At 36.5% G+C, this 62,910-nt stretch overlaps 1 protein-coding gene across 1 annotated transcript; it reads right to left on the bottom strand.

Moving 5' to 3' along the window:
- Positions 1–31,349: 31,349 nt before the first annotated feature.
- Positions 31,350–56,554, bottom strand: LOC145283590 (uncharacterized). Its single transcript, XM_080132516.1, has 2 exons — positions 56,138–56,554; positions 31,350–37,758 (listed from the first exon to the last, which is right to left on the bottom strand). The coding sequence occupies exon 2, from the start codon at positions 36,839–36,841 to the stop codon at positions 35,276–35,278; it is 1,566 nt and encodes a 521-aa protein (XP_079988642.1). The 5' UTR covers positions 36,842–37,758; positions 56,138–56,554; the 3' UTR covers positions 31,350–35,275.
- Between the last annotated feature and the right edge of the window lie 6,356 nt (positions 56,555–62,910).

Raw genomic sequence — 62,910 nt, 5'->3', positions numbered from 1 at the left:
GTCAACAGGCGTCATATCGTGAAATGTGTCGGACCACAATCTGTCAAGGTCAAAAAATACTTGCCTTCATAATGCGTTACATCCATTCCTACTCGATACCAGTTGTCCTCCACCTCAAACTTCCCTTTTTGCCATTGGGACGGTACTGGATCAATTCGCTGACACTCTTCACACGAGCGTATAACTGCCTTGATTGATGCTCTTGTAGTTGAAGGACACACTCTTCGGACAAAATATGTTGTCCTTCAAATTCCGGGATGTCCACTCAGCTGATGTATTGTACAGATTTGGTCAGGTGTTAATTGATCTGTTACGGCTGCGCATGTCTGTTGTGGAGGATCAGATCCCTGCCTCATTACATCAATCCACCTCTTTGGTACTCTAGTCAAGCTATCAGCCAAATTCTGGATCGACGAAACTAAGGTAATGTCCACCTGCAAGCTGTATTCATCAACTATACGCTTTATTACTGCCAGTCTCCTTCGTACTAACATCTCACTTGCAGCTCTAGTCTTAACTCGAGCCTTTCCAGTCAAGGTGTCGGTCAACCAGTGGTAAACACACGAGTCAGTGTGGAGATGCACAACCTTAGCCTGCCATTGCAATGCAAGATTAAGCCCTTTTAACGTGGCATCAAGTTCTGCCAAATTTATATGCTGGGCATCATTTTTCGGACGAAGCCAGCACGCATCTTACACAACAGCACCCAACTGTTCCAACACGACACCTGTAGCCAGTGAACTTGCATAAACCCATGCATGCAGTTCGTTTCCAGATACTTGCCGCTCACCCTGGGCAGGGTCGTTTCTATGTACTCTGGACTCTTCCATCACAAAGTATTGCCCTTCTCATAGACCTCTAGGTCTAACACGGTCACCCCGTCCTTTAGGCACTTAGGGTCTTTGCTTATTAACCCAAACGATTCCAGTTTTGCTCGAACCACATCTGCAGACATTGTATCCTCATTAACATAGATGTCTTCAATGTAAGCTGAAGCAGCTTTTGCTGTGGTCTCATTCTGCATCAAAAAAGTTTTAATAATAGTTGTCATTATTAAGGATGCTACGTTTAGGCCAAAACCTAAACGTGTCAAACAATATCATTTTCCCTTGATTGTCACTGTCTGAAATGGCCATAATGACTCATGGACACGTATCTGCAGGTAGGCTCTCTTTAAATCTAGCAGTGTTACATTACTCCCTTTCTGACGCCACTCTCTTAGTTTAGCAGCGCACACATCTGCGTTTCCAGTGAAAGCATCAACATGTTGATTCAATTCTTTTACGGGCCGAATTTTGTCTTTAGTAGGTCGTTCAACAGCCATGAGCCGAATTAATCCTTTGGGTGGTCCCAGACGTTCCTGTGGGTACGGTATTAACCATCCATTAACAATCCACATCTGAAGTTCTTCTTCATATGCGGCCCTATTCTTTGTGGAAACTGCATACTCTGGAATGGTGTCAATAAAATATCTCACGTACATTGTAGATGAATAACCAAATGCTTGTGTCCGGTTATCATTCCTCGTTATGAAATGTTTCTATATTTTAACTATACATGCTGTCAGAAGTTGGATGAACTGCATGCAAACCATAGCTCATTTTGGGTTTTGGTAGTGAGTCTCATAATTGCCTTGTAGCATAGCCATGCATCTTGGAATATAACCTATCTATTATCCGATGAGTAAGATTCAATAATTGGTTGCACGGGTTTCACACGTGGATAATACAATAACGGGGTGGGGGCATGTTGCTTGATGGGAAAATACATGCCATGAGGTTCATCGGGTCAACTTCAGTGTGCCTTGGAGGTTTGTTTGGCTTAAACATTTTGAGATATTATTATAATTTACCTTGTGATGTGGGTGTGCATCCTTTGGCTTCACTGCGTGTTTTTATTTTTTATTTTTTCTAACTTAGGATTAGTTGGGGGCATCAGAGACTTCTTATCACCAACGAATATTAGAGACGTTAGATCTTTCTTTGGTCTGATCAACCAAGTTTCATATGCATCTGCCCAGGCACCTGTCATGTCACCTTTACAAAGAACTGCTGAAACATAACATCAGGTTTTAGAGATGATACACTGGAACAACTCTTTCAGCAGTCCAAGGATGAATTCCTAGACAGCATCCTGGACAACATTCGAACATTCGAAATAAAGCACCCAACATGCCTGACCACAGACTGGAGTCAAACAGAAATAGAATTTACTCTATTCCAAAAACATTGTGGATGCCCATCTACAATGGACCACTTTTGTGACGTAGGACACTAGAAGGTTATATATGCTGGCTCCCGATTCACTAGACCTGCTGAAAGCCATTACATACTGATTGAAGAAGCTTTAGCCATAAAGTTCAGCTTGGAAAGTTGCAAAATGTTTGTTTTGGGCTGCCCCCATCTGATACTTGCTATCAATCACAAACTCCTTGTACTGATATTCAACGATTGTAGCTTAGATGAAATTAAGAATCACAGGATATTGGGCATCATAGAGCAAACCCTGATGTACCAATTCAAGGCCATACCAATACCAGTTAATGCCAATGGTGGAAAATGCTATGTCTCATGTACCTGCACTTACTATGAAAATCGCAGCAGCTGATTCAGACAACATGGAAGAAGCATTGCAAGCTGGGATAGAATCTCGATACAACCAAGAAACATCTCCAATCAAAATGGCATGCATACAGTGAGAGGCTAAGATAGATCACCAATATGTGAACCTCATGGATATAATAGAAAAAGGATTCCTTGAACATGAGGATCATCTACATCCGAACATTAGAGAGTCCTGGAATATGCAGAGTGACATATATATGGTTCAGTCCCCAGTATTCAAGGAACAGTGTTTATTAATTTAAAAAAACTATGCCATGAACTTATCGACCAGCTGCATATTGGCTACCAAGAGGTTAATAGCATGAGAAACAATGACACACAATGATTTTTTGGGGCCAGGTATGGGTGCACAATTGCAAGAAAAACACAATTAATGTAAGTGATGCCATGAAATTGCCCATCAAATTAAAATCTAAAGAATGCACTTGAGCCTATCCACTCAAATTACCCATTCCAGTAACCAGTGATAGATATCTTCAACATGGCTGAACAGAAATATATGATATATGCTGACGGATATTCAGGTTGGACAGAGGTATCTTCAATACACCAAGAAGCCAGGGCACCCACAGTACGCAACTGTCTATGCAGATACTTTGTGAATTATGGTGTGCCAGAGGAAATTGCTTGTGATACAACTCCGATGAATGGAAGACATTTTTTAAAACATAGGGCATATCACTGCGAGTGTCATCAGCCTATTAGCCACAAAGCAATTCCAGAGTCAAGGCAACTGTCAAGCACATGAAGCGGATACTAACAACAAACATCAGCCCAAATAGTTCATTGGATAGTCCATAGCAACACAATAAAAGATCTCACATATATCATAGATGAATAACCAAACACTAGTGTCCTGTTGTCATTCCTCGTTATGTAATGTTCATATATCTTAACTATACAATATATATATTATTTTATGTATACTTATATAATATGAGAAGACACTATATTATGTATAGATTTTCGGTATATCGTTTAATAGTGCTCAATACCTGCGTAGAACGAGGTATTAAGTTATGAAAACATATTTATGACAATTAAACTACACAGAGTCATCTACGTTTCATCCATGTACAAAATCATTACTTAGCTTTACTATTCACACGCACACACACATGTACACATACATGTACATAATTTTATTATCTATGTCAACTTTCATTAGTACTATTTTTTCTTATTACTCATATATATTTTAATTTATTATATTATTTTTCATTCATTCACATTCTTTATTTTTTATTTATTTTCCCCTCAATTTAATTAGTGTTTATACGAGGGGCGTGCAATAAGTAATGCCTCTGACCCACTTCCCATAGCAGTAGAGCAACGAAACTTGGCACAGTTATTAGTCTTTCTCTACATAGGAACCACCCAGAGTAATGCATTTCTCTCATCGTTTGATGCAGCTTTGGAGACCGTTTTCCTCCAACCACGATGTGACTTCAGAAATCAAGGCATCATCATCTGGGAAACGCTTTCCTTTCAAAAACAACTTCATGGCTGGGAATTTCATAACTACACACCCATGCTTCTAATCTGGCGACATGCGAGTTGTGGACCAGAGCGTTGTCCTGCAGGAGGAGAGTACATTTGCTGATCTTGCCTCGCCTCTTGATGTTGATAGCTTCCCTTAATTTCCTCAAAAGTGAAGCATAATAGGCTCCTGTAATTGTGTAAACCATTGCCAGGAAATCTGTCATCACTACTCTGTCCTGGTTCCAGAAGATAGTGAGCATGACCTTGCCAGCGGAGGGCTGCACCCTGGCCTTCTTTGGAGGTGGTGAATCCAAGTACTTCCACTGCATTGACTGGGCTTTGGTCTCTGGATCATAGTGATGGATCCAGGTTTCATCCTGTGTAATCAGTCTTTTGAAAAACTTTGACTCATCTTCTTGGCACATCTCCAAATTCATCTTCGAGCACTCAACACGTTCTCGCTTCTGGAATGGTGTGAGCAACCTGGGTATCCATCTGGCAAACACCTTATGCATATGCAAATGGTCATGAATGATAGTTTCCACAGACCCTGCACTAATCTTGATATTTTGGGCTATTTGGCAAATAGTAATGCGCCGATCTTCCAAAATGGCAGCCTCAACTTAAAGGACAGATGCCTCATCAATGGCAGAAGGGAGGCGACCAGGTCTGGGAGCTATTTCCACAGACTTCCGGCCATGTTTGAATTCATGATGCCAGCGTCTTACAAGGTCATATGATGGGGAATTATCACCATATGTTTCTTTCATTTTATCAAAAGTCTCCTGTGGTGTGCGTCCTTTCAAATACAAAAACCGGATTACTGCTTGACATTCAACAGGCTCCATTTCACACCTGACTCAGTTCAAACACATGTAAAACAGAAACCACAATTAGTTCAGAGCTGTAATTTGCCACATAACCCGTAGAGATATAAATCATTGCACATTCAGAATTTCAGCTAGATCAGACAACTGGAAGTGGGTCAGGGGCATTACTTATTGCACGCCCCTTGTATATATAATTAAAAATAATTATTTATTTATACCTACAGATACTAGTGTTTCATGCTTATGCAATCACCAGTGTAGGAAGTGACAATTTCTGCCGGTCATGAGATTCAAACCCAGCCACAAAGTCACCTTTTTCTCCATTTGCTGAACCTCTACCACAGGGTCACCAAGCAACTGCTATGGGAATAAAGGGAATTACAAACTATTAAACATTGAATTCAGGCAAATACAAGAACAATTTAGAGAGTTTGTACAAGTGAAAGTCGTGAATATTGCATAGACGTTAGTTGACTGGCTTAGTTATAATTCTACAAACAGTGGCATTCTTAAGTATTCTAAAGAGGCTTGATAATTATAATTAAAATAATAATTATTCATTTATATCTGTAGACACTAGTGTTTTATGATTACACAGCCATTAGTGTAGGCTAACAATTCCTGCCGGTCATATATATATATATATATATATATATATATATATACTTAATTTATTTATACAAACATTGTTGGGTACATATGTGCATACATGTTTCTGTAATCACCCGTCATTGGGGAGACTATGTCTTTAGGCCAAGATTGCGTGCGTGTGTGTGTGATCAGTTTCTCTTAATGGTAATGCATGATGAGATAAACACACACACGCTCAGTTTGAAAAAGGACAACAATTTTTCTTTTGCCAATCGGTAGACAAATTGTACTTTAAGTCAAAGAATGAACGCTGCACAAAGTTGAAAACTTCAGTTTTCTCAACAGTTTTAATTTGATTAATTTTTATCATTTTTTAACAATCAGTGGACTAAATCCCAACACTATTCATAAAATATTGTCAGCATTGTATTACAGTAGTCCCCTTTTACAACCACCTTGTCAATATCTATATATAAACGATGGAGTTATGGTCAAATTTCAGTAATTCTTTTATGTGTAACTTTAAAAAAAAATTAACCTTATAAAAAATGTCAATCTACTTACGTTATGTTAACGACATTTTAATTCTTATTAAATAAAACACAATGAAATTAACACGTTGGAAACAACTTTCCCAGAAAATCCTTATTTAGATGTTCGCATTAACACTAACAATAATGAATTCTTCACATCAATTTATAAAAAATGACGATAATAATCTTTGTAACCTTTATTGTAGCGTCGCTGCGGCCATAGCGAGATCTACTTAAATAGAATAATGCCCTTTTTATATATTTCCAACCGGCTCCATGAACGCTGTCTGAAAAAAATATTTTTTAATTTGTTTTCTTCATAATCCAATTGGATGAAAAAAAAAAACATCTTTGTGACGTAAGGTGCTTTCAAAGACGTCCGCGTGAAAAGGCAGAGTTTCGTTTATATGCCCACAGAATTTGCGTGGGTGTAGTAAGGCGATGTGTGTGCAGCTGAAACGAACTTTAAACAGCCACGCACAACTGGGTTTTACAGTTGGAGCTGCGCGCCATTATTCTATTTGAGTAGATCTTGCTGTGGCCACAGCGAGGCAATGATACCTTAACTAAAATTAAATCAGTTTTTTCCAGTTTTTCACTGGTTTTTCCCAAGACGGATATCAAAATGAACTCCACCACTGGAAGGCGTTAAAATCCCCCTTCTTGAATTTGCATGCCACCCTCATGAACTTTAATTCTCATCATGGAAAATTACCACATAGAACGAGAATTAATTCTTCTTTTAAACAATGTTATTTCAGAAGTACTGTTTCTTATGTGATGAACACACACGCATTTCGCTTACATGATTTAATGATTGTTTTTTTCTCCCAGAAAATAATCACATTAATTTCAAGCCACGTGTGACACTCTGTTCATAAAAATTAGTAATTTTAAACTCCAGGCTATCCTCAAGAAGTCCTCATTTAGCTAATCCTGCATAATGAACACTCACTACAAGAAAATACGTTGGAACGATTTGAACTAATATTCCTAACATTAAATAGATGTTTCTTACATATTAATACAGTGATTTTGAGTTCTTTGTCAAGTATAGTTATTTTCCGGAGTTATTTCCATATTTTTATTTTATGCATGTGAGAATGTGATCTGGCGACATTTTTCTATTAATCAGCGATCTCGTTAAATTTACTTTTAACGGTCCCGTGGACACTCTACTACTTTCGACTTCAAAAGATTCCTGCACTTGCAACCTTGGTCCTAAAAATTGATAGATCCCGATTATGAATTGGTGAACAAAGATTCACACCCTTACATGTTAGTGACTCCCGGCCAGTGTTCCTATAAGTGGTAACCCCCTACCATGAGTTACTATAACTACACAAGTAGAAAGGCCTGGCAAGTAAAATCAACAGTAGGTTCTTTGATATGAGATAGACACGTTGGAAATAAATATTTCTGTTTAGATAACGATTGAACCATGATACGTGACTTTTGCATTTTAAACTTTAATTGAAGCCGTTATATATAAAAAATAATTTGATAAAATCAATAGTAGGCTCTCTACAGTGCAATGTAGACTACAATGTATTTTGGACTAAGTTACTGCAAAGAGGCATGTTGGGCTTCCTTTCCGTCGACCGTTCAGCTCGGGAGCTGGTTCGAAAAGAAAGAAGCAGCTTATTGCTCTTGCTTTTATAGTTGTTTCCAGTGGTCTTTTGCGCATGTGTGGATTTCCTTCAAAGGGGAAGTGACGTTGCCCATGTGTGCGTATGTGCGCGCGTATGTGTGCATACATGTGTGTACGTTAGCATGTGTGTGTATACACGTGAATGTGAGTGTATGCACGCGAACGTGAATATATCTACGCGTGTGTACGTGTGCGCGTATGTTTGTGTGCGCGTATGTATATGACAAGAAATATGGCTTGAGATGTGAGACTAGAAAGGGCTCGCACAAATAGGTGCATCAGAATTTTTGTAGGAATTTTTGACACCCCTAACACGAAACTGCGAATAAAATATAAAAAACTGGTAATTTCTCTGTTAAAAGTAGGTTGTTTATTTTCTTTATGGATTATACTTCCAAAATAAACTAATAAAGTTGTTTTAAAAGTAATAGAAATATTTTTTTTATTTTTTAAAAAACAGTAATGAAATTAATTGAATTTTACGAGCTCAGTATTTTTCAATTTTTAAACTTTAAAAATCTATCAAAATTTTTCTATTAATTCAATTTTTACGATATTTTCAGTGTCAATGTGAAATTTTATGCTCTTTCCAATAAACCGAATATAATATTTAGACAAACGTTTTTTTTAATTCACGCCCCCCCCCATTTTCAAGTGTCTATTAAAAAGTAAATAATTAATTTACTCACCAAAGTTTTATATATCACAAATTGAAGATAAAAGATCAATAAATAATATATTTAAATTAAAAAAAAAAGTAGTGTTTTTTAGAAATTTACCTGTAAAGTTCGAAGTTTAAAATCTTTTTTTTTTTTTAAACCACGTTGTTTATTTTTTCTTTTGTTATTTTTTTTAAATGGTCCTTGCTCTTTTAATTGAAAAAAAAATTAGGGCTTGAATTACATTTTTCGAGTAGTTATAAGCTTGGAAAGACAGGGGTCGAATGATTTCACGCCTCCCATTTTGAAATGTCTATTAAAAAGTAAATAATTAATTTACTCACCAGAGTGTTATATATCACAAATTGAAGATAAATGATCAATAAATATTATATTCAAATTTAAAACAAAAAAAGTAGTGTTTTTTTAGAAATTTACATGTAAAGTCCGAAGTTTAAAACCTTTTTTTTTAAAAAATCACGTTGTTTGTTTTTGTTTTATTTTTTTTTTTTTTAATGAAACCTTGATCCTTGCTCCTTTAATTGAAAAACAAAATTAGGGCTTGAATTATATTTTTCGAGGAGTTATAAGCTTGGAAAGACAGGGTGGAATTATTCAATATTTTTCACGACATTTCTGACACACCTTTCTGACGCACAAATTACACTTTAAATTTAAATCAATGTATTCGAGTAGTCTTTCAAGTTTTACGATATCTTTTTGTTTATTGAATTGTTAGGTGAAGGTACAGAACAGTTACAATACGCCCGCCAGCCCGGTAACATAAGTGCATAAGTATCAATAAAGTGATTTTTAATATCGTATTCAGCTAAATCCATAACAAACGGCATTTGTACGAATGGTTTATTTTATTGACGCTACACCGTAATCACGTGATTAAAATTTTAGCAGCCGAAAAATTGGGAGACAAAAGAGTAACCAGTTCCGAGTTATTTTCCCTTAAATATATGAGAGTTAGCTAGCGCAATTTCTGCGACACTAATAACAAAAAAAAAAAAACTATCGAAATCGAATACGAAAATAGGTACTTTTTCATTATTCTAGCGAAATTCGAAAAGTGAAACCAATGGTATTTGCTGACTTGTCATGTCACATTAATGAAAATATTCCAAAAATTACGAAAAATGATGAGATATAAAATTAATTATTAAAGAAATTGTTAGCAGGGGAGGTAATTCATTTCTGAAACCTCCCGAAACTTAGGTCAATATCGGAGAAGTTTTTGAAATGAACTTTTTTTTTCTTCTTTTTTTTCTTTTTTTTTTTTAATGAGGAATCATCGCTTATCAGGGCCCGGGGGTAACTCGAGGATAACGTTTAATTGGTATACATTAGTCAATGTGATTATAGCGTAGTAAACATAAGTAGTGGGAATTTTGTCAATTGAATTACTTAGGGGGACGGTTCATCAAGAACTTGTTTATGTTGAACTTGAAGACAATCAGATTGTAGTCAGCTGGAAAGCAGGCAATCGGAAGAGAGTTCCTCATGTGTGCAGTTCTAAGAAAGAAGCTTTGTTCATGGTGAAGTATATCAACATTAACAATGCATAATGAATAAAACTGCACAAGACAAAATAACATTATAGATAGATCGGCAGACGGTACGTCTCGTAGGGAAAGATCGTCTCCCGGTCCTTTTATTTACTAAAAAAAAAGATTTCAAGACTGTCGCGCCCTCTAGTGGTAGTTCATTGAAGTGCAAGGGAGATAATCCGTAGTGGTAGTTCATTGAAGTGCAAGGGAGATAATCCTGTCCAATATATTACATCCCTTCAATCTTACTCTGGATCACGAACATAGTCTTCAAATTATTTTGGTGGTCTCCGAATACGCCCTGACTTGCGAGAGGGTGGTGATGCCGATTTTTTCTACCACTGCTGGAGTCTCTGCAACCATATGCCTGCTCTCAGGTATTAAACTTTCCTCAGGACTGTCGGGTGTGCTGGAAACTTCAGGTGTGCCGAAACTCTCAAGATTCTTTGCAGCATTATCTGCTTGTATCTCAGGCGTAAGTTCCACTGCTACTGGTGATGAGAGTTTCACAAGCTGGTCCACATGCCTCCTTACTAGCCCTCTACCAGTTTCCACTTCAAAATTCACTGCTCCCAACTGTCTGGTAATGGTACCTTCAATCCATCGCTGAGTAGATCCATAGTTACGCACAAGCACAGGATCGGCTACTTTAAATTCACGGAGCGGCACCATTACCTTGCCCCCCCTTTCCATTTTATTTTTTACATCCATAGCCTTGTACGTGTCTGGCTTTGCCAAATGAAACGCTGTTCGTAACTGCCGTTTGAACATCAGCTCGGCAGGAGAAACCCCAGTTGATGAGTTTGGAGTTATCCTATAAGTGAATAAAAATCGGTTCACCTTGGTTTCAAGTGTTGCCTTGCCGTCTGTATTCATCCTTTTAAGCGCTTCCTTGAAGGTGCGTACACTGCATTCTGCTAGTCCATTCGAGGAAGGATGGTAAGGAGCTGTGAAAATGTGCCGAATTCCATTAGCATTCATGAATGCTTTGAATTCTTCACTTGTAAAACAGGGACCGTTGTCACTCACAATTAATACCGGTAGTCCATGAGTTGCAAAGATCCCTCTCAATTTTTCAATTGTGGTCATAGCAGAAGATGATTTTGTAATGCAAACTTCAGTCCACTTTGAATGAGCATCCACTACTATCAAAGACATGTGCCCCAAAAATGGACCCGCATAATCTAAGTGGACTCTCTCCCATGGTGAACTTGGATATTCCCAGCAATGAATGGGAGCCTTGCCGGTATTGCTTTGATAATGTATGCAGGTTCCACAAGCTTTACCGGCTCTCTCAATATCTGCATCAAGATTTGGCCACCACACATAGCTGCGAGCAAGGGCCTTCATTCGCACGATCTCTATGTGTGTCTGATGTAATTGCTGCAACACTTTTGTTCTGAGTAAAGCCGGAATTACTACTCTACTCCCCCATAATACGGTACCATCTTCACATGTCAACTCTGTCCGTTTGTTGAAGTAGGGCTTCATTGCCGTGTCTGGAATACACCTACTCCAGCCATTCAGGATGTATTCGTACACCCGACTCAAAGTAGGGTCTCTTCTTGTCTCCAATCTTACTGCTGCCAGAGTCACTGGAGCATCAACCAAGTTCATCATGTGTATCCTGTTAGAATTAGGTGTGACATCTTGCTCCTGCACACTGATTGGAAGATGACTGAGGCAATCTGCATTTCCATTAAGGGACCCGGCACGATACTCCAACCTGTAATTATAGGCAGCCAGAAATATGGCCCAGCGTTGAACTCTGGCAGCAGCAAGAGAAGGGATCGGCTTTTTTTCAGCAAACAACCCCAATAATGGTTTGTGGTCAGTGAACAACGTAAAATTATTCCCATACAGATATTGGTGCAACTTTTTTACCGCAAAGACTAGGGCCAGCCCCTCCTTCTCAATGTGCGCATAATTCCGTTCTGCCTCAGACAGCGTTCGTGATACGTAGCATACTGGTTTCTCCCTTCCATCTTCCATTTTGTGAGCCATTACAGCTCCCAGTCCATAGGGAGAAGCATCTACTTGCACCAGAATCGGTCTAGATGGATCAAAATGAGTTAAAAGAGGTGCAGAACACAGCATTTTCTTTGTTTCTTCAAAAGCCCTGGTTTGTCCAGCACCCCATACCCAGGGAGCACCCTTCCTCATTAAGTTGTGAAGCGGTTCAAGTATAGTTGATAAGTTTGGCAAATGACTATGATAATAGTTAAGTGCCCCTAGGTAGGCTCTTAATTCTGTGATGTTTTGCGGTCGAGGTGCCTCTGTCATGGCGGCTACTTTGTCTGGAAGAGGCGCTATGCCTTCCTTACTAATTCTGAAACCCAGATATGTCACTTCAGGAAGGAGAAACTTGCACTTACTTCTCTTTAATTTTAATCCGGCCTTATCTAGAGCAGCAAATACACTGTATAAATTCTTCAGATGACTACTGTCATCACTACCTGAAACCAGGATGTCATCCACACACACCTTGCAAAAAGGAATGTTCTTCAATCTTTTCTCCATCTCCCTTTGAAAAATCCCTGTATCACTGTGTACCCCAAATTGTAGTCTGGTGGGCTGGTATAATCCTTGGTGAGTGTTTACTGTTAGCAGTTCCTGGGTTTCTGCATCCAATTCCAGCTGCTGATAGGCATGGCTCAAGTCGAGCTTGCTAAATTTTTGACCCCCTTTCAAAGTAGCAAATATATCTTCTGTCCGAGGAAGAGGGTAATAGTCACATGGTGATGCCCGGTTTACTGTTTGTTTGTAATCTCCACAGATCCGGATGCCTTCATTATTATTTTTGGCAACCGGTACAATGGGGGCAGCCCACCTAGAGTATTCCACTCTTTTGTAAATTCCCTGGTTTTCCAGGCGATCTAGCTCCTTTTCCACATCCGCTTTTATGGCATAAGGTACTGGTCTTGCCCGACAAAATTTGGGACTCACCGTTTTATCAATGGGTATTTTGACCTTAAAATCTTTTAAACACCCCATTTCTTCACTGAACAGCGAATCAAATTCTTTTAAAAGCCTTTCCAACCTCGAAGGGGAATCTTCCTGGTATAAAGGAAACATGCTTCTCCAATCCAGCTTTACCTTATTCAACCAGTTGCGGCCAAGAAGTGTCGGTACATTACCTTTCACCACCAGCAAAGGTAGTCGATGCTTTAACCCTTCCTGGATTACTTCCACGTCTGTGGTCCCATGTGGTTTCACTAATTCACCAGTGTACGTTCTCAACTTGACATGGCTTTCCTTTAGATCACGAACTTGGCCAATTTTATTGAATTTTTCTAGGCTCATTACTGTGCATGCAGCTCCAGTGTCCACTTCCATGACCACTTTCTCTTGATTAATTAGCAGTTCCACTAATACTGGCGGTGTCCGCAGGTTAGCAACTGTGTGCAAGTCTAGCCTTTCCATATTTATTTCCATTTCTTCACAACAATTTTCCTCCACATTGTTCCCCATCCTGCTTTCCTTACCTCGTTTTTCGGAGTTAGGAGGCCTGCTCTCTTCTTGCCTACACTTCCGACGAGTATGCCCTATTCGCCTGCATTTAAAACATTCCTTGTTTTTAAACTGGCACTTGTCCGCTTGGTGGCCAGTGCTTCCACAACGATTACACTCTCGTTTTAATGGTAACCTGTGTACGGACGTTTCACTTCCACTCGTCTGTGCTCCCAACATCAACTTGGAATATTTCCTTGCCGATTCCATAGACACTGCTATTTCAATGGCCTTGTGCAAAGTTAGCATTCTTTCGCCCAGCAAGCGCTCCTGTATCTTCTCATCTTTCACTCCCACAACCAAACGATCACGTATGTGTTCATTTACTTTTTCTTCAAAGTTGCAATGTTCCGACATTTTTCTCAGTGTGGCCACATATTCACTAATGGACTCACCTTCTTGTTTGTCTCTCGTGTTGAATAAGAAACGTTCATGTATCTCGTTGGGGGCCGGCCTGGTGTGCCTCTCCATCAGAATACATAGTTCTTCAAATGTTTTCTGCTCTGGCCTGTTTTCGGCTAAACCCCTGAGAATAGCATAATTTTTTGCCCCAATAACCAACAAAAATATAGCACGTTTCTTACCTTCATTCAACACATCATTGGCAGAAAAAAAAAACTTTACTCTCTCAATATAGTGCGACCATTCTTCTTCCGCACTATTCCATTCTCCAATGGTGCCTAATAAATCCATTTTTATCCGCTACTCGGCAACTTTTCCTCGTTCGATTTGTTGTGGGTGTTCGCTTTTAATTTTAAATTGTCTTGTTACTCCTCCGCATTATCTCATCCTCGTCGCCAATTGAAGTATATCAACATTAACAATGCATAATGAATAAAAATGCACAAGACAAAATAACATTATAGATAGATCGGCAGGCGGTACGTCTCGTAGGGAAAGATCGTCTCCCAGTCCTTTTATTTACAAAAAAAAAAGATTTCAAGACTGTCGCGCCCTCTAGTGGTAGTTCATTGAAGTACAAGGGAGATAATCCGTAGTTCATTGAAGTGCAAGGGAGATAATCCTGTCCAATATATTACACATGGAATCTACATTTAGGTTTAGGCACAGATAAAGAATGTGGGAAATTATTGATAGTGGTTTTGGCTAGACGAGTGTTTTTCGTGAAAGTTTGGCGAGGGAGGACCATAGATTGGAGCTCAGCTGAGCACTTGCCATGAAAATAATGATAAAGCAGAGACAGGTTCGCAACGTCTCTTCTGTGGGAAAGTGGTTGCAAGGAAGAGAAAAGGGCATCCCCCACTAGGCTACGAAGTCTATTTTGAACTCTGTCAAGGCAGGATAAGCTGCTTCTAGCAGCTTCTGCCCAGATGTGGCAACAGTACTTCATCGTTGACCGTACTTTTATATAGGTAGAGAATTGCATCAGGAGTGAGATATCTACTGGAGCGGTAGAAGGATCCCATCATTTTCCCAGCAACCTTGGCAATGGATTTGATATACATGTTCTATTTCAGGTCAGGAGTAAAGATCAAGCCCAGAAGCTTGTCAAAACATGAAGGTTCCCCAAGATGAGAGTCATTCATTTCAACCGATGCCAGATGTAGAGATAGAAGCTTGGTTTTAGATGCATTAAAACTAACCAGCCACTTCTTTCCCCATGGTACCACATGCTCAAGATCAGAGGAGAGAGAATCAGAGAGAACTTAGTCATTTATGGTCTTTATGTGCTACCATAGATTGTAGTGTCATCAGCATAAATGTCTACGAATGATGTAAGGATGTGATTTGGAAGATCATTAATGTAGATCAGGAAAAGAGTTGGGCCCAGGATAGATCCCTAAGGGACTCCAGCATTAATACTGAGGGCTTTTGATTTCTGCCCATCAACCACTACTCTTATGAGCTTATCAGCGAGAAATGATTTGATAATGGAGAAGACATTTCCAGCCATACCATAGCTGGAGATCTTTTGAGGTAGACCTTTATACCATACCTTATCAAAGACCTTTGATATGTCAAGAGCAATTGTCCTAGACCTCCACCGAGAGATTTGCTAATCCTATGAGATATAACTGTAAGCACGTCTGCTGTAGATCTAGCAGAACGGAAACCACATTGCACGTCACTAAGAAGGTTGTTTTTGCTGAGATGGTTGACTACTTCTCTATTTAACACAGATTTCAGCAGCTTACTCATGATGCACAGGAGACTTATTGGTCTGTACTGAGAGGGAGATGAGCAATCACCTGAATTCTTACATACAGGGCATACTGATGAGATTTTCTAAAGTGTTGGGAAGCATTTCTCCTTAAGACAATGCTTAAATAACTTTGTAAGTATGGGTGCTAGTTCTGGTTGATGCTTTTTGAGCACTATAATTGGAATGCCATCAGGGCCAGTTGCTTTACTGGAATCAAGGTTTTTGATTAACTTGCCAACATCATATACAGATATTTGTATGTCACATAGCATGTTTTCAGATACACAAGGAAATACTGGGTGTTGGTGGCCTTGAGCGTAAAGAGTAGAATTAGCTACAAAGATCTTGGCAAAGAGTTTGGCTTTGTCTGATGCTGACGAGATTACCTCAGGTTCATTGATGATAGTTGAGATAGAGCACACACTTCTGTTCAGGATTCTGTTTGCTATTTGCCAAAACTGATGGGACTCTAGCCGCTGCTCAGTTACTTTGGACTTGATGGACTGAGCATACAACTCTCTTGCATTCTTTATTACTTTTTTACAGAGGTTGTTGGCGAACCTGAAGGCGGCTTTAGTCTCAGTACATCTATTACGTTGGAAGCAATGGAAAAAGCGATTTCGGTGTGCAATGGCAGCAGCACATTTTTGAGAGAACCATGGCTGACTGTTAGGTTTTTGCTGGAACTTTTTCGAGGGTATGAAATGATCTATACCTACAATTAACCATTCTGTCAGGTCTGATACTGAAGAGGACACATCCTTTTTAAACATGGAACGCTATCTCAGTCAGCCATAGAGTATCAATATACTGTACGATGGAGAGATACGCCTGAGAACCTATTGCATTTCATTTTTATCTTAACTGATACAGCAGAGTCGTCAGAAGATCCCAGTGGAGACAGAATGGAAGATGAACATAGCTCAGGGCAAGTTGTGAGAAAAAAGGTCTAGGAGACTTGCATACTGGCCGTCAGTATTGGAGACACAGGTAAGGTCATAAGCAATGGAGAAATCATGACAGAACCTGCCCTCGTCATTGGTCTTGTTTGAGTGGGCTAACCAAACCATTCCACATTGTGAACATTGAAGTCTCCACAGACGCGAATGTCTGCTGAGGGGTACTGAATCAGTAGGATATTTAGAATAGAGTCGGCAGATCGATTTTTTTTTATATGTTGTTTTATGCAAAAACAATATTACGAACTTAATTGTCATGCCGAAATTAGTAATATACCCAAAAATAACGAAAAATCATTAAGTAGAAATTTATTTCTAGTTAAAAGTAATTTTTACAGAAAATTAGGTAAAATCGCATTTTTCTAAGACGCTATAAAGTAGGCAGTAGGATGCCACACACGGGGAACGTAACTTCTAAAAAGAATATTTTAGGTTATTTGTGCCATGGTTGCAATATTTGTCTTTAGCGATAGACTTTTTTTTACTAAAAACACAATAGCAGTTGTTCTACTCAATGAATTTTCGTAATTTTTGGATACATTACTATTTTCGACATGACAATTAAGTACGTAATGTTGTTTTTGCTTAAAACGATATATTTAAAAAATTGATGTGTCGACTATAGTTTGACAAGCACTGGATATATATATATATATTTTTTTTTTTCAACTAATAAAAAATTCCAAAGGAAAAAAAAAATGCAAACTATGAGTTACACAGTATGTTTATTTTGTTAATTGTTACCTGTTTTGATTTTAATAAATCCTTTGTAGATGATGTGGTGTTTCTCACTGAAAACGCAAACGCCGAGTTTGTTTTAAGACTTTATTCAACTGAGAGAAGACCGCAAGTATCTACATGCTGTCTCCTTGTGCCCCGCCTGTTTTGCCGGTGTTCCCCCTGTTATCGTCCCCTGTGTACCTACGTCTATTACATCTCTCCCAAAAAAAGAAAGGTCCATTTATCATGGAAAAAGGTCAGGGTAGACTGCCCTTGTGACCCTTTCGTGGGCGAGGATTATTCTGCCTCAGTATGTGACCAGTGAAATCCCCCCCCCTTTTTTTTTTAAGTTAAGAAAAAATAAAAGGTAATTGTTCAATCTTTAGTCAATCCGGACTAAAACGATTCGGTGGTCATTGTACGGCCCGATCGTCGTGGCAGGGCTAGTGGGGTATGCTCACTCATTTCTCTATCTGGCTGTTCATGATCGGGCGAATTCTCATGTGTCAATGGAGTCTGTGGATGTGTGTTATTTTCTGTTGCCATATCTGGGGGCATGTTTAGTTCCGTGAAAATGCGTTCTAGATTGTTTTCACTTGGGGATTGAGGTGCTGGCTCGGTGATACAATGGCGAGACCTGATGTGATCCTGATGACGACAAACCAACCGGCCATCCTGCAATCTGATTAGAAAGGATAAAGGAGATACTCTTTCCAGAATGTGACCAGCCAACCACATGGATCCGGAACCAACGTTCTGTGCAAATGCTGCTTGGTCTTCATCAAATGAACGCATCTGGGCAGATTTGTCATGGTGAAACTTTTGACATTCTTGGTTGTTATATACAACACTTGAGGTGGCGGGCTTCATACGATCCAGATTGGTGCGCAATCTTTGCTTCATCAACAACTCTGCTGGGGTAGATCCCGTTGTTGTGTGAGGCGTTGTCCGGTATGTCAGCAGAAAACGGGATATCTTTGTTTCCAGAGTTCCTCCTGACATTTTTTTAATACCATTTTTAACCAACCCAACTGAGTGTTCGGCTAGACCATTTGATGCCTGATGTGGACTGACAAATTTGTGTCTGATACCATTCCGTTTCATGAACTCTGCAAATTCTGAACTGGTGAAGCATGGGTCATTATCCCTGACAACAATGTGCGGGAGACCATGAGTAGCTGCACTTGTGGTATAGACATCAACCCATTTTGAGTGTGCATCCGTAATGACAAGCAGGTATTGGCCATTGTAATCGGCATAATCAACGTGAACCCGCTGCCAAGGTTCAGCTGGCCATTCCCAGGGATGTAGTGGTGCCTTAGCAGGTAGGCTTCTGGAGCACTGACAAGGGTAACAGTTGTTCACCTTTTTTTCGATGTCAGCATCTATCCCAGGCCACCATACATAGGTCAGGGCGAGGGCCTTCATCTTGACTATGCCAGGGTGGCATTGGTGAAGCTCGTCCAACACTCTCTGCCTGAGATGGTGGGGAATTACCACTCGTGAACCCCACAGCAGGCACCCCCTTTCAACACTTAGTTCGTTTTTACGAGCTTGAAATGGTAAATACGGAGCATCATGTGGGAGATTGCACCCTCCATGTTGTGTGGCTTGAACAACCTTAGAGAGGATTGGGTCTTTGCACGTATGAGCACAAATGTCAGTCGAGTCAACAGTGGAATTGTCCAGGTGATCCATGAGATGTATAATGCAGCCTGGTGTTGGGACATCTAACGCTTCCTGCTGGGGGAGACGACTCATTGCGTCGGCAGTGACGATATGTGAACCAGGCCTATATTCTATCGTGTAATTGTAAACACTCATCAACAGTGACCAACGTATTATTCTTGGTGGCAGGGTGTCCAATGTTGGCTTTGTTGGGCTAAAGAGGCTGATAAGTGGCTTATGATCCGTAATGATACGGAATGCATGTCCAAATAAGTAGTGATGAAACTTTTTAACCCCAAAGATAATACTCAGTCCCTCCTTGTCCAACTGACTATAATTTTTCTCAGCCGGTGACATTCTTCTCGAAGCAAAAGCAACAGGTTTCTCTGAACTGTCGGCAAAGATGTGCGACAAAACAGCTCCGACACCATATTGACTGGCGTCACAGGTCAGTACCAGTTCCTTCTTCAAGTCATAGTGAACCAGGACATTTGTGGTCTGCAATGCATCTTTGGCTCGCTGAAAAACTGTTAATTGGGGGGTGCCCCACGTCCAAGAGACACTAGAGATAATAGAGGGGGCCCAACTTATCTGCGACGTTGGGGACATACCTAGTGTAGAACTGGAATAAGCCCAAGAAAGCCTTAAGTTCGGTCACATTGCGTGGGGCTGGCGCATCCCGGATGGCACGGATCTTTTCTACTGTAGGGTGAAGGCCTTCGGAGTCAATCCAATGACCTAAGTAGGTTACGGAGGGTGCCATGAACTTGCACTTGTCCAGACGAACACGGAGACCAGATTCTGAGAGTTTCCCTAACACTCGATCAGGGTGCTCAAGTGTTCTGCGTCTGATGATCCTGTAATTAGTATGTCGTCCTGATAGCATACGACATGTGGTTCATTTGCCAAAAAATTGTCCATACAGCGTTGATAGATACCAGGAGCTGATTTTACTCCAAAACTGAGGTGGTTGAACCTGTAGGACCCCGTGGTGTATTGATTGTAAGGTACTGCTTTGAGTTTTCCCCTAACGGAACCTGCAGGAATGCTGATCTCAAGTCAAGCTTGGTGAATTTCTTTCCCTGCACCAATTTTGCATACAAATCATCAATCCTGGGGATAGGGTACTGGTCGAGATTTGAACATTTGTTTATTGTAGTTTTATAGTCTCCACACAACCGTATTGTTTGGTCAGTTTTGACAACTGCTACTATAGGGGCAGCCCATTCTGAGTATTGTACTGGTTCGATAATACCCAGAGACTCTAGTCGATCCAGCTCCTTGTCAACCTTTTCACGCAATGCAAAGGGCACGTGTCGAGCCTTGCAGAATATGGGCTTTGTTTTCGGGTCAACACTAAGTTTTGCTGTGAAACCCTTCAGTGCGCCAAATTCATCCTTGAAAACATCGGGGTATTTTGCAATAATGTCTTCAATTGCAGGTGTAGCATTTACTGCTTTCAGCAGATGGATGTGTTTCCAGCTGAGTTGCACTACTCGTAACCAGTTTCTACCAAGAAGTACAGGGCCAGAACCAGGAACAATCACTAATGGCAGACGAAACTACCGACACTTGACACGTACCACACGGCGTGATACTTTCTCCCATGTAGGTTGCTAGTTTCTGTGACATAGACTTAAGTACCGGCTTATCAGGTTCACACCATAGTTTTTCAAATGCATTGCGGCTGATCAATGAAACAGCAGCTCCTGTGTCGATCTCCATCTCGACATTGTGACCATTTATGCCCACCAACACCATCAGGGGCTCGGTTTTTGCTATTTGCTGGCAGGTTAAATAGCCTATGCACCGAGGCACAGTCGCTGCCTGTATCTTCATCTACTGGTTCTTCACTGGTGACCTTGTGGGTTTTACGATTTCCAGCTCTGTCGTTGTACTTCCGGGTCAAACAGGCTGGCGAAATGTGACCAGTTTTGGGACAAAAATTACACGTTGCCTCTTTGAAACGACAGGAGTCGGGGTAATGTTTTCCATTACATCGGAAACATGGTCTTTGTTTTTGCCTCCGTAGTGGAGTAGGCTGTTCAACCCGGTTGACTTTCGTCTGTATTGTAAAATTGGACATTTAACAGGCTGCCATGTCACTAACATTCCTGTCTGCACTTTCCATGGCAAGAGCTATCTTTCGGGTATAAGGAAATGTTAGTTTCCTCTCGGAAAGCAGTCGCCGACGGATTCGGTCATCCATCAATCCAATGACGAGCAAATCTCTCAACATCTCTTCTATCGTATTTCCAAACTCACAAAACTTTGTAATTTTTTTTAAATGAGCAATAAAATCCGAAATGGACTGACCTGGTTGTTGGCGGCACATGTAAAAGTTGAATCGCTCAACAATTACGGATGGTGTTGGGTTGCAGTGCTCTTTTAACGAGGGCGAGAGTTTCTCGTAACTTTTGTCTCTTAAGCTGTGCGGCGTAACGAGATCTTTCAGCAGAGAAAATGTTTCACCACCACAAACAGAAAGAAGGACGGTCTTTTTCTTTCCTGGATCTTGTATTCCGTTAGCCTCGAAATAATACTCCAATCTTTCTGAGTATGTGTCCCAATCACCTCCACTCGGCGAAAATGTTTTTAAAATGCGTGTGTGCAGGTAGAAATATGTCGCTATTTAATTTCTATTAAATGCGATGTTTTTCAGAGAAAAAGTTTAAATAACTTTCCCCTTTATGAGAAATGATCTCATCCTCGTTGCCATGTGGTGTTTCTCACTGAGAACGCAAACGCCGAGTTTGTTTTAAGACTTTATTCAGCTGAGAGCCGACCACAAGTATCTACATGCTGTCTCCTTCTGCCCCGCCTGTTTTGCCGGTGTTCCCCCTATTATCGTCCCTTGTGTACCTACGTACATTACAGATGATGAAAATTGCAACAAGCACAGTAGCAGGAGTGAATTCTTGTGGCTGGAGATTTTGAATCCACTTTCTTCCTGGCGTATCCAATCAGAGGCCAGCTGTCAGTCACGTGAGCGGGTGTATAAAAAGTTTAACCAGTGGCAGACTCCCTCTCTTCCTTCTTGACTCTTGTTGACAGCACACCTCTCTGTTGAAGCGCAACCTTGCCTGGGCTATTTGGCCTCAAGCTAGCATGAATACAAACATGACTATTCCCAAATGAGGTACACACACACAAGCATTCTTTTTCATGTTACAGGACTGCCCTCATCCATACATGGACGCATGCTCCTACTACAAACTTCAACTTGTGATATTGAAGTCTTCTTTCTTTCAACAGGCCTGTCTAATATTTAATCTACATTTTCACACAAGAACTAACTAAGCTACTAACCTGTTTCTCCCTCATGTTCTTAATAATGAAGATAACCAATAAAATTGCTTTTAAATGTTAGAATGACACTTCTTTCGTTGTCTTCATTATTAACTAAAATGGAATGGTCTGTGGTCAAAGGCCCAGGCAAGATCATGCTCCAACAGAGAGGTATGCTGTCAGCAAAAGCCGGGAAGAAAGAGAGGGAATCTCCCGCTGGTTAAACCTTTTATACACTCGCTCACATGACCAAGAGCTGACCTACGATTGAATAAGCCAAGAAGAAAGTGGATTCAAAATTCCAGCTGTGAGAATTCGCTCCTGCTACTGTGCTTGTTGCAATTTTCGTTTGCTACATCTTCTTTAACATTACAAACTCTGAGTTATTTCTTGAGTTTACATTACACGTCACACGTGACAAAACACACATGACCTAAATCATTTTTTTCTTTGAATAATGAAAATATGTGTTTTATGTAATATTCCAGAAATATTTAACTAATTGTGACATGATAATTAAGTAGATTACATTGCTTATTGCTGAAATTGATTAAAAAAAAGTAAATAATTATTGTTTTTAATGAAAACTCAATTTTTCGGCTGTCGGATTTCGCTACAATAATGAAGAAGAACCCGAACATTTTGGTCGTCAATTTGAAATGTAGTGCTGGTGCTTCTATATTATAATAACGAGGAAAAAAATATTGAATTTCAAGTAAAACCAATGGTACCTACGTCATTGTCATGTCACAAATAGTAACATATCAAAACGGTTCCAATAAGGTTACATGCTGGGTCAGGCATATTGTATCATATGACGTAAGTAAAAGAAGTAACACATTGGAAGCAGAACATTTATTCAGAAAACAAAAATAGACATAGCATACATAATTTATGAATTTTTAAAAAAATTTTTCACTGTTTGAATTTTTAATTTTTTATAAAAAAAAATAACTGATTTGTAGCATTCGAAATTGCTACAATCACCCGTTTTAGTTAAATAATGGAGACAATGAAAGGAAGCCTCATTTTAACATTTAAAAGCAACTTTATTTGTCGTCTTCGTTAGTAGCGTGTACAAGAGAGAAACGGGTTAGTAGCTGGAAGTGTACTTGTGTGTAAGAGTAGTATGAATATTATACAGACTTGTTGACAGAAAGAATTGCTCAGTTTACACATGTTGTAGTCAGTAGTAGTTGGGCTAAAGAATTAGACAATTCTACAATGTAGATAAGCTAAGCTGGTTAAAGGAGATTGAAAGAAAAGGTATTCAGTGTGTTTAAGTGTTGGAGTGGATAGTAGTAGTGTGTGTCTAGTCTATGTATCGACGTGAGTAGTCCTGTAGCTTGTAAAGAAAGTTCATACGTGTACCATATGTTGTGGACAAAAGATTAAAGAGTTCCGTAGTATGAGACAGAAGGTCGGGTGTGAAGATAGCCATGTTGGCTTGTGGTACTCACGTTAGCTAGGGGCCAAAGCCCTCCAGCGAAATGTGCTGCCGACCAGAGCAGGGAGTAAGAGAAAGAGAGCATTGTCAGCTTTACCTTTCATATACTCGCTAGATTTTGAAACCAAATCACTAGATTTTACAAATGTCTGTTTGCGTGAATAATTATTTTTTACCTTATTGTTTTCTGCAATTTTTGGATATGTTACTATTTGTGACATGAAAATTGTGTAGGTACTTGTTTTACTTGAAATTCAATTTTTTTTTTTTTCGTTTTTATAATATATTAGCACCAAATTATTATTTTATCGATTATTAGACTGGGTCAAATACAGTATTTCATTTCAAAATAATTTTTTTATCAGATTTAATTTTTTATTGTGAGTATGTGTAAAATAATATTCTTTTTTTTTTTTTTAACTAGGGCGAATTATTTTACATTTTTAGCGTTTTTTTTAATTTTTTTTATCCATATTAAAAACTGCCTTGAAAAAAATATATATAATAAAAACAAGTGTAAAGGATTGGTTGATATTCACCGATGCCTGGTATCACAACTGTGTCGCAAGCATAGATAAATATTTCCCAACCCTTAACAAAAAATAAATAAAAGGTGTCAGTAATCACCAATATGAAGACCGGTTTCAACATTTAATATAGAAATTTATTAAAAGAAGCATCATTTTTTTATGTGTTGTCGCACGAGAGAAGAAATGGTAAAGTTTGTTTTTGACCTGGAATTAAATGAGTGAATCTTTTTGGACTGAGAAAAAAGCAAAAAAAAAAGGAACATTTTCATAACAATTTAGGTGCATGATGCATGCAAAGTCATGTTAGTGTTTTTACGTTCCATATGACAGAGTCAGCAGCATTGTTTATTGATAAAGCTGCATCTTGAACTGACTGGACTGGTTTAATTTTCACACACAAGAGTCTTTTATATTCCTTGGGTGGCTCCGGCGAAGCTGTAGGAAATGTGTTTTTCTTCAAGCGCTGATTGGACATCAAGAGGATACCCTCTGTCACATGGTATACTCTGTTTTATGTCCACACACACAAAAAAAATTTTTACTTTTTATCTCCACAGAATATGCGTGGGTGTGTGGGAATATGCCAACCGGATGCTAACGTCTCCAGTATAAGAGACAAAATAAAAAATCGTCGTTTGCACATGGCTCCACGCATCGCTTCCGTTTGGAAAAAGAAAAATAAGAAACCATAAAAGAATTATGAACCAATGGCAGAGCTCCCCGCCGAAAATAAAGGCCTAAATTATCACAGCCGCTGGGAGCCGGTTTACGACTATAAAAGGAGGGGACCAGAAAGAAAGAGAGGAGAGAGATTCGCCTAGCTGCGTCAGTGAACGCACGGACAGTCTTCCACCCGACCTAAAGAAATGAAGAAAAAAAGAAAAGAAAAGGAGATTCGCCCAGCTGCGTCAGTGAACGCACAGACATTCTTCCACCCGACCTAAAGAGATGAAGAAGAAGAAGAAGAAATAAGGCACCAGTAAACTGAAGCCAACTCCGCTCTCACGTTATGAGCCGAGACGCCTTCAATTCTAACAATGCCTATCTTACACAAACCAAAGAAGAAAAAGAAGAAAAACACAGGAGGCAAAAACGCCGCGCCGCTAGGTTGATAAATGTAGTCGTCGCTCTCCAGTTAAAAGCCTGACACATATCACCGAAGTAGCACGACTGGCCGCCACTTACCACCCCCGTCGTCTGAAAAGATAAGTACGCTTTGTTTAATTATACTACCCCCACAAAAGTTAATTCCTTATCAATGCATACACACGCTGGACTACCATTCTCAATTTTCCTACAACATGTATTTCTCTTCCCACGCGCGAACAAACAATAGTGACCCGAAGTTGAGATGAAAACACATTTCCTTTTCTGGCTACAACACCAGTCCTGCAACGAACATTGGCCACATACGCGCGGACATATTGTAACTAAAACGTTCATTTCCTTCAGTAGCAAATAAACCACGTTTATTTTATCCATTAACTGAGCCTTTGTTTCCTTCAATTCCTCATTCGTTTCATTATTCTCTTGTAACGGGATTGGGGTATTTATATATCCTAGTCCCCTACAGGTGTATCCAGCAATATATGTGTAACTAAAATCTTATTTATTTATTTTAATGTCTCTGGCGTACCGCTACCTACACAAGTTAGTGAAAAGAATTCCATTTTCTTAACCTACTCAGAGTGACATCATCATTTAACATGAAACATTGCAACAATATTTATTTTGGCTTCTACGCATGTTTCATTTTAGTTATTTTATTTTGTTTTCACATGAAGAAAAAAAAAAAAAAAAAAATAATAATAATAATAATAATAATAATAAATTCGTTAATTACTCTGCTTTAAAAAAAAGAAATACTTCTTTTTCTCCAGTTATTATAAAGCACAAGAGGAGTAACAGTATTTCAACGATTCCATATGCCCAAAGGATGAGGTTTCATTGTCAGTTCGAGGAGTGGGATGAAAGACAAGAACAACTCTTGTTGCAAAGACTCACGCCAAAACGAGAACTGATGAAAGAGAAGAATGACTTTCATTGCAAAGGCAAAGGCAGAGGGAGTCACGCCAATATGAAACCTGTAATTCCAGGGATGAATGGCTCTCTAGACAAAAACAGTACCAAACAGTCCTGTCAAAATTAATCCTTTGCTAAGTATAAAAACTAATGAACAGGATAGATTGCATGATGTGATTGCAAGGCGAAATTAGTCACAGGAAGAGAAACAATTTCATTTGAATGTTGATAAAAATATATCAAAATTTAAGACAACGTGAACCTCAAAATGTTAAACGTTCTGCATTATTCTATGACAATAATGACTCATGCGACAAGGCTGCAATAGGACAAATGTGTCAAGTTCGTCAGTTTAGTGCAAAAGAATTTTAAGGGAGAATCACGAGGATTTTGCTGTGAAAATGGAAAGGTTACACTGAATCCAATTCCATTCTTGCCTCAGGTATTACATGATCTGTTTAATGAGCAAATTACTCTTAGCAAAATCGTTTTTGTCAAGAATTAGGGAGTATAACACTCTTTGCCATGATCTACTTTAGCCACAAAGATGCATCTGTCCAAGGTTAGAATGCATCCATAAGGATCCAGGGTGAAATCATCAACTTGGATCACTGCTGCCTTTTGAAGATGGAAGAGCAAGATATATCTACGTATACTTTTTAGATACTTATGAAGGTCAACTGAAAGCTAGAGAAACTTGAATGATGAGGTTTTGAAAAAATTGCAGTCTGATTAAATGAAAATAACCATTATATAAAGACATTAAAGACAGCACTAGAGCAAGTACAAAAGGAAACATTAATGATAAAAAAAATGTATTCTGGAAAAGAAGTGTTCCCAGGGAGAGCATGTGCAGCGTTTTAATGTACCAGCCAGAGTTGAAGTTGCAATTTTAATGTCAAATGAGCCTATAGAAAACAGTTGAAACAAGGTGGTTTGAAGAGAATTTTAGAGTTATTAATACATCGATCCTTTGATCCTTTATTTGTTCCAAATCGAACAGATAACAACCACATATATTTGCAAAGGTGAAATGATTGCAAAATCATACAATTGCAGTTTTACTCTTTCAATATTATGTGCAAAGAAGGGAATTCTCCCTTGCGTGAAAGGCGACTCTTCCAGCAATTCTTGGTAGATGCATACTGCAAAATAGAAACTGAAAGATTAGCAAAGTAGCCATGCTGAAAATTACTTGTATTTACTTGATAGTTTACTTGCTAGTGATGGAGATCAAAATCAAGTTAGTTATCAAATTGCCCTTCCTACAACCTATATTGGTAGTTCTCGGTATCTTTAAGAGAAAAGGTTAGACACAATGGCCATTGTGAGATATTATGTCAGAGGAGATTATTTTATCACTATGACATGCAATCCACACGGGCCAAAAATTGTTGAAAATTTGGCTGCTGAACAGGAAAGTCATGATCGATCACATATTATTACAAGAGTGTTCAGATTAAAAGTTTAAAATTATAGAAAACATGAAAAAGAGAATTAGGGAAATTTTGGTATTTTGCAAGCATGGTTGTATACCATTGAGTACCAGAAGAGAGGTTTACCTCATGGGCACTTTCTTTTTTGGATAGTTCCAGAGCATAAACTCAGAGCAGGAAGAAAAAGAACTCCATGATTTGGTCATGAAACACGTGATCCATGGCCCATGAAAGCTCCCCATGTATAATAGACAAAAAATGTCCCAGAGAATTTTTCCAAATCTTTCTTATAAACTAATGAAAAGGGGGACGATTTCTTTCCTAAATATAGAATAAAGAAGCCAGAAGATTGAAAGCAGATTGGCATGATGAAAATGAGACAAAATGACCACCAAGCTGAGCAAGAAATCACCAACCAATGGGCTGTGCCTTACAATTCATATTTGTTATGGCAATTCAACTGCCATATCAATATTGAAATTTGTTCATCAATTAATTCAATCAAGTATTGCATCAAATATATATCAAAGGGGTTAGGTCAAGCAGTTTTTCAGTTACAAAATGATGTCGATGAATAAGAATCACTGGTGACTGAAAAAATTAACCAATATCAAAACATGAGATATTGGTCATCATTGGAAGCAGCATGGCAAATTATTAGACATCCTACACATGAGCATTTCCCATCAATTGTTCGTTTGGTAGTTAACTTTGAGAATTAGAAAGGCGTGCTTTTTAATATAAACGCATTAAAAGTTGCTTTCCCCCACCCCGCACCTCATACAACTTTGACAAGTTTTTTTGCAGAAATTGTTTTGCAAAAATAATGACTTTGCAAAGATATTGAAGTTTGCCACAGTATTATATTTGGAATAGAAGTACAAGAAATCGTTGCAAGAAAGGCATTTTGATAATAATTTGGTTAATAAGTATAACATGGTTTCAAAAACTCAGGCCATTGGTAGAATTTACACAATAGACCCAAAAGATGAAGAGTACTATATTTTGCAACTTCTCCTGATCGAAGTGTGAACACCAACTTCATTCCAAGATCTAAAGCTTACCATGACAGAAGGCTTTTGTAGAATGATGACTAATTAGCCAGGGAAGAAGCAAAAATTTCACCATCATTTGAAAACATGAGATGGTTATTTGCAATAATCTTGGCAGTATGTTGACCAAGAACTCCAGCTTTGGGAAACCTTCAATGAAACATTGTCAGATGATTATTTAAAACCGTAGATGTATGAATGATCCAGATGTTCTAGTCTCTAATCTGATTTTCAATCAAGCTTTCTGTTATTTGGAAAACAATGTCATCATGATAGGAGGATATGTGTTGACAACATATGACTTGTTAACACTAGCTCATATTGATACTGAGCAGGTTTGTCGTGAGTACAGACGTGATATAAACTGCAATCAGGAGGAGCTGGTAACTAGGGTTAATGAATAATATCAAAATTTACCAGAGGATCAAAGGAATGCTTATACAGCTTTTTTGGAGGTGATGAATAGTGAAAAAAAGGATCATGAAAACATTATGTTCCTTAATGCACCTGGAGGAACAGGGAATACTTATTTACAAAACTTTATTTTGGTAATTTAGGTTAGAGAAAAACATTTTCCTAGCAACTGCATCAAGTGGAATTATGGCAATGTTGTTGGAAAGAGGACATACTTTGCACAGTACTTTCAAAGTACTATAGAATACATATAGAATACATATAGAATACATATAAAATGGATGAGCCTACATGTTCTCTCACTTGAAGCTCTAATTTGGCCAGAGTAATACGAGACACAAATGTAATAATTGTTGATGAAGCCTCAATGGTTCATAAAACTATTTTTGAGGCAATTAATCGAACATTACGGGATTTACTAGTGTCAAAAAGCCAATGAGTGGTATTCCAACCCATTATCAGAGGACTTCTGTCAAAGTTTGCCTGTTGTAAAAATAGAACAAGGGCAAATATTGTTAGGTTAAGGTTAAAGGAATCTGACCTTTGGAGAAATATATTTGTAAAGAACCTGAAAACAAATATGAGGGCTTATATGTCTGGAGTTTAAGGATCAGCAAGCTTTTCATATCTACTTACAATTGGTGATTGACGTCTTTTTCATGTAGAAATACCGGATACTATTAGGTAAACGTGTTGAGAAACTACAGGTGTTGAAGGAAAGAGTGTATCTTGACAAAAATGTGTATGGAAAACATTCAGATTGGCTTGCTGATTAAGCGATCATTTACTACTCAATTTCAAAGTAAACAAGTTAAATAATTGGTTAATGACTGAATTTTCAGATGAAAAATTATACAGATCTATGGACAATACAACAGATGAGGCTAATGCTGTGAAGTATCCTACAAAGTGCTTGGGTTCATTGAGCTTTCTGGAATCTCTTCCCATCTTCTAAACATTAAAATTGGTTGTCCAATCATAATTTTTAAATCACTGAACCCACCAAAAACAAATGAAACAAGAATGCATAACAATTTCATTGAAGCAGTGATTATAGTCGGGCATTATAAAGGTCAAACTGTTCTTACCATTTATGCCAAGTGATAGCAAGTTGCCGTTTGCTTTTTGGAAGCTGCAGTTTCCAGTGAAGCCATACTTTGACATGAGCATCCAAACTTTCAAATTGATTTGACAAAGCCATGTTTCAGTGATGCCATTTTTTATGTGGCAGTTTCAAGAACAGAAACTTTGAAACACTTCAACATATTAACCAATCAAAGAAAAACAAAAAAAATGTTGTTTACTCAGAAGTTTTGATTTAGAATCTTTAAGTACATCAATTGATAATTTTAAAATTCATGTAATTATGCTTTAAATTGCTGCATAGAGAATGAGATTTTAATGGAAAATGAAAATGATCAAGTTTAAAATGTATATTTTAGTAAAATTTATAATAAAGATAATATGTTAAATGTAATTTGTAACCTTTTATAATAAAGTCAAATTCCTATGTTTCTTCGTTTGTTCACAATTTAATATATACACAAAAGTATTCTATTTTTCAAAGTAAGTTTCATACAGAAAATGGATATTTTTAATGTATATTACATACCTTGAATTTTATCAACTCTATATATACTCTACATTGAAAGAAAATGTAAATTTCCAAGTTACATATTTTACATATTACATTAAAGAAAATATACTTTTATAATTAGCTTTATGTTATTAATGGATTTTAGTCATAGAACTGTTTTAATATTTATGTTTAAGAGTATGATTTAAAGTTCTTTTATTATATTTTATATTTAAAAGAATTTATTATTATGTACATTTAAAAAAACATAATACATTCTTTTAAAAAGCTAATTACGATTGTCCAAACAAAAACATATATCCACAACAAAGTGTGGGTAATTTACATAGTACATACCGAAATCGAATACACAATACCTATAAAGTATATGGAACAGTATTTAAATATATATTAAATAAAAACATACTTTCTTTGGATCCTAATATAAAAAAAATATTATTTTTTATAACAAATTTAAAACATTAAATCATATTATTATTAATATGTTTCCTCCTCAACTAAAGTTATGGATAGGATGTTGTGTTTGTTTTCACTACTTTAATCTCTCTGGAAAGGAAAAACATATGCAAAACTCAACGACATGGCGGACACAGAATAAATAGAAAATATGCTCAAATACATTACAGAGGTTTTATTCAGAAATTGGCAAATGTAACACAAATAAGATAACAATGGAAGGATTTTACTCACTCTCATGATGTTCTCTATCACGCGAGGTAGGTATAGCATCTAAAACAGTCGTTTTCACACACATGAAATTCAGACTATCATGGAGAAAACATGCTTTCATCCCTCATGTTACGGTCTCTCTGTCCAAGGGGAAGTAACCCACTAGTGTCTTTTTAACCAGCGTTCTTCTTCATTATTCCTCTACAAGGGCAAGATTTTTATACGAGTTTAAATGCCCACTTTGTCAGTGAAAGACAAAATATATACATAGGCTACCACGACCTTATTGAGAATGTTAAACATGTATCTTTCTGACAAAAGTACCATTGCCAAACATCTTACTAACCAAGATTCTTGTCCCCACTCCCAATTCTGAAAACATATAGTAGACAATACATCTATTTTAAAGATATCACTAACAAGCGAACACTTCATATATGAGAAGCAATACTAATTAAAGTAACCAAATATGAATAAATAAATTTCAATAACATCGATAATATTCTTAACTGCTTTTAAAAGTAATATAAAACCTTTTAATATAGTTAATAGCATGTGATTTCTTTGAGGAAACAATACAACTCTATAAATAATCTAAAACATTCATTGGTAATCATTCCTGATGACAGATCTGAAAGTGTACGGATCGAAAGTAACTATGATAGTTACATCAGCTAGTTCTAGTCAGAAGTAAGAAAACTAATAAAAACCTGGAAAGGTCAGAAACAAAATAGGTACACAAGAATTTTTTAATCAAACATGCTTAAAGAGAAGAATGCTATCTATCTATATCTATATATCTATATATATATATATATATATATATATATATAGTCAGCATATATATCACACAGACACTCACGTAAGTGCTGAAGATAAAAATAAAAATATTTTATACAATAATTTAGCAAGATACAGAACGCACCTGAAAGAACAGTTGGAAATGACTTATATACCATACGTTACAACCATGTAATCCCTACAGCCACATACCTTGAAAATGTTGCTGTTAAACCTGACATAGTTATATGGAATAAGTCAGAAAGTATATGTAATAATTTTCTTGGTTTGGGCCCATTTTTCTAATTTTTAATAGATTAATTGCTGTGAAGGTTACGAAAGAGAACCAGTTGAGCAATTGCAGCAAACTTTGGCGACTGGAAGTATGTTAGCAATTGGCAATTGATGGTGTTTAATGTAAAATTACTAAAAGACCACAGAGCCTTGCTATGGGAAAATAATGTTTTCCTAGCCATCCTAATTGTAGCAAAAATGGTGAAATGGTTTTCACTTCTTGACGAGGTCCACTGGTGGAATCTGTTTCTAATCAGGATCTGGTAGCTTACTTTAAACATTAGCTTAAAGTGAAGATCAGATGTGATCGAAGCAGATTATATTGCATGGATTTTGATAGATAAGTGGGTGATACTTGTTTATGCATCCATTGAAAACCCATGCATAAGTATGGATTCAGCTGATCATCAAATTGAAAAGACTGTTGCTAGTGGAGTAAATGATTTCTGACTCTGTTTTGTTTTTCAATTCTAAAGATCCTCCAAAGACGCCAACTCCGCACACTTATTTTGCTCCAGTCACCTCTAAACTGTTGTCATATCTTTGAGGACATTATTCTTTCTCATACTCCAATCTGATCTATTTTATTTTTGACAACTTACTTAGCTTCCACTCCCATCTAGAGACCGACCTGTTTTTGTAGCACCCATAAAACAGTGGGTGGCCTAACAGTTGTAGATGTTTAGGAGGGCCCTACTAATCTCTATTTCTTCTTTCTTAGTATTTGTTAAATCTTGTCTGACTCGCCATGATTTTTTGTTAAATAAAATCTTTTAAATCAAATAAGATGGAGCCACAGAATGAATGTGGTATTTTGCTGAGAGTGTCTAGCATATTGTATGATCATCGCACCTCCTCTCTCTGTACTAAAACGATTCAAGTCAATGCCTAGAGCAAAGATGGAGTTTACACTTGTTTTTATTATAAAACCCTTGTTGTGAATGAATATTTTTTGCCTAAAGTTAGACATTTAAATACCAAACGATTTTGATGTTAATATAAGAGAAATAACTGAAAAATAAAAAAACTTTCGCGTTTATTCATTTAACAACAACAAAAAAAAACGGTCATTACATAAAAGGAAAGTAAAATCTTTTTATAAATAAACAACAAAATTTGGACATTCAAAGTACAATTGTGAATTACTTTTCTAGTCATCCTAGCCATAGCAACAGATTGAGAGCATGCTACCCCTATAAATTGTATAAAGGGTTCCATTCGAAATTCTGTGCAGATTCACAAATTTGACAAAATACAACTGAAGAAGCTCTGAGGTTACATCAGTCAAAACAATGTGCAAATAACATTCAGGATAAGAACAGTAGTCCAAATAATCCGAGAATTTATTCTTTTTCTTAAGGCCATTAGGACTGGAATAATGTTGATAATTTTGAGAGTTTAGTTCCTCTCGTATCATACATTAGATTTCGGTATTTTTTCTTTTAAATTTTCTTATCATTTTGTTCTAATTGGGTATGGGGCATCCGATAGGATGCCAAACATTTATTTTTTTGTTTTAATTTTCTTATAGTTTTGTTTTTCATGAGGATAGTGCACCATACCAGATACCAAACATTCATCCACAATTTCAGTCACTCCACTGAGAGATCATTTTGAGATTATAAATGTTCCTTTGAGAGCTTTGTTCATCGTGTATATCTACCAAGTAATTTATGAGACCAGTTGCTCCTATAATTACCGGAATGATGGAGATCTTCCGAAGATTCCAGTTTTTTCATATCGTATATAAGACCCTAATATTTCCTTATCTTTTGCCTTCTTACCTCTGTTAAAGCCAGCATCATTAGGAACACTTCAACTAGGGTTGCTAATTTCTTACTCTCGTCTCATATCACTATATCAGGCTTAACAGCTTCATTTTCTAGGTACATAGCTGTAGAAATTTCATAATCATAATAGATTGTGTATGACTTATTTCCAACTATTCTTTCTGGTATATCAAGCTCCCACGACTTGCTGCTACACTGGATATTCAGTGTTTTACAGATTTTCCAGTGAGGATATTTGCACACTCCATTGTGTAACATTATATAATAGTCATCCTTCAGCAGAACTTTACAACTAGATGTCAGGTGGCTCATACTCTCTACTTCTGTGTGGAAGAACCTGCACTTGTTGTTACTGCTGAAACTATCCATCGTTTTAAAAGCATTGGTCATCAAGCCATGATCTTGGGCAGTCATTATAATCCTCTCCTGGTCATAGTGAAGCAATCCTCTTTTTAGTCAGTCTATAGAGCCTCTCTTTATCTACGTAGTCCTGGGCAAATTCATCCAGAAAATACTTGACATGCTATTAGCATGCCAATTCTCCTAGTTTTTTTGCAATGGAAGTTCTTGGTGTAGATGTATTTTTGGTGATTCTTTTAGGCTATTTCCATAGCAGATTTATTTTTTGATTCTGTTTAATTTGTAAGACAGTCTTGTCCACACTGTTTGGCCAGTTTCATGATGGAGGTTGTTCTGCTGGTTCCTGTTTCATGGAGCTGATAGATCATTTTGAGGTTTGGATTTTGAAAGCTCATTAGATATTGTCCAGTGCTCATAATAGTGGCACAGTACTGATGGTCAATCTCTGAGAGACACATATATCCAGTTTCTCTGGGCAGATATAGCCTTGGCAGCCATTGGTTTGTGTATATTATTCTGTAGTGTTAACATTTTCCTCATTTTAATGTTTAGTCCATTTATGATTTTTTGTCACTAGTCGACAATGCCAAAGTTGTATGTAAGCCAGTAGACAATGCCAAAGTTGTATATTATCACAGGCATATATCGTTCATGTATGTGTTTGCATGTGTCGTAACAAATTTGATTTTTGACTAAAAGATGAACTACAAACTTCACATGAGTATGTCTGTTCACCAGAGTGTCTCCGCTTATGTCGGATCAAACATGCCTTATCTGAAAAGTAAGAGTTACACACGTCACAAGTAAATGGTTGTTCTCCCGTATGGATTCGCATATGTTTAATTAAATCAAGATTCTGGATAAAAGAAGAGTTACAGACTTGACAAGAATATGGCCGCTCTCCAGTATGTTTTCTCCTATGAACAACCAAGCGTAACTTTTTGTGAAAAGAAGCGCCACATATTTCACAAGAATGTGGTTTCACACCAGTGTGTGTTCGCATGTGAATAAACAGGGAAGATCGAAGAGTAAAAGCAGAGCCACACACTTCACACGAAAATGGTTTCTCTCCAGTGTGTATTCGCCTGTGTCCGACTAAATGAGCTTTTTTGGTGAACGTTGATGAACAGATGTCACAAGAATAAGGTTTCTCTCCTGTGTGCCTCTTCATATGTTCCAACAAATGTTGCTTCTGCGTGAAAGAAGAATCGCACGATTTACAAGAATATGGCTTAACTTTGGAGTGTATCCGCATATGCATCGCTAAGTTTGACCTTTCAGAAAATGCAGAGTGACAGACGTCACACTGGTATGGCTTCTCTCCTGTATGTGTTCGCATGTGCGATACAACCATCGACTTTCGACTGAACGATGCACCACACACCTCACAAGAGAATGGTTTTGCTTTAGGGTGCGTACGCACATGTGCCAACAACAATGCTTTCTGCAAAAAAGTGCAACCGCACTTTTCACAAGAATATCGACCCTCCGCAGGTATTGTTTCTCCATGTCCTGTCAAAGTTGAATTCTGAATACTAAATTCATCTACACATGATTTTTCGTCTAAACTCTCATGTGTTCGCATGTGCCGTACTAAATTTGATTTCTGAGTAAAACCAGAATTGCACGTTTCACAAACAAATGGTTTTTCTCCAGTATGTGTTCTCATATGACTCTCCAAAATTGATTTCTGGTTAAATGAAGTACCACACACTTTGCAAGAATATGGTTTCTCTCCAGTGTGTATTCGCAAATGTTTTAACAAATTTGATTTCTGAGTGAAAGTTGTGCTACACACTTCACAGGGAAACGACTTTTTTCTGTGTTTCTGCATATGTACCATTAGATGTGATTTCTTACTGAAATTAAAACCACATACTTCACATGGATATGAATTATTTCCCAAATGTTTTTTTGCATGCTCTAACAAGATTGACTTCTTAGAAAAAGATGAACTACACACTTCACAAGCATAAGACTCTTCTTCTGTTAATATATGTTTCTCCAAACCTGATTTATGAATCAAAGAAGATCCCAAAACTTCACAAATATTTGAATTTTCGCCAGTGTTTGTTTGCATTGATTTGTCCTGTTTATTGGAAAGCAAAATATCAGAGTCATGTGTCTCGATTGAATATTTTCCCTTATCAGTATGCATATTCAAACTTTTTGTTACATTTGAACAATCCAGCAACTGATCCCAGCAGACCTCCATGCTGTCTCGATCAAAGACAGATTGTTCAAATGTATTAATAAAAGTTAATAATAATCCCCACTCTATAATAAAGATCAATGTGTATTTATTTGTATATAAATAAATATTTTCAAATCACACAACAGTTAGTAATGAAAGAAATTGCCCGATGTTGTTAGGGAATAGCAAAAAGCAAATTGCAATTCAAACAACCTTTGTCATCTTAAATGAATTAGAAAAAAAATCATTGATACTATTTCTATAATGTTTTTATGTTTATCTTCCCTTTGTATTGATTGTAGTGTTGATGTTTTTTCTCCATTTTAAAAATGTTCGAACGTAAACTTAACTGATTCAAATGATATTTCATATGACTACATTAGTGTGAACACTGGCGAAGCATAATTGCTTCAGTCATTTTTTCAAATGCGTATTCAATAAAAATTAAGATTTACATGAAACATTTCAATGCTATTATTCCATTTTCTAATTTCATCAATTTAACAGTTTTTCTGAAAAAGAAAAGGTCAACCTATATAAATTTAATTTCATATATTTTGACAAATTATGCATCAAAGTCGATATTTGGTTAAAAGAAGATTTTTGCCTTCAATGTGGTTTCTTTGGTATTGGTGACATAACAGAGAGTGAAAGAGAAAAAACAGGGAAAGAGAAAGAAATAAAATCAACTAAAACAAAATAAGGACATAAAACTCTAGCAATTTGGCTTTTTCTTATTCAAAGAAAAAATGAGATCGAGCTTTTCTGAATTTCAAAAAAGCAGAATTCTACTAAAAATCCTTAAGCTTTTTTTTACTGAAATTATTTGCATCCTGATATTTCAATATATTAACTCTGGAAAACTTTGATTTTCTTTTCAGACAGTCCATTGATCCATAATCCATTCAAATTCATCAAATACTTTTAAGGCAGAACATCTGAAAAAAAAAATGAAACAAAATTAAGTTAGAATACAAGAAAGTTAAAGGTAAAATAAGAAATATAATCGATTGAAGTTTCCAATTTTGGCTCAGTGTAGTCTTTTTTAATTATTCATTGTATTATCTGCTTAAGATAAAAATGAGGGATGCGTGAGATTGGAGCTGAAGTTTTTTTATGAATTTTATTTATTTTATTTAAAAAAGCTTCCTCTACATTTTACTCTTGAAAAATTAAAAGTGGGAAGAGTGTTATTTTGGTAATTCCGCTATTTACAGGCCATGCTGAAATAATAAAGTTCTTATTTTCAGAATATCTTATGGAAGGAAAAGTATTTGTTGACTATTGTGCATTTTCTCTCAACAACTTAAGATACAAATGAAATTGTATTTTCTTTTCAATTTTGGAGGGAAATTTTATTGTGTGCATTACGGGTGTATGTGTAAGTTTAATTTATATTTGGGGAAAAATGGAGGCATCTTCCTTTTACTAAACTGATGTAGGTTTTTCCTGCTTTAAAAAATAAAATAAACAATACATAATTTAAAGGGGAATTTTTGGAAATGGTGGAAAAACTTAAAATTTTACATGTTTTTTAAATGTTACTTCTGTAGTTTATGGAGTATGCTATTTTTTAGATGACATTTTAAAGTTAAATTTAATTGTTATGGTAATTTTGTTCATTAAATTGTTATGTGAAAGTACAGAAGAGTAAATAAAGCCCCCTTCCGATGTTAAGAATGAGTTTCTAAATAATAACATTAATATTATGCCATAGTCCATAAAATTGCAGAAGTACCAAATGTTTTGACATAATGAATACAAATACAGCTGGGTTAATCCTCCAATATGATTGTCTAGTTAAGCTATAAATAACAACATGTAAAGCCACAGATGTTGAAAGGTGTGCCACAAGCATCACTCTAAGGAATTCCAGTTTTGATCACGAAAACTCATTCAGTATGACAACTCACCCAAATTATTCCTTGTTTTAATTGAATATATCAGTGGTGACGGAGGATTGGAGACGAACTCACAAGTTTAAAAAATGCTAATGAAGAATGTTAAAAAAATTATCATTTTTTACAGAAAGTAATCTTTTTCTCCATTTTTATTTACTAAACAAGCAACGTATAAAATTGTTTTTGTCAATTTTTACAGAAAGCAAACACTTGCCCAATCCTTTTCTTTGCATCAATAAATGTTTATTCTCTACACAAATTTGAGAAATTTTTTCTTATGGATTAGTTAGTAAAATGGAACAGATTTCGGAATTAACCAAAGTTTTACAAGCTACTTTACAACGGCAATTCCAACAACTGACATAAAAATAATTTCAATAAGAGACATTTAAAAAGTTATTAAAAAAACAGGCAAAACACAATAAATCACTTTTGGACGATGTATTATCTAGACTGCAAAATCACCACTCAAGATTATTTTTACTGATTGGAATTTCAAATTCACTATCAGAATTTAAATATGACCTGGTTCAATGTTTCCATCTTATTTTCATAAGTTTGAAACAATATTTATGAAAAGATGCAACCAATAGTATGATGAATAAATTACTCTATTGTTATAATAGTTAGGAACAGAAGAAAATACTAAATACACGAATTTAATCCTTCTAAAAAAAACTGAAGACGTTAAGTTAAAAAGTAGAAACTTTGTTGAAAATTTTCGATAACAGTTTGTTTAATACTCGACATAAGGGTTTAAATATCATAAATCAATGATACTATTTTTTTTATTATATTTTCACCCCAAACAAGGCACTTTGCCACTTTGGTGTAGAGGGCTACTATCAGGGGCAACAACTACTGGGGTACTATGTAGGAATTTGGACAGCAAGATGTCGGTTCATGTTACACTTGAACTTCTGTACGTCAGTACAGTTGAGGAAGCAGGGACCTGGAATGGAATTCCAAAGTCTAGCAGTTCTGGGGAAGAAACTACTGGAGTAGAAAGATCTTTTACATCTAAGGATCTCTACAGTGTGGAGGTGGGATTTAGCAGTCTGTCCGGTTTGTCGAGGGTGTTTATGTTGTGGGGGCACAAGTGCTTGCAGTTCGTCAGAGCATTCACCACTAAAATACTTGTAGAACAGGCAGAGGGATGCAACATTTCGTCGATGGGACAGAAGCTGAAGCTTAGATGCCAGTTCAGGGCCTATCAGATTTGCGACTCTCTTTTGAACCTTGTCAAGGAGCGAAAGACAAGTAGCAGATGCACCAACCCAAATACGACAGCAATTCTCCATACATGGGCGAATCGTGGCCTTATAGAGGTACAGGATACTTTCGGGCGTTAGTAGTTTTCTAGCATGGTAGAGAGAGCCCACCTTCCTTGCAGCGGCCCTGGCAATGCTTTCAATGTAATTGTTCCAACTCATGTTTCCTGTGAACGTTAGGCCAAGGAGTTTGAAAGATGTACTCTCAGATATATTGCTATAGGTGGTAGAGAAGGTTTCTTGAAATTATTGAATGAAACTAGTTTAGTCTTGGCAGCATTGAATGTGACCATCCATTTTTGTCCCCATTCCACTACAGATTGGAGGTATCATGTGTGCAGGTAAATAAATATTTTATTATGTGTGCAGGTAAACGTACAGTGTGAGGCATTTAAATTAAAGGGATTATCAAGCGACATGTTCAAATGTCTCATTTTAGTGCAAGGTCTAACGACACTAAAGGACAAAGAAATTAATAATATGGAACAGAACCCAAATGTTGTGGGGAAATATTAACATCTAATAAATATTAATACAGATAATAATCGAGTTGAAGATAAAAGCATACCACAAATACAGACTAACACAAAAGTAGAATCAAAATAAAAAAAAATTATATGCAGAATTGTGAGCATGAAAGCCATAGAAGTCTGGCAACACAAAAGTAAGTAAAAACAAAGTCACAATCAAAGGTGAACATAGTTTTCTCTAAAAACTTAAAGGAGAGTCAAAGAACAAAATACTTCAATACAAAATTAATGGGCAAACCATAAAATTATTTGATTCAGGAAGTGCTATCTCAGTAATAAATGAACAAACTTGGAAAAAATAGGTTTCCCACAGGTAACGAATACAGAAAAATTGCCAGAGTGGTATTAAAGAAAAATTGAAGTTCATACGAGAATTAAAATGTAAGATTACGTTACTTTTATTACTAAATATAAGGATACACTCAAAAACAGTAAGAGCGGCGCTAGGAGACAAAAGTGAATTGTTGGGTCCGTTATGCAATCCTATTAGAGAATTTTTGGTTGGGCTAGAAGATATGAAAAAAGCAGCAGATATTTTTATTAGAAATAAAAAGCAGGTCTGAATGTGAAAACTAAAAAAGGAAATAGTGTGTCATCATTTTCAATATGCAAACTATTACATGCAACCTAATGCTGGTTACTTTGCAAAAGAACATTCTCAAAAAATTCCACATGGGCTATCCAGGGATTTCACAAATGAATTATTTAATAAAAAGTTATCTTTATTGGCTGAGGATGGATCAAGAAGTAGAAAATTTGGTAAAACAGTGCAGAGGATGCCAACTGGCAGCAAGGGATCTGCCAGTAAAGATTCAGATCTTCTATAGACTCAATTGCACATCGACTATGCAAGGCCCATAAATGGATTGTATTAGTTAATCACTATGACCAAAAATTGTCAAGTGCAAACATCCAATTGAAACAAATACAATAAATGCACTTCATGAAAATTTTTAGTCATTTTAAACTCCTGAAAACTTTAGTCAACAACAATCACACCCAGTTCATGAGAAGAGAATTTAAAGAATTCTGTAAATCATTGTCCATTAATCACGTGATAACGCCAGTATACTACGCAAGATTGATGTGACTTATGAAAAAGTGTGGACACATTTAAGATCAAAGGATGGACACTAATGAAAGAAGCATTTAGAAACTTTTGGCAGTTTACAGAATATGATGTAACTTTTATCATCTGCAGAGTTAAGGTTTGCAATAAAAGTTAAGGTTTGCAATAAAAGTTAAGGTTTGCAATAAAAGTATGCTTCGTGTTTGATAGACTGTTGCCTACTCTGGCTAAGTAACCTTCAATAAAAGAAAAACAGATGACTACAATCTATAAGCCAGAAGACAACATTTTTTTTCTTAAACTTTAGGGCTGGAAGAATGTTTTGGGAAGAAGATTTGGATAGGTCATCTATATATATATATATATATATATATATATATATATATATATAAGGCAAAATGTGTGTTAGTGTGTGTGTGCATTTTTGTGTATGTCCATCAAAGGCTTTTTTCGCCGGGCTTCTCTGTCGGCTCACTCCTTATAACTTTTTATATGCTGTCTAAATCATAATATCTACGACTTAAGAACGGGGGGTTGTGGCTATCTTTAATTTGCCCGACTTTTACGCGCTATTTTCAAGAAATTTTTCGTTATGCTTTTCAGTATTAAAAAGCGAATGATGGGGCAGGGGAAACAGAAATTGGCTTGCAGCGCAAAACTAGGTCAAACATCATGCGACTTAACTTTCTCACACCTGTCAATTTTACTTTATAATCATTAACTTAAGATACTTATCACTTCCTCTCCCCTCTTGGCTGAGATGGTTAGGTCTCAGGATTTTTTCCATTTCGTTTCAACCTTCGCGTCAAGGCTTCGGGGTTCAAGCCTACCTTCCTACTAAAACTTTTCTTTTCTTTTACAACTCCAAACACCTGGCCAAAGTTTTTTTTTTTTTTTTAAACAGGGATGCTTTGATCACCCCCCCCCCAACACACACACGCACCTCCAAACACCCGGCCAAAGTTTTTTTTTTTAAACAGGGTTGCTTTGATCAACCCCCCCCCCAACACACACACACACCTCCAAACACCCGGTCAAAGTTTTTTTTTTTTTTTTTAACAGGGTTGCTTTGATCAACCCCCTCCCAACACACACACACACACACACACACACACCTCCAAACACCCGGTCAAAGTTTTTTTTTTTTTTTTTAACAGGGTTGCTTTGATCAACCCCCTCCCAACACACACACACACACACACCTCCAAACACCCGGTCAAAGTTTTTTTGTTTTTTTTTAACAGGGTTGCTTTGATCAACCCCCTCCCAACACACACACACACACACACACACACACCTCCAAACACCCGGTCAAAGTTTTTTTTTTTTTTTTTAACAGGGTTGCTTTGATCAACCCCCTCCCAACACACACACACACACACACACACACCTCCAAACACCCGGTCAAAGTTTTTTTGTTTTTTTTTAACAGGGTTGCTTTGATCAACCCCCTCCCAACACACACACACACACACACACACACACACACCTCCAAACACCCGGTCAAAGTTTTTTTTTTTTTTTTAACAGGGTTGCTTTGATCAACCCCCTCCCAACACACACACACACACACACACACACCTCCAAACACCCGGTCAAAGTTTTTTTTTTTTTTTTAACAGGGTTGCTTTGATCAACCCCCTCCCAACACACACACACACACACACACACCTCCAAACACCCGGTCAAAGTTTTTTTTTTTTTTTAACAGGGTTGCTTTGATCAACCCCCTCCCAACACACACACACACACACACACACACACCTCCAAACACCCGGTCAAAGTTTTTTTTTTTTTTTTTAACAGGGTTGCTTTGATCAACCCCCTCCCAACACACACACACACACACACACACACCTCCAAACACCCGGTCAAAGTTTTTTTTTTTTTTTTTAACAGGGTTGCTTTGATCAACCCCCTCCCAACACACACACACACACACACACACACACCTCCAAACACCCGGTCAAAGTTTTTTTTTTTTTTTTTTAACAGGGTTGCTTTGATCAACCCCCTCCCAACACACACACACACACACACACACACACACCTCCAAACACCCGGTCAAAGTTTTTTTGTTTTTTTTTAACAGGGTTGCTTTGATCAACCCCCTCCCAACACACACACACACACACACACACACACCTCCAAACACCCGGTCAAAGTTTTTTTTTTTTTTTTTAACAGGGTTGCTTTGATCAACCCCCTCCCAACACACACACACACACACACACACACCTCCAAACACCCGGTCAAAGTTTTTTTTTTTTTTTTAACAGGGTTGCTTTGATCAACCCCCTCCCAACACACACACACACACACACACACACCTCCAAACACCCGATCAAAGTTTTTTTTTTTTTTTTAACAGGGTTGCTTTGATCAACCCCCTCCCAACACACACACACACACACACACACACACACCTCCAAACACCCGGTCAAAGTTTTTTTTTTTTTTTTTAACAGGGTTGCTTTGATCAACCCCCTCCCAACACACACACACACACACACACACCTCCAAACACCCGGTCAAAGTTTTTTTGTTTTTTTTTAACAGGGTTGCTTTGATCAACCCCCTCCCAACACACACACACACACACACACACACCTCCAAACACCCGGTCAAAGTTTTTTTTTTTTTTTTAACAGGGTTGCTTTGATCAACCCCCTCCCAACACACACACACACACACACACACACACACCTCCAAACACCCGGTCAAAGTTTTTTTTTTTTTTTTAACAGGGTTGCTTTGATCAACCCCCTCCCAACACACACACACACACACACACACCTCCAAACACCCGGTCAAAGTTTTTTTTTTTTTTTAACAGGGTTGCTTTGATCAACCCCCTCCCAACACACACACACACACACACACACACCTCCAAACACCCGGTCAAAGTTTTTTTTTTTTTTTAACAGGGTTGCTTTGATCAACCCCCTCCCAACACACACACACACACACACACACACACCTCCAAACACCCGGTCAAAGTTTTTTTTTTTTTTTTTAACAGGGTTGCTTTGATCAACCCCCTCCCAACACACACACACACACACACACACACCTCCAAACACCCGGTCAAAGTTTTTTTGTTTTTTTTTAACAGGGTTGCTTTGATCAACCCCCTCCCAACACACACACACACACACACACACACACACACCTCCAAACACCCGGTCAAAGTTTTTTTTTTTTTTTTAACAGGGTTGCTTTGATCAACCCCCTCCCAACACACACACACACACACACACCTCCAAACACCCGGTCAAAGTTTTTTTTTTTTTTTTTAACAGGGTTGCTTTGATCAACCCCCTCCCAACACACACACACACACACACACACACACCTCCAAACACCCGGTCAAAGTTTTTTTTTTTTTTTTTAACAGGGTTGCTTTGATCAACCCCCTCCCAACACACACACACACACACACACACACCTCCAAACACCCGGTCAAAGTTTTTTTGTTTTTTTTTAACAGGGTTGCTTTGATCAACCCCCTCCCAACACACACACACACACACACACCTCCAAACACCCGGTCAAAGTTTTTTTGTTTTTTTTTTAACAGGGTTGCTTTGATCAACCCCCTCCCAACACACACACACACACACACACACACCTCCAAACACCCGGTCAAAGTTTTTTTTTTTTTTTTTAACAGGGTTGCTTTGATCAACCCCCTCCCAACACACACACACACACACACACACACACCTCCAAACACCCGGTCAAAGTTTTTTTTTTTTTTTTTAACAGGGTTGCTTTGATCAACCCCCTCCCAACACACACACACACACACACACACACCTCCAAACACCCGGTCAAAGTTTTTTTTTTTTTTTTTAACAGGGTTGCTTTGATCAACCCCCTCCCAACACACACACACACACACACACCTCCAAACACCCGGTCAAAGTTTTTTTTTTTTTTTTTTAACAGGGTTGCTTTGATCAACCCCCTCCCAACACACACACACACACACACACACACACCTCCAAACACCCGGTCAAAGTTTTTTTGTTTTTTTTTTAACAGGGTTGCTTTGATCAACCCCCTCCCAACACACACACACACACACACCTCCAAACACCCGGTCAAAGTTTTTTTTTTTTTAAACAGGGTTGTTTTGATCTACCCCCCAACACACACACACACACACACACACACACACACACACACACACACACACACACACACACACACACCTCCAAACACCCGGGCAACGCCGGGTACCCCCCGTTAGTATATAATATAAAAGGAAAGAAATTTCCATGCAAAAGATAGTTTAAATTTTCTCAAAACTCAAATAATTTTCTAGATTTTTTGGAAAAAAGAAATTGAAAAATATATGAAAATTATTTAAGTTTTACGAAAATTTTAAAAATGATTTATATTTGACAGTTTTTACCTGTGTAATTTCAAACGATTTCCGAAATTATTTCTTATTGTTTTAATGATTGAATTTTTCAAGGTTCATGAAAAAGATGTGGAAGATTTTCTCTGAACACTTATTATGAATAAACAGACAATCTTACTGTTAATAATTTTTAAAAAAAAATTTTTAATCAATGCTGTTTTTGAATAATGAATAATTAAAAAATATATTTAGAAATCGAATGTGAATAATTTTTTTCTATGAAAGACTGATGACATTGATCTGTTGGCATTTCACTGATAAAAATCATGGCGTTACGATTTTTGTCAAAACAAAAATATAATTTCTAAAATAAGTAACTAAAACAATTATGACTTAGGAGTTAATTAAATTTCTTTGTGCCGAGCATGTTTTACAATCTGTTAATATTAAATAAAAATGTGGCTTTTAGTTTATAAGTCCATGCAAAAATTTTTAACTGAAAATAAGTTTATGATAAAGTTAATTTCAGGATTTAGTTAAGATTTAAAAAAAAGCTTAGTTTTAAGATTTAAAAAAGTGCTATTTTCTAGTACAAAGAGGAATTAAATAAAAAATAAGTTAAATATTACTTTTTTGGGACTACAAATTACGATACAGAAAATTAATAATAAATGAAAATTCTATCAGTTAACGGATTGCATAGCAAACTGAAGGTTTATTGTTTAAGGTGTTGTTTGCTAAAATATAACATTTTTATGGGCTGTTTTAAGATTGACAATTATTGTCATATTTCACTTGAATAATGATTGAACAAAAACTTTAAAATATATATATTTGTACTAAATTTTTTTCCTATATTTTTAATGTTTTATAAGACTTGTTTTTCGTATATTTAAGACACCATTATTATTTTCTCATTTTTTATGTTTTGCTTATTTTGTGACGTTCAAATTAAATTCTGTGCAAAATAAAGAATGTTTATATGAAATTTTAACCCTGATCCTTCCTTTTCAATATAGTGTAAACATGACAATGAATTAATTTCATTTTACTAGTTTTTAATTGTACTTCTTTGTTATGGGTGTCGAAAATTAATGTCATACCTAGTTTGAAATGATCAAAATCAAACGTTAAAAATGTTGTTTATGAACGTTTGGTACTAGAGAAACAGTTTGTCCCACACACCCAACTCTTGTACCTTTGGCCAGAAAGACAGTAATATTCAAAGTTGCGTCTTCCTAACATAAAATACATAGTCAAAAAAAAGAAAATTGCGCAAAAACAATTCCTCAAAGTTGTGTTTGTTTTAGCATCCCAAATTCTCAAATGAGAAAAAAAATTTAACGAATCTCAGGAAAATGGAGATATCTCCCTCGGCACAATGACAAATTCTGCAAAAGGGGTCCATAAACTTTCTGTATGTGTTGAAATTTATGTATTTATCATGGGTTGTACTTTGGGGGAGAATGTGAGATTATTGTACAGTTAATTTAAATTGTAACATGAAAGTACAGAATAGTTATAAAGTCCCATCCTTCCATCCCCATGTTAAGAATGGCTTTCTAAATAATAACAGTGCTTATTTATAAGTACACTTACTTAAAAACATGCGGAAAATCTTTTTAATGTATGTACTCATCACGGAATGAAGATGTCATATTCCAACAATCATGTAACTTGATCAAGTAGTTTCTAATTAAGAAAATCAAATTTTTTGTAGAAGCGAGGAAGAGGCTGGGAGCGGTTATATAGTTTCAAATTGTGGGGAAAATGGCTTACCGTACAAACGTTCTTGTGTCTGTCTGTCCTGTGAGTCGCACGCATCGAGAAAGAAAGAAAGAGTCCATCATGGCGGCTATGGCGTTTTGTAGTGAACGAAATCTCGTGGGATCATGTGTGCATGCCTCATAAAAACAGGTCACTTGTGGGTGGGAGAGAAAAGGAGAAATCATTTGACGTTTGAGAAGCGGCAAAGTCAGTTGGAAGAATTTGTGTGAGCAGTGATTTTTGCCTGTTGATTGACTGCACAAATTTTCACAAAATTTAAGAGCAACTATTCAATTCGACTACCTTTTAATTACTAAAAATTGTAACTTTTGATTGTCTTAATTAAAATTACTTAATTAATTACTACTTGATCAAGTTACGTGATATTTGTAATACTACATCTTCAATCCATGAAAGTATGTACATCATAAAGTTTTTTGTGCTCTTGCAATTGTCACATTGATTCAAGGGAGATAACTGTTTTACTAAGCGATTCGTTCACTTTTTCATACTTGAATTTAGGATACAAAAACATTTAACATAACAAAAAAAAAAAATTAATAACAAAAAATAAAAGAGTTAAAGGCAACATGGGGATTTAACAGAGAAGCCAACAAATGATTACGCAAAAAAATAAATATAAAATAATTTTTTTTGTGTTTTGAAGTAGTTTTTAATGCTCTTTATTTGATCTAAAAAAATTCAGTTTTTATGAGCAGATTTGATTCAAGATGGTTACAGGTTTTTGTTGGGAAGAAAGCCTCATTTTCAAATTTGCAGTTTTCATGTTCCATGAATTTTTTTTTTTTTTCTGTGCACACTTCAGAAACTTGTGCGGTTTTTTGGGGTTTTTTTTTTTGAGAGGAGGAATGAGGACGAATTTTGGCATTTGTGTAACCAGGTCGGAGGAATGTTCACATAATCCTGCTTTACAGCACCAATTAGTGTAACCCTAAGACCCCGTAGCCACACTCTTATCTTTACCTAGTTAGAGACCCTTCCAAATGTGACCAGACACTTACTTGTTATTGAAACTACTGCTCTGATGGTCAGAGAGCACAAAAGGCACATGATCCAAAGTATGTTTGCAAACACACTTAACTTATGGTTTGGCTATTTGTTGTCAGATGCTATAATGGAGTTCTTTTTGATAAGATTACATTTTTAGCATAATTTTTATATGTAAGATTTTAATATTTTCCTTGCGTAAATGAACATGGAATATTCAGCATAACATAATTTTTGTATAATATTGAAAAATAAAAAAAAATCCAACTTTAAAAGCAGAAACACAAAAATAATTAAATTAAAAAAAGTAAAATAAAAAAAGAAAACCAGTCGACTTTGCACCCCACCTCCGTCCAATAAACTGACGTCACTTTCAGATAGCCTTTTGATTAGACACCGCCAAAAATAACCGAAAAATCAAGTTGCTGTTGTTTTTTAAAACGAAATTACATTTATTAAAATCCATTATTTCTGAGTAACTTTTTTTTCCAGAAAGATAAAACCTGAATTTTATCATATAGGAAGCAGAATAATGTAAATCTTTTTCTACTATTTTTAATTAAATTTTAAATGCTAAAATTTCCCCAAAAGTTAACAACTGACATTTTTTGTCTTGCACAAAAAACATATATAAATAATTAAAAAAGAAAAGAAGGTTTTTGAAAGAATTAATTTGTTTATTTCTTGTCTAACTAAGATTTAGGGTGATTTTCTATGAGAATATGCAAAAATATTATAATATAAGTGCCTGGATTTCAAATAATTCCACTTATTCATATAAGCAACCAGTTACTTCGCGTCGATTTGAGACAATGTTTACATTTGTACTCGATAAAAAGCAAACTAACGAAGACCAAACAGGCAAAAAAAAAATTATTTTTCAGTGACGAAAATTTCAATGTATTATTAATGCTGAGGTTGGCCAGTACCAGATGGGTGACCATTTGCATGAGTTTGGTTTTTAATGTGTTTGTGTGTGGGGTCAGGCTCCTCCAAATGGGGGGGGGGGGCAATTTAAAACAGAATAAAAAAAATTATTTCAGCACGTTTGGTCCACCGTAGTCGAAAGGCAGCAAACGTTTTCAAACGGGATTGAAAAAATGATAATATTTTTAACACAAAGGGCACAATATTTATCGATTTTTTTTTTGTATTCTAGAAGTGTAAGTCATGTTTAGTTTCAGAACAGTTTCCGATGGTTCGTTGTTCTCAACAAATCTTGATAGGTGACTGGTTTGCAGTAGACAGAACAGTTCCACAGAGCAAAATATTCTTAGCGTGTCGAGATGGAAAAAACATGCGAAATTGCTACAGAAACGGTTTAATATTTATGGAAAAATTCTGGTTTCTGATTGGTTGGTAGCAGAACGTGAATTAATTTGATTCATCAGTTCCTAGCAGCATCGTTTATAAATAGAATCGCCTGTGTGGGATCATACCCCATTATGAATCGAAAATATTGCAATATCCCCCTTATTTTTTTTAATAATGGGGAAGTCCCTTGTGTTTGTTCTGCTCAAAAATAAATATATATATATATATATATTTATATTCAATTATGCATAACAAAAATTAGAAATCATTTGGATCTTAGAATTTTAGCATGTAAAAAGACGCCATTTTGAATTGTGTTCAAATGTCAAAACAGATATATATGTGTACAGAGAAGAGAAATAACAGAAATGGAAGGTATTTTAACCTTAAAAAGGGATGGGTATGTGAACAAGAAGCCATTTCTTAAATTTGATTTTACAGTTTTGTAAAAAAAAAAAAAAAACGCATACATATATACATATAAATAAATATACATAAAAATAAACATACATGCAATATGTACTCGTTTAAAGAGTTTTGTTTTGTTTGTTCTTTTTGGTTTTGTTTGTTTTTTTGGGGGGGTTTATTTTTGTTAATTAAAACAATGCAAAAAAATAGGATGTTTTTGAAAAATAAGAAATAAAATTAATGTGCACAAAAAAAATAAATAAAAGTCAATTGTAATTTCTGCGTGCCTTTAAATAAGCATGCAAAAAGTATTTTGTCGAAAAGTAAAATTACAAAGAAGAGGTTTTTAAAAAAGTGACTTTTAAAAAATTTTTTTGTTTTCTTTTCTTTCAGCAGAAGTATTAGTTACGCATTAGTAGGTTAAAGTGTTAATACAAATAAAATGGATACAGTTTAAAGTCTTGTCCAGGACTTTTTTTTTTTGATATATAGAAACTTATATACATACAGGGTCGTGAAAAAAAAAAAAATTATTCAGTCGAATCTCCAAGTTTTGAGAAAAAACGCTTTAACTTTATTCTTGTTGTGAATACATCAGCAATATTTTGTTCTGATGATATGTAATTCAAAATAATGGATTCCTTTTTCACCTCGTTTTTTATGAAATGGTATTTTATATCTATATGGTTTTTTGGTTGATTATCGTGTTCTGTGTTAAGACTATACTGGCTTGACTATCACAATTAATTACAACAGGGCTTTTAGTTAATTCTGGCTCTAAAATAGTCTTTAGGATATTTTTAAGGTAGAGTGCTTCCTGGGTCATGTGTGTGATCGCGATAAATTCTGCTTCACACATAGAGAGAGATACAATCTGTTGCTTTTTAGATTTCCATGAAATAATAGGCCCATTTTCTGAGAGTCTGAAACAATATCCAGATATACTTTTTCAATCTTTGTCGTTTCCCCAATCTGAATCCGAAAACCTTTCAAATTTCAGGGATTTCTTGATTTTCTAAATACTAACTTCTGTTCTTTAGTTCCTTTTAAATAACGTAGGACTTGTTTAGCTCTGTTTAAATCCTTCATTGTCGGTCGTGATAATTTTTGTGACAGTTTTGTTACTGTATAGCATATGCCGGGTTTGGTCGCAGTCATCAAGTATACAAGACTACCTATAATTTCGCGGTATTGCTTATCATTTATTATTTCAGATTCTGTGTGTATATTTTTATTAATATCATTTTCGACCGGTGTAGAGCATTTCTTGCACTCTCCCATTCCAAATTTTTATAGTATTTTGTCGATGTATTTCGATTGATTCATCGTAACAAGTCCTTTGCTTTGAGTAAATTCTATCCCCAAAAACCAGGATATTTTGCCAAGATCGGTCATTTTGAATCTTTTACTACATTTGTTCTTAACATCAGTCAACATTATGTCAAAATTTGATGCGATTAAAATATCATCGAGCCACAAAACTAAAATCAGTAGTTTATCGCCTTTGTGTTGGGTATATAAACAGAGGTCTACAGCGCATTGTCTAAATTGTTGTTTTATCATATACTAATGAAATACTGTATTCCAACATTGAGCACTCTGCTTTAGACCACATAATGACTTGTTAAGTCGCCACACGCTATTTTTATTTTTCATTATAAATCCCTCTGGGGGGGTAATATAAATTTCACAGTCTATTGGGGCATTCAAATAAGCATTTTTTATGTCCATTTGATGGATGTTTAGGTCATATTGCGATGCGATTTACAGTAAAATTCTGATTGTCGTTAGGTTTGCGGTTGGTGAAAATGTAGAAAAATATTCTATACCATAAATCTGAGAGTACCCTTTAGCAACAAATCTAGCTTTGTACTGTTCTACGCCTGATGCTGTAGTCTTTTTTGTAAAGACCCATCTTGTAGAAATAACATGTTTATCTTTTGGGAGAGACACTACCGTATAGGTATCATTTTCGGTTAAGGCATCTATTTCTTTTTTCATGGCAATTTTCCATTCATCACAATGTTCTGAATTAATTGCTTCGTTAAAGCTTTTTGGTGCATTTTCCATTGAATAGCAACAGTCAATTTGATAATCTTTTATATTGTCGACCACAAAATAATCAGGTCACCTTCTATTTCTTTTGGGATATCTTTCACCTTTATCATCATCATCATGGATACTCTTGTCTCTGTCATTTTTATTGTCTTTGTTTGTTTTAATTATTTGAGGGAATATAATTTCATCTTCTTCATATGACAGGTTTTCGTCTGTAAAATTAGACGTGTCTGTGAATTTTACACATCGGATTCTTTTTATTTTATTTTTCTCTGGAAAAAATACTAAATTGGCTGGACTGTTTTTATCATATCCAAGAAATATACCTCTGTTGGCTTTAATATTCAATTTACTCTTTTTATCTATATATGCGAAGCAAGTTGAACCAAATATATGCATTCTGCTTAAATTTATTTTTTACCACAGAAAGATTCATATGGAGTTTTAGATAGTGTTTTGTTAAAACACCTGTTACGTATATAGGCTGCCGCCATAAGTGCGTACGTCCAGAGGTTTTGGGGGAGTTTTCCATTGAATAGCAATAGTCGATTTGATAATCTTTTATATTGTCGACCACAAAAATATCAGGTCGCCTTCTATTTCTGGTAGCAAAGCATTCCCTGTTTAATAATGGCCATGCATTATTCGGCTCAGTAAAAAAAATTGTTAATTTATTTATCAAAGATTTTAAAATGGCTTTTTTCGTATAAATATTTAAAAAAAATCTTTATTTTGCTGAACTTAAATTAATTATTTTACTTAACATATTCACTGAATTTCACACTTCAAAACTCAAAAGCGGAATAATTAAACAATCGAATTTCTGATATTCAGACGTCAAAATAAGGTATACAAACAATTTTTTTTTTTTTTTTTTTTTAATCTATACTCCTGTCCCTTACAACAAGACAGTATGTTTTGTTCAGTTTCAGATGATTATTTTAAACTTATTTGGAACCCCCTCAAAACAAGGAGGGGAGGGGATTGTAAGCAAAAAAAAATACATATATATAAATATCGCTTATGAAAAATAAGTACACTGTTATAAAGTTCATTCTTCTCTTAATAATTGCTGAAAATTTCGTATTGGTTGGATAATTACCTGATTTTTGGTAGATTTTTAAAAAGACGGTCCGTCAAAAAGTACTTACCTGCCCCCCTCCCCATTTTTGGCGGTGACTATTTTTGACTTTTTGGGCTTCCGTAAACTGCTAGACGACTTCGTTTGTTTTGATTGCGCGAAGCCAGAATCTCTTGCTTTTAGGGTCTAATTAAGTTATTTTATTTATTTATTTTTATTTCATTTTTTTATACAAACAAGATGTTTGTTTTTATTTAATTCAATATCTTAGGACTTTACTTGACTAATTATCTTTGAAATAGTCACAGGAAAGTAATATTTGTCTTTAAAGGGATTTTTGCAATGAATTTATTTAACTTCAAGGTAAATATCCAGATCCGCTGTTACAGAAAACCGACCACTCTAATTTGTTTTTTTATAGGTAATTGAGGTCGCTGACAACGAATCTGATAGTCAAACTTGGGGCAAATTTACCGTTTGCATGGTATTAACCCCGAACACATGAATAACTTTCCACCATTTTGCAGCTTCCGTTTACGCTATGCGAGTGCGCTGCAGCATAAACGACGGCTTGCTTCACCTAGCAAACTGCCTTCTCACATGGCGTAACAATCAAAAAATTACGGACTGACATTTTTTTAATGACTTACAGTTAAAGAAAAGTACAACAAATTGGGACTTTTTTTTTGTCTCACGTAGTTTTTAATGTGGTTTACAAAAACATAAGCACCAAACATCTTTATGTTTTTCATTCTTTTTTTGCGGGAGGGGGATTCAATTATAGAACTTATGTGGCTTAATAGGTGCTTTTGCAGTTTAGTTAAACGTTTTTCCGTAAGTAATGCACCGACATTTACTAATTAGAACACCATTTAACATTTTCCAAAGATTTTACAATGTAAACAATAAAATCTTCGGAAAATGTTAAATGGTGTTCTAATTGGTAAATGTCGGTGCGTTACTTTTGAAAATTCTATGTTCCAGGTAAAAAAAACAAACAGATAAATTCACACACCCTACTTCAACTTGGAGTGCTTTCCTTTTCTTGTTATATTTCTTTTTCAGCTAATTTTAAATTTTCCACCCGAAAAGTGCTATAATGTATTTTTGAAAATTAGAAAATTCTATGTCCTGGAAAAAAAAAAAATCCCCTCCCCAAACGTAGATTGCTTGGTGAAGCCGTCGTTTATGCTACAGCGTGCATGCGCGTAGCGTAAACGGAAGCTGCAAAATGGTGGAAAGTAGTTCGTGGGTTCAGGGGTAAATACCATGCAAATGGTAAATTTGCCCCAAGTTTGACTATCCGATTCGTTGTCAGCGACCTCAATTACCTATTAAAAAAAAAAAAATTAAAGTGGTCGGTGTTCTGTAGTAGCGATTCTGGATATTTACCAACTTCAAAATTTAGCTGAACTTGTCAGTTTCCGAATGTCGCAGTGAAAACAGTTTTCATTATAACTTTTTTTTTTTTTTTTCTACACGTGTAAAAATATTTTTTTTCCTTTTAAAAATTAATTTTAGGCTTTAATCTTTCAAATACAATCAAACTGTAATCGGAAACCTACAAAAAATAATGATAAACCAGCTTTCAAAACTCCCTCTATCAGGTTTTTGCACGTACCTAAGAAATATATAAAATATAAATGTTATCAAAGGCAAGATAAGTTATTTTTATACCTATCTGAATAAGTTTTTTTGCGTTTTTATTTAATGAAAAATATTTATTTAGTTCGAAAACAAGTAATATTAAGCGCTACCGAAAAAAAAACCCAAAAAAAACGTGATGTCTTTGAAGACTAGACAAAAACTTCAAATTAAGAAATAAAACAAAATCATCGCAAGAAAAACTGAACGAATCTTAGTAAAATGGAGTTATCCCCCTCAGCACAATGACGGCGATTGCAAAAACAGCGTCATTCGTCATTCGCTTTATTTTTATGTATCTTTCTTCAATGGTTTTCAAATTGTAAACTGCCACGGTCATTTCAGGTTTGTTCCGTAAATAACAATTGGAAACATTCGTGTCGATATGGATCCTAGAAGCATCACATATTGTAAAAAAAAAAAAAGATATGGCGCTTATGTAGAGAAGCTACGTTGTCATTTTTTTAAATATTATTTTCAAGTAAAATTCAATTTTTTCGATATTTTTGTTTACTAAACTGTTAAGTGAAAGTACAGATTAAGAATGGGTTTTTAAATAATAACGTTATTATTTTAGCAGCCAGCACGGTACCTTCTTTGCACACGTACAAAAATATAGAATATTAAAAAAAAAAAAAAAAGTAGTTGTGCATAATATGGACCGTGTTGATATAACGTTATTATTCAGAAAACTATTCTCAAGATTGGGAGGGAGGCTTTGTTTACTATTCTGTACTTTCACCTAACAATTTAATAAACATAAGATACCGCAGAAAATGCAGTTAACTTGAAATCCTACTTAAAAAAAAAAAAAAAAAAAAAAAACAGTACGGTCCATAAAGTACAAACAAAAACTCTCCTTATGAATAAAGATTTAATTTTTTAAAAACAACTTACCATTTTTCAACCGGAAAACAACTTCAAAAAATTTAGTCGTTTTTCTCTCTTCTCCGTCCTCGGAAACAACGCAAGAATTTGAAAAATTAAAAGAAAAAAAATCGGTGTTCCCCAAAATTGTCCCTTCTTAATAAAAGACATAAATATCTGGCTTCCTTGGACTATTGTCTTTCTTTCTTTCTTTCTTTCTTTTTTTCAATTCAATTCAATTTATTTGCCAAAAAATAAATAAATAAATAAATAAATAAAATAATCATGCTTTAATTCCCATGTTGGGTGATAGACATTTACACCTTTCTGATATGCAGAAGTTCAATTGTAATGTAAGCCACCATCTTGTTAATATTTCTTAGGCATGGTCCTTATTAGTAGCCCCTTACATCTAAGTGGAAATATGCCTTGTTTGGGGTGAAAGTGAGTAAAAAAAAAAAAATCAATCTCAAGGGCCATTAATTCCTTTTGGAGTTCTGGTCTTTTAAGAGTACCAAACTAGCAAGTTTCAAATTTTGAATGTTTGAAGTCTATTTACTTTGGGCTTGTAAAAGAGGTATGTATGCTTTTCCACTGGTGCCAAAATATTTGAGCTAAGTACTGAACATGTTTCCATTGTCGCCTGGAAGCATCTTTTAAATCAAAATTACCTAAGGATGCAGGACTCGATCCAGTCTTTTGGGTGAGGAGTGTGGAAGGTGGGTCTGAAGAAACTGAAACAAGTGGCCTATTTTGACAAAAAGGTGGTAAGCACTTAATGGGTCAGTTTGATGCTTCCATGTTGAAGCAGCGTGTAATTAAGGATTCTCTTAGTTACTGCTATTATTCTTTCTCGCATCACTTTCTCATATGTGTGGTGCACGTGGATGGTTGAAAAACCAGGAACAACCGTGGTTAGCAAGATGTTGATTAACTACACTGGCATTCAGGGTGGAATCAATTCCAAATTCTTTTTTTCCTTTCTTTGTCTAAATAGATCATTTTTGCCGGACCTCGAATTTAGAAGAAATATCTAAAAGAATTTATCAAACTGGAGGTATCCAGTGATTCCAAGACGTCAATGTGGACAGCTCTTGTTGTCGTGCACATAAATATGGTGGCCAACCTCTTGTTGTAGCTTAGGCTTCCACTAGTTTCATCTGATGCGATGGGTCTAGCAGTATCCAGGAGGGCAAACTTGGAGGGATCATCATTAGCTGCTTGGAGTTCAGTAAAGAGGTTGCTTAATTCCCTCAGCTGATAATAGTCTTGACTCACTCTTCAGAACATACTTATTGAATGTCTTTAATGTCTTCAGGAGACCCATAGCATTTTCTAAGGCTCTTTAATAATTCTTGTAAGTCTTTCTCAGGGTAGTTGATAGTTATCTGATAGATCAGATTTGGGACTTTGGTTAAAACAAAAGGAGGTTTCTGTGTTCTGATAGGATGGTAAAGCAGGAGTCTGTATGGGTTTGGGAGCTACAGGTAACATAGCAAGAGTTTGAACTGGTTGCAAGTGCCATTGATTAGTCAGCCCAGCACACTACTGTTTTGTATGCTGCATGGAGTCAGTAGGAGTCTGATTGACATGAAAACTGGATCCTCATTTACTAACTGAGATATATTCTTCAAAGGTCCTAACTGCAGATTCATTAATTGTTATCTTTCTTGCAGCTATTGGAGCTTTCTTTTCAGACTCCAGTTTTCTTTTAAACCCCACAGTTGGTTTTCTCTTTCGATGAACAGTAGTCTCACTTTAGTAATTTCACGTTATGCTCAAACGTTCAAGGCTTTAGATGAGGCAGAAGACAACCCAGAGCATGTTCTGCTTAAAGTAGTGGCTTTTTCTTTCATAATGTTGTGACTTCTGACTTAAGTCGACAAACTCTAAAGTGGGTTGGTGCACAATGAGTTTATAAGAATGAAAACACGTCTAATTAGAATTAAATGCAGGGGTGCAGTCGAACAGGGAAGCCCTAAGACTGGGATCATGGGAGTCAACAGAAGGAAAGGCGATTTTACTGACTTTCCTGCATTTCTTTACACCATGTGGAGACGACTTTGATTTTTACTGTGTTGTTTTTGTTAAAATGCTAATCAACATCTGCCAGTTAACTAAAACTCACAAAAAACGGTAAAACAAATGAATTCGATTAAAAATTATCTGAGAATTTATTTTTTTCAGTGAATTAGGTAAAAAGCTAAAAGGAATCAGGAAATTAGGAGGATCAGTTTTACTGTGATGAAAGAGAAGGAAAGGGAAAAATCAAGTGTAAATAAGGTTAGAATGGTTGAAAGAAGATATACTGTGAAAATCGTCCAAGAAACTAGCATGATAATAAAAAATAGTGCCAAATTTGGTCTTAAATTACATAGAAATACAAAAGAAAACAGATTGCGTTACAAAAGAAAGATATCGTCAAAAAAAGGATACAAGGGGCTATGCAACTGCTAAGATAAGTTAATATATACACCTGACTCGGATGGTAAATTTGCACATAGAACACGTGACAGAAACTATAAATTGTACTGTCCAAGCATGCTCGTACTTGACTTCCGACCAGTTCTGAATCCTCAGACAAGCCATTCTGTGTTTCTTTTGTTCATTCTATTTTTTTTTTTTTAATTTTGTTGTTCCACTACACTCCTCTTGGAGCTGGTTTTCTTTATTTGGTGCTCCTTTATCTGGAGAAATTTTATTTAGCACAGACGCATCGTCTTCCTAAGAGGAATTTCCATGTGCCTTGTTAATAGTAATCAACCTTGAGGACTTGCTGCCATTTTTCCCCTCCAGGCACCCAGGCCTATGATGGGACGCAAGTTTCTTACATGCCGGAGCATCCTGTCGACAAGAACGTCCTGTGGGCTTTTCACTCCTGTGACCCATATTCACGCATCTAAGAGGTCGTGCACTGCCCAATTGGGGGTCTTCATCCAGATACGATCGCTTACATTGTATCTATTTTGCTGCTTCTATTTGGTCAATACCCTTCAGGTGAATGCATTAGCGATGAATCAGGTTAGATGGGGCAGTTAGTTGTGACATATCGTCCTTAGGAGTAACATTATACCAATAGACTGCTTTCGCTATGGAACATTGTTTCTTTGCTGCAATTCGCTTCACAGTCTGATGACACTGCTCCAAAATGCCATTTATGAACGGAACATATGCACAACGAAGATGCAATTAGACTTCCCATTTATCTAGAAAGTTCTCAAAGATCCTGCTGTGGATTGTTGTATTATTGTTGATGAGTATTCTGCCGGCACTCCACACTTACAAAACAGGACTTCTAAGTTGCTGATGATGCTTGCCACGTCCTGTCGTCTCAAATGACGCTAGATTGAGAATCATATGGGGCAGCAGTCAATGAGCGACAGATAGTGTTTGCCTTGGTAGTGGGTTAGATCCATTCTCATCCAATGTCCAGTTTCCTTTTGACCAATGTGTGGTGTGGGTCAGTCAATTAGTATTTTTCGTAATTTCTTACCACAGCCCTAACCAACACCTTAGAAATAGTGAGATTCACTTGTTTAACAAAGAATAAGGTCCGCCTTATGCCTGGAGTGGCCACTTTGGAAATGGATAGTCTTCATCCAGTCAGGGTTGTACTTATTTGGCGATATGGCTCCTGCACACAGTATGGAGATTCAACAACTTTTTTGATTAGATCAAGCCATGTGGTACTCTCATTAGAGCATCTGCTCAATTACGTTCTGACCTTACTAAGACTGCATCTACAGACAGTTTATATTATTTGGTCAAACTGGCGAGTGTATCAACCCACTGCCTCATCAGCATTTTATATGCTGTTTTGTACGCACCTTAGCCTTCTCTGTGGGGGGTGTCCGTGATCTATTTGTGCACACAGGTAGAGTCAGTGTAAAGAGGCAGCACGGTTGCTTCCCACATCAATGCTATGTCCACTCCTTTTAGCACAGCATCAAGCTCTGTCAGATTTAAATGCAGCATATCTCCTTCTTTTTGTAACCAGCTCGCATCCTCCACAGTGGCCCCATTGTGCTTCAGCGATACACCAGTGGCTAAGGTAGCTTGCAGCAACCCACACATCTAGATCAAGGCTATTCATGCACCACTTTCCTCATACGAGGTATTTGGTGGCACTATTGCAGCAATCTCTTTAATCATTGTTGTTAAAGGACCGTCAGTCACCTTGTCATCCCAGCCTTTTGTCACATCTACTACTTTCCTTTTAATGAATGCTGCAGCTACCCAGAACCACTTAACCACTGGGAAGTTTCCAACCAACTTCCCACAAAATGAGAATACACTTCGTCGAGTAAGATTATGAGAACTGTGTTCCCTTGATCCCTTATCAGATTGCTATCTCCTTTCTGAACTGATAGGCCAACCATTCTTGCACCATTCTGCAACCACTCCGGTTCTTTGCTCAATAATCCTAAATCTGCCAAATGCTGCCTCACTTTGGTTGTGGAAACCACGTCTTTTTTGGCTAACACATCGTCAATTTACATCGATGTTGCCTGCCAGATATGGTTTTCCTTGAGATTGTAGCTTCAACAATAGATAGCATGATAGAAGCTACTTCATTGAGCCCAAAATCTATGCGAGTCGTGCAGTACCTCTTTCCTTCAAAAATCATAGTTTTGTAAGGCCATGAGGATTTATGCACAGGCACTTATAAATAGGCTCTTCAAAGGTCTAGCAACGACAAATTAGAGCCTTTCCTCTTCCAATCTCTTATCTTTTGTTCACAGACACTGGCATGTGCTGTGTAGGCCTCAAAGTGTTCATTTAGTTCACAAAAATCCAACACCAGGTGGACTTATTCTCTTGGATAACGACCATTAATGGAATCAGACCTTCTGGGGAACCAAGCACTTCCTCAGGATAGGAAAGTAGCCATCTATTGCTCAACCGCATCTCCAACCCAGATTAGTACTCTTGTCGAATTTGGTCGAACCTGATACTCAGGTACCTTCTTGGTAAATCCATTGGGTGGCTGATTGCTTGATTACTTCCACAATGTTGTCTAAGCCTTGGTCTATTGATTATAGTCGACACTAAAGTTGGGCTCTTCTATTCTGATTGCAGCAGAGGTACAAGGTTCCATTCTAGCAAACGTAGCATCATCAAACCAGTTTATATGGACCCACCCAACATTTTGGTTATGCCCATTCTGATTAGCATATCGAAGCCGAACAGCAGTGCATCTTCTATTGCCAATATAAAAGTCCCGACACCCTTGTTGTGGAGGATTTCACCGTTGACTGTTAGGACTTCCGGTGCTAACTCCAAAGGTTGCACACTGATCCAGTCACGAGGGACCGAGAGTATCCAAAATCCACCAGTGCTATACACTTCTTCTCATTAACAACGATTTCTATTGTGGGAGCGCCCCTTTTAATTTGAATGGAGAGAGTTGCCCTTGTTTCATTTTCCCAGACAGTCTCTTGCTAGGTGCCCTGTTTTGCTGCAAGAATTACAGCACATGGCTCTTTCTCTGGTTGCTACCATTGCTGCATTGTATAGTTTCTGGTGAGATGGTTTATGCCCCGGTATCTGAAGCAGTTTACACAGCCACTCCTGCTACCCTCGTCAGGTGTTGGTGTGTACGAGGGTTGTTTAGGTTGCATAGCAGTGGCAAGATCCTCGTCTCTGTTGTCCACTAATGGCTTTTGTAAAGGCACATTTGATTTTCTCAATATCATTCCGCTGTTCTTCCAAAAGCTGCCGATATGTTTCCTGAGCTGCACCTTTCAATCATAGTGGCAGGACTCACTCCACCTTGGCTATATTATACACAGCTCAAAAATCAATTTTAGATCTTCCAACCATTCCATTATTGGGGTGTCCGTTGCTGTGCCACTGAATTTGGGGATTAGCCAAATGTTGAATTTAACACCATAGTTCTAATAAAGCCGAAATAGCTGGTCACAAATTGATAATTTCTTCCTCCATTCCCCACCACAGCAATACCTGGCTACAGAGGAGAGAAAAAAAAAACTCCCCAACTGTTAAGATCACTCAATATATACACCTGACGCAGCTGATAAAATTGCTTACAGAACTCATGGCAGGGACTATAAATTGTCCTGTTTGAACATGCTCACGCTAGTTCCAAATCCTCAGATAAGCCATTCTGTTTCTTTTGTTTATTCTATTTTTATTTTTTATTTTGGTTTTTAGTTTTGCTACATTTCTGTAGATGGCTACACAGTGACAAACCAGGTATATTCCATTCTGATTAATGATTATCTTTTTGGTTGCTATCAGATTCGACTTTGTACAGGATACATTATCAAAGCCAAATAGTCCCTTGATAAATCCGTCACCATAAAAAATATTTTTCTTATTAGGTCAAAAATGTAGAAAAAAAAGAATGTTCTGGTTAGAATAGCAACGCCATGGTAATCTAAACACTCAGCAACAGTATAGATAATTACTTATACATGTTCTACATAGAATATGTTAAAATATGGTAGAGGCCCTATATTTGAGTGGAGAGATATGGTTCTGCTGGTAGAATTCATCCTATCCAATACCAATACCATCAATGTTGTCGAGATTTTCAAAACCTTCTAAATCTTGGAAAGAATAAATCGATGAAATTAGAACGAAAATTGAAATATTGAAGTTTAAATGAAACCAATGGTATTTACTAAATTGTCATGTCGAAATTAGCCAAATATCTAAAATTATGATAAACGATTAAATAGAACGTTAATTATTAATGAAAATCAATTTCTAAAATATGAGTTATTTCAGAGTTGCTGGAGGGGCCTTGTTTTAAAGATAAATTTCGCGAATTTGGCCAT

This window comes from Euprymna scolopes, chromosome 8 (assembly GCF_053919585.1).
Source record: "Euprymna scolopes isolate OS-2025 chromosome 8, ASM5391958v1, whole genome shotgun sequence".
NCBI lineage: Eukaryota > Metazoa > Mollusca > Cephalopoda > Sepiida > Sepiolidae > Euprymna > Euprymna scolopes.
The sequence above is the reverse complement of the archived record's forward strand: the minus strand, read 5'-3'. Positions and strand labels throughout refer to the sequence as shown.

Coding starts and splice junctions, on each gene's coding strand:
- LOC145283590 (XM_080132516.1), bottom strand. CDS start 36,841: ATGGAGGTCTGCTGGGATCAGTTGCTGGATTGTTCAAATGTAACAAAA.